The sequence below is a fragment of the Gymnoscopelus braueri genome, assembly GCF_963280865.1.
Source record: "Gymnoscopelus braueri genome assembly, contig: SCAFFOLD_199, whole genome shotgun sequence".
Classification (NCBI taxonomy): Eukaryota; Metazoa; Chordata; class Actinopteri; order Myctophiformes; family Myctophidae; genus Gymnoscopelus; species Gymnoscopelus braueri.
The window spans coordinates 1,192-67,297 of record NW_027660559.1 but is presented as its reverse complement, the minus strand read 5'-3'; the positions used below and the strand labels follow the sequence as shown (position 1 = coordinate 67,297).

Here is a 66,106-nt window from a genome sequence, read left to right as displayed (position 1 = left end):
TGGAAAACCCTCAAGGACCACTGTTGGTCCCCAGACCACTGGTTGAGAACCACTGCTATAGAGGTCAACTGATGGATGCATAATGCAAGAGGAAACTCGGACTTAAGCCAATAGTTCCGTTGGTCATTTTACGACATTGGATATCGTGTGTATGCATTGTCTCTCCACCCGATCTACTATGAATCACCCCATTCAATGGAAAGGAATTACATCCAAATGTCCTCATTCTATGGGGTGGAATTGTACAATCTCTACAACCCCGCTCACCGGGGTTGCACAAATTACTCCCAAAACCCCATTTAATGGTAAGGCTTCCCCATTGGCTGTTCTCTTGGCCACCCCGCCCACCTCGTTCAGACCGGGGTTACACAAATTATTGCCAAATTCCCATTTAATGGTATTGGGGACCAGGGTTACACAAATTATTGCCAAAATCCCATTTAATGGTATTGGGGACCAGGGTTACACAAATTATTGCCAAAATCCCATTTAATGGTATTGGAGACTGGGGTTACACAAATTATTGCTAAAATCCCATTTAATGGTTTTGGATAAATACTATATAATGCTTTATATAGTATTTATCAGTATTTATTCATAACAATAATCATGTCACATTATAAAGCATTCTATAAGGAAAAATGCAATGTAATATTCTTGTAGCACTATAATTATACGTATAAACAAGCATATTAAGCACTCATAATGCAATCAGCATTCTCCGTTTTGAACAAAATGCTTCACATCATGAACACACGGTTCCCATCCGGCCGCTCGACCGGCCACTCTACCCCTGAGCCATTGCCGCTCCGTGAGGTACCCTATTGAGGTATTTGGTCAAATAATGTGTTATGTCTGCTGTTTAGGATCTATGTACACTGTTTGTTCACAAATGCCAAGTAGGACTAGGTTATTTAGATAGCATCCTCTTAGAAATGTTTACCTGTATCTTGCACTAAATTGTTTTCTTTGAACGATTAATTTTGTCCTGCTTTTTGAATTTGTTTGGAGTGATTGAATAACAATGCTCTTATCAAAACCATACTGCATAAAAGTCCCAGACCTATATATGAAGATATAGAATCGATCAGGATTTTTAGACAGATACACAGTATTGCAGATGGTGAATTGCACCCCCCTGAATTCAGATGTCCCTAATTCTCCCATTACGTTAACATTGCCGTTTGGAAGCACTGAAGACCCTCTTCATAATCATTCTATATGGTTATATTGTAGTATGTTTGGCTGCCAATGTCTGTCTGTGTACAGTATTAGTTTGATTCTATAGTAGGAAATGAAATAAAGAAGGAATAATGAAAAGAGACAACAACATATCTACATAGCATATCCATCCAAAAATATGTACAAATGTCCTCATTCCATGGGGTGGAATTGTACAATCTCTACAACCCTGTTCACAGGGGTTACACAAATTACTCCCAAAACCACATTTAATGGTAAGGCTTCTCCATTGGCTGTCTCTCTTGGCCACCCCGCCCACCTCTTTCAGACCAGGGTTACACAAATTATTGCCAAAATCCCATTTAATGGTATTGGGGACCAGGGTTACACAAATTATTGCCAAAATCCCATTTAATGGTATTGGAGACCGGGGTTACACAATACTATTGTACTAGGCCGAAAATTGAAGCCTGCGCTAGATTTTCATTTGCTTTTCACAAAATCTGTAACTAATCGCTCCAGATATTTTTTTTAAATCCGAAACTTCTCTCAATCTATATTGAGAGTAAGCCGGATTTTTTGGCACTGGCCCTAATTTTGTTTGACACTGATAAAGTTCAAAGTTCAACGAAAAAACTGCAAAGGCCAACCCTCGTTAATTTTTTAGAAATTGTATTTTTCTTCGAGACTCTGGCTTTAGACTAATGTGATGTTGCTGATTCCAAATATGTAAGTTTTATTTTTCACGGAAAACAGGAAGTGCCTCAAAAGGCCACTTCCTGGTTGGTTTTAGGGTGTTCCAGGCCCACGATTTCTCCGATATATTTTTTTTCCAAATCTACATGTAAAATAATGCTGAAATTCTAAATCATCAAACCCTGATATCAAATCATGATTTAATTATCCCTTAATTGGCTATGGTTACGGCTTCGCTATCTCGCTCAATATCTCAAATACGATAAGAACTTAGGGTCCATTTTTTGGATATGTTGTAGAACTGGCTGAGACGCACGCGTGGATGTCTTGTTTGTCCCGGTACGACACATTTTTATTTCTGACTTTGTCCTTTGGTATGGTCTTAAGGTATAAGACTCTATGTGCCTTCCGAAAGTGTAGGAGGTCAACTTAGGAGTGTCGTACCGGGACAAACAAGACATCCACGCATGCGCCTTGGCGAGTTGTACAACATATCCAAAAGGCGGATTCCAAAAACGTATCGTTATTGAGATATATCGCTTTATTGCGCGTAATAACTTGACATTTGACCCTAGCCAATTAAGGAGAACGGTAAGGCCGTGTGTGAAGGGAGTTATATAGGCGCGTTCGGGGCAACGCGCTGACCCAGAATCTGGTGTCCAATTTTGTTTTTACTCCTTTCAAACAGTTTTCACTATTATCTCGGCCCCTAGGGGGCGCCAAAACAATCGGACAATGGATTATCAATCAGCTCTTCACCCCGGACACGCCCATATAACTTTCCTCACACACGGACATTCGGTTCTGAAAATTAGGGTTACGGGCTTTCTTGAATAACTTGGCCACTAGGGGGCGCTGACACATTTGGACAACGGGTTCTTGATCAGCTCTTCACCCCGAACACGCCAATATAACTTTCCTCACACACGGATATACGGTTCTGAAAATTAAGGCTACGGGCTTTCTTGAATAACTTGGCCACTAGGGGGGCGCCGACACGGGTTAGGGTTAGGGTTAGGTTCTGATAGAACATCTGCATCATCAAATGCTCTTGCAACTTATTTCGAAATCTCATGTACATAAATGTTTAGGTGATTATGCGTATTATGTGTAAATATGTAGCCAATATGTAGGTTATTGTGGGCCAGCAACAATCGGACGGATCCGTCTTGATTACTTGACTATAGAGATAATGTGTACAGATTTGCGTGATGTTTTGCTCCTAAACGTAGTGTGAATGAGCGTGCAAAGTTTCACTACAATCGGACGCTGCTTTCATGATCTGCGGCATTTTGTTCAAAAAGGGCCACTACTGCAAACTTTAGATGTCAATCTTAGCCAATCAGGATGGAATATGAAAAATCAAACAGATCTGTCTTGATCACGTGACTATAGAGATCATGTGTACCGATTTGCATGATATTTGGATAAATGTGTTTATATAAGTCAGCCTCCTGGTGGCGCGAAAAATGCAGGGCAAAGGTTTTTCCTTGGCCTCTAGGGAGTGTGCATACAAAGTTGTACACAGATCGGTGCAGTTATAGGTAAAAACACGAATCGGCCTGTTATAGCGCCACCATGAGGCTGATTTGAAAGCCTTGAAAACCTGACATTTCTTCCTCGTCTAGTGGGAATGTGTGTGCAAAATGTCACGGAAATTGCATGCTGTGTTTATGATTTGAGGCATTTTATTCAAAACGTAGCACTCCTGTAAACTTTGGAAGCCAATCTTAGCCAATCAGGATGGAATATGAAAAATCTGAAAGACCAGTTTGTTTAATGACTATAGAGATACTGTGTACCGATTTGCGTGATGTTTGGACAAAATATGTAGGAGTACTGTCAAAAAAAATGTTTTGCAAAATGCCTCTGCCTCAAAAACATTTGAGGCAGAGGCATTGAGGATCCATGGAGTGTGTGTGGTCAGTTTCGCTGCGCACGCACCAACGGTGCCGGAGATTAGCTGCTCGCGGACGGATGGACGGACGGACGGACGGACGGACGGACGGACGGACAGGGTGCAAAACATAGTCTTGGCCATGCCTTTGGCCTGGCTGAGACAATTATAATAAGACTATGATCCTGGTCAAAAGAAAAAAAGTCAGTGAGTGACCAGTAATTATAAAGTATCATGATACTTGACCTTTTGACTAATGTGTTCTGATTGCCTTATGAGTGTTTATGCTTGTTTATACCTATAATATATAATTATAGTGCTACAAGAATATTACATTGCATCTATACTTGACCGTATAAGTCCTTATAGAATGCTCTATAATGTGACATGATTATTGTTATAAATAAATACTGATAAATACTATATAAAGCATTATATAGTATTTATCCAAAACCATTAAATGGGATTTCAGCAATAATTTGTGTAACCCCAGTCTCCAATACCATTAAATGGGATTTTGGCAATAATTTGTGTAACCCTGGTCCCCAATACCATTAAATGGGATTTTGGCAATAATTTGTGTAACCCTGGTCCCCAATACCATTAAATGGGAATTTGGCAATAATTTGTGTAACCCCGGTCTGAACGAGGTGGGCGGGGTGGCCAAGAGAACAGCCAATGGAGAAGCCTTACCATTAAATGGGGTTTTGGGAGTAATTTGTGCAACCCCGGTGAGCGGGGTTGTAGAGATTGTACAATTCCACCCCATAGAATGAGGACATTTGGATGTAATTCCTTTCCATTGAATGGGGTGATTCATAGTAGATCGGGTGGTCTCTCAAAGGTCTGAACTAGCGTATTTCCTGTAGGTGATTATATAATACGTGATGTGATTATGTTAATTAACAGAAGCAAGAGGTGATCTATACTGGGCTCAAATTGTAACACTATGCAGCATTTTATATCTTTCAAAATATTCAGAAAATGTTATATTTTAGACAATCCTATTTGCGAGACAATATTTGAGTAGCCAAAATCTTAAATACATCCGTGAAAATGTATTTCCAGGGTGCAAAATATATTTCCCCAATACATTTTATTGCCGTTGTTTGTATATTATAAAACAACGAATGAATATATACAGTACTTAGGACTTTTATTTCCTCCTCTTTGGGACGTTATTCAGCCAATAATAATAAGCAGTAAATCATCATTTACATTAATCCTGTCAGTATGCATGCGCACCTAAAGCCAACACCTCAGCAACAGCCAACACTGTCAAAGATGTGACAATACAATACGGTGTGTGACCTATCACTGGTTGCGGCTACCAGTGTTGATATCGTCGACTAAAACTATGACGAAAAATATTCGTTGACTACCTTTTTTCACTGACAAAAACTAAATAAAAACTAAGCTATGATGACTAAATATATTGTCAATTTCGTCAACAAATAAAGACAAGAGTACAATGTTAGGGAGGGACTAGTGGAGAAGAGATTCAGTAGAACTAAAAGACAAGTCATTTTATGTTTGGTTGCGCTCGGGTGTTGCGCTCTGAAAATAGCAGATCTACAAGCTCACAACGCGTCGCTCTGCGACGCGTTGTGACCTTGTAGATCGGCTATTTTCAGCACGCAACCAAGTGTAAAATCAGCCATTACGACGACATCAAGGCACCGCCAAAATACATTTTAGTCGACTAAATCAACTGTAGATTTAGTCGACTAAAATCTTATGGTATTTAGTCGACTAAAACTAGACTAACAGTAAAACATTTCAGATGACTAAAATATGACTGAAACTAAATGGAATTTGATTCAAAAGACTATGACTAAAACTAAATCAAAATTTGCTGACAAAATCAACACTGGCAGCTACCCCCTGTGCTGTACTGTACTGCACTGTGCTGGACAGTTCCACGCGTGAGCTGGCTTGTGTCTGTGCCAGAGGCGCACAAAACACAAATAATGTTCATGAATCATTCAGTGAGGGAATTAAAAATGGAGGAGAAGGATCGAGTAAAGGCCACTTGGCCAGAGGAAGGTGGCCCGGTTCAGCCATGGGGCTCCAAGTATGTCACGTTCCTTTCAACCCTGTTTGTTTGGAGTCCTGTTTGCCGTGTCTGTTTAGCCCCGAGGCCAGTGGTGGAAAGTGACTAATTACATTTCCTTGAGTAAAATGTTGAGGTATATGTACTTTACTTGAGTATTTCTAATTTCCAATACTTTTACTTCTACTTCCACTACATGTCAGAGGCAAATATTGTACTTTTACTCCACTACAATTATTTGAATTTTTTTGTTACTAGTTACTTTGCAGATATAAATGATTACATTATAAAACATACATGAACCACTTTAGCCCTATTTTATACCAAGGCTATTTGAAAACAGCCGATCTACAAGCTCACAACGCGTCGTATCGCGACGCGTTGTGAGCTTGTAGATCGAACAAGTACTAAAATGATCAAACATTTTAGTACTTTTACTTTTGGTACTTTAAGTACATTTTGATACCAATACTTTTGTACTTTTACTCAAGTAGACTTTTTATTCCAGACTATTACTTGTAATGGAGTAATTCTATATTGCAGTATTGATACTTTTACTTAAGTAAAAAAAATGTGAGTACTTTTTACACCACTGCCCTGAGGCGACAGCGAATGCGGAATGATGAAAAATAAAGATTCAGCTGTTTTGAAATACCACATGATCAGGAAAAAAATCTTACAATCATGTCTGTCGTGATGTCGAAAATGTCTTTTTTTTTGGTAAGCATGTCTGTTTACAAAACCTTATGGAAGCAGTATTGTTTATAGTTTGTTGTTTTGTGATCGTAACTGTGAAATACTTTTGCATCCATCGGTGAATAAATGTGTCAAAAACATCTCACTGTCTCGCTGTAAAACAAGTCGTACATACATACAGGAACAGAGAGGTACTGTCTAGACCAGGGTTGCCAGGTCTGCTTGTTATAATTTCCCCGCAAGATTATATTTGAAAATAGCCGATCTACAAGATGCGACGCGTTGTGAGCTTGTAGATCTGCTATTTTCAAATAGCTGATTATAAAGAATACATCACATGGATGCACCTGGGAACGTATCATCAGTGTTGCTTGTTATCACCTGGTTGCTTGTTTCTCTCACAGAATCTGGCAACACTGGTCTAGACAGGCTGTGCTGCAGTTATAGTAGACCTAAAACATGGTGGCTGAGACTAAATGAGATTGCAATGGGAATTCCCTCACCTGGCGGCTCACCAAATTACCTTTCCCCACGGGGCTTGTGTTGAGTTATGCAGAAAAGAAGGCCTGTGGTTAACATAAACCTAAGAATTTCACATGCCAGTTCTATGACATAAATTACACCCGTGCTAATTATACTAGTCTAGGCCCCCTCCTGTTTTTCAGAATCAGAATCAGAATCAGTTTTATTGTCACATCACAGGTTTACAAGGTAAAAAAGTGGGTGAAATTCTTTTTTGTACATCGTTCCCATCGCAACGTTAGTTTCCATAGAAAGAAGAGGGGGGGGGAGAAGAAGAGGGTGGGGGGCAAGTGGGAAGGAGATCAAAACAAGAGAGCAACAGAAGGCCAGACAAGTTATCTACATATTTACAAATTACCTGAGATAATAAAAAACTAAAAACTAAAAAAAACTAAACTAAAGGTGCCTGAGCATAGCAGAAATGTATTGTATACTGTGCATGTTATACTTATACTGTGCATGATAGACAATGGACGTTAAGGTGCTTAGAGGAAAAGGAGCACAATAAAAAAAGACCAAAAAAAGTCAGTGCGTTATACAAGGGATTAAGGTGCAAAAGGTCAGTGCGTGTCCACCGAGAGTGGACTGACCCTAGTATAATCCGCAAGTAGCTCCATGAGGGAGTGCAACAAAAAGTCATTTGTACCTGGTGTAGTCCACAGGTGTGTCCGAGGGGGGGCTAAAGTCCAAGTCATTGTCCCTGGTATAATCCACAGGTGTGTTCAGGAAGAGCCAGAAAAGTCTGCGCCGTCTGTTGTCAGGCTGCTGAACAAGGCCTATGCCTCATTCAGTCTTATGCCCCATTCAGCATTCTGACAGCAGCCGGATTGAAACTACACCAGTACCTGGTGGTGGAACTCTTGATATTGCGGTAGAGCCCCTTGCCCGGTCGCGGTCGTTGTAGGGGGTTGAACAGTCTGTGACTTGGGTGGTGCTTGTCCTTGATGATGCGCTTGGCTTTGACCACGCACCGCTTTTTGTACAGTTCCTGGAGCGCTGGGAGCTCGATTCCCATTATCCGCTCTGCCGATCGCACTACTCGTTGTAGGCTGATCTTTTCTCGGGCAGTGCAGTTCCCGTACCAGGCCGTGACACAGCCTGTTAGGATGCCTTCAACAGAACTGTTGTAGTACAGCCTGAGGATGCGACGTCCTACTCCGAGCTTCTTCAGGCGGCGGAGCCAGTACAGTCGCTGCTGAGCCTTTTTCCTCACGTGTGTGGAGTGCGTCTCCCATTTGAGGTCCTCCTCGATGTGTACTCCGAGGAACTTGAACTCGCTGACCCTTTCCACTGCAGCACCGTCGATGAGGATGGGCGCATGGTCTCTCCGCGGCCTCCTGAAGTCCACGATCAGTTCTTTGGTCTTGTCGACGTTAAGAGAGAGGTTGTTCTCCCGGCACCAGCGTGCCAGTGATTTGATCTCCTCTCTGTAGTCAGACTCGTCGTTGTTGACGATTCGGCCTATCACTGTCGTGTCGTCCGCGTACTTTATGATGGTGTTGGAGACATGTGTGGCTATGCAGTCATACGTGTACAGGGAGTAGAGGAGAGGGCTCAGCACGCATCCCTGGGGTGCTCCGGTGTTGAGGGTCAGGGGGTCGGATGTGATGCTGCCCATTCTCACCACCTGATGTCGGTTGGACAAGAAGTCCTGTATCCAGTCGCACATGCTTGGGTGTAGCCCTAGGTCTCTGAGCTTTTTGTCAAGTATTGCTGGGACAATGGTGTTGAATGCTGAGCTGTAGTCCACGAACAGCATACGTACATATTTGTCCTTCAGCAGCTTGTTGTCCATGTGCGAGAGGACGGTGTGGAGAGCCATGGCAATAGCGTCGTCGGTGGATCTGTTTTTGCGGTATGCATACTGCCACGGATCCAGCGAGGCAGGTAGCGTGGAGCTGATGTATTCCCTCACCAGTTTCTCGAAACACTTGCTGACGATCGGGGTGAGAGCAACAGGTCTCCAGTCGTTCAGGCATGTCACTTTGGCCTTTTTGGGAATGGGCACAATGGTTGACATTTTGAACCCTGCAGGGACCACAGCCAGGGAGAGGGAGAGGTTAAAGATGTCAGCGAAGACACCCGCCAGCTGGTCTGCACATGTCTTAAGGACCCGGCCTGGAATCCCATCAGGTCCGGCTGCCTTGTGGATGTTGACCCGTGTGAAGGCTGTACGCACTTCTCTCTCCGAGATGGTTAGAGGGTTCTCCTCTGCTGGTGCTGCTGATGGCCCCGCTTGGCTGCCGCGGTTGGAGCTGATCTCAAACCGGCCGTAGAAAGTGTTCAGTTCGTTGGGGAGGGAGGCAGGCGGGTTCACCTCGCTTCTGGTTCTTGTTTTGCAGTCTGTCAAGGTGTGTACCGCCTGCCATGTGCTCCTGATGTCGCCATTGCTGAGTTTGTCTTGCATCTTTTTTGTGTAGGCCTTTTTCGCCTTCCTGATGGCGCTGTTTAGGGCCGCGCGCGTCGTGTTGCGCGTTTCCACGTCGCCAGATTTGAAACCAGCATCCCGTTCATGCAGATGTGCACGTACTCCGCTGTCCATCCATGGTTTCTGATTGGGATAGATCCGAACTGTCTTTTTTGGGACTATGTCATCTATGCACTTACTGATAAAGCCAGTGACTGAGTCTGAGAGTTCGTTGATGTTATTCCCAGCGGCGTTCTTAAACATCCCCCAGTCAGTCTGGTAGAAGCAGGATTGTAGCATAGCGTCTGTGTCCTCAGACCAGATTCGGATTTCCTTCTCAACGACCGGCTCCCTTTTTAGCCTCTGTTTGTAGGCAGGTAGCAGCTGGATGGCGTCGTGGTCAGAGCTTCCTAGCGGTGGGCGGCGGAGAGCTTTGTATCCATCCTTGAAGGGCGTGTAGCAGTGGTCAAGAATATTGTCACCACGGGTACTGCAGGCGACATGCTGGTGGAATTTGGGAAAGACCTTTTTTAAGTCTGTCCGGTTGAAGTCGCCTAGGCAGATGACTGCGCAGTCCGGGTGGTGATTTTCTTGTGCACTAATCGCCTGGTGTAATTCCCTCATAGCTGTGTCCTTATTAGCTCCAGGTAGAAAGGACGGCAGGCTATGATTAAAAGTTCAAGGTCTGGTGAGCAGTGACTATCTAGGATTTTAACATCTTTGCACCAGTTGTTGTTGATCAAGGCACAAACTCCCCCCCCACGTTGCTTACCGCTCAGTACAGGGTCTCTGTCCTTCCTATACGCGGTGAAGCCAGGAGGAGTGATGGAAGAATCAGATGCTAACTCCGTTAGCCACGTCTCTGTCAGCACAACAATGGACGTGTTCCTTGTCTCACTGTTATACTTTACGCGCGCTAGTAAGTCGTCCATAGTGGTCACTGTTCTTGATTCACACAGAGATCTAACGTTCGCTAGCAGGATTGAAGGCAGTGCAGGTTTATATCCACGTTTTGTTGTTCTTACGAGGAGACCCGCTCTTGTCCCTCGTCGTCCTGGTCTTTTCCGTCGCCTTGGGTATGTTGTTGTTCCAGCTGGAACAAAGGGAACCCCTCCCCCCTCCCAGCCGAGTGGGAGGTTTGCTCCTCTAAACACAAAATATCTTCACTGAACATAGCCAGTCTACAAGCTCACACAACGTGTCGTGTTGTGACGCGTTGTGAGTTTTGTGGATTGACTTTCACCAAATCCTAGCCCCAGAATAGGGATGCTAGGGTTCAAGTGGTTAATATCTCCACTGTGAATTTTTAACTTGCTTTTAAAAAAAAGAAATAGGCCCATGCCTGTGAATAGTATTAAAAGAGACAGTTCACCCAAAATAAATCTTTTTTTCTATCGATTAGTCACCCCATGGACACTGGAATTCATGGATATTGTTTTTGTTTTTGTCGCATTCCTAAGCCAATAAATCGATGACCAGCGGACTCGTAGGCAGCGGTTACGGTAGGAGACACAAAGGAGACTCTTTGTGTCTCCTACCGGAACCGGTCATCAGTTTATTGGCTTAGGAATGCGACAAAAACAAAAACAATATCCATGAATTCGAGTCTCCATGGGGTGACTAATCGATAGAGAAAAAAAGCCATTTCGGGGGTGAACCTATCCCTTTAATGTATCACAAACCCAATGCAAAAACTCCATTGCGTGGGAACCCACGCAATTACTCAAGTGTGTAAATTATGCATATGGCCACGCCACCTGTTCTTACACTGTGTAGTGCAAGAGGACTAAAATATAATATTTAACCCTCATTTGGCCACATGATTAGAATGTGTGAAACAGCATACACACACACACATACAGACAGCGTGCACACCACACAGAAACACACACAAGCTCTGGATGATATACACTTTATAACTATTATCAAAATCATAACCTTTATGCTCTGTAAAGGGCCTTTGTTTATTCTGATAAACCTCCTTGTTAAAATGAAAGTTTTCTTATTTACTTGACCTGCATGCGTTAGAAGCTTGGTTAGAAAAGCTTGTTGTGTTTTCCCCCCGCTGTGATACATTGAGCATCTGCTCCGGTTGTGAACTATTCTCTCAGGGCACCATACTGGAAGCCTGCAGTGCATGGTGGAAGAAGTACTCAGATTACATTACTTAAGTAAAAGTATAGCAACACCACAATGTAGAAATACTCCGTTACAAGTAAAAGGCCTGTGTTCAAAATGTTACTTGAGTAAAAGTACAAATGTAAATGGCATCAAAATTACCAAAAGAATAACATAACAACCGTAAAATAACGTAAAGTACCAAAAGTAAAAGTACTAAAAGGTTTGAAAATAGCAGATCTACAAGCTCACATTGTGAGCTTGTAGATCGGCTATTTTCAAATAGCCTAGATATATAAATAGGGCTAAAGTGGTTAATGTATGTTTCATGATATAATAATTTATATCTGCAAAGTAACTAGTAACTAAAGTTTTCAAATAATTGTAGTGGAGTAAAAGTACAATATTTGCCTCTGAGATGTAGTGGAGTAGAAGAGAAAGTATTGAAAATTGGAAATACTCCAGTAAAGTAAAAATACCTCAAAATTGTACTTAAGTACAGTACTTGAGTAAATGTTACTTTACACCATTGGAAGCCTGAATGTCTTTTTGTTTTCCTTTTTATCGCTGTGGTTAGAGTAGGAGGGTTGTGTTGTCTTTAAACGACCTTTATAGAGTTGGGTAATGTCCACCTTTTTTATTTCCTCAAAAAGGAAGCTAGGTAAAACGTCCCACATGGTGGTCCTATATGAGGGGGAGTCTTTACAGGCAGTGGTGGAAAGTAACTAAGTACATGTACTCAAGTACTGTACTTAAGTACTTTTTATTTTTTTACTTTAATGGAGTATCATTTCCAATACTTTTACAGTACTTTTTACTCCACTACAATTATTTGAAAACTTTAGTTACTAGTTACTTAGATTGTAATTATTATCACAAAACATTAACCATTAACCACTTCAGCCCCTTTATACATTTCGGCCATTTGAAAATAGCAGATCTACAAGTTCACAACGCGTCGCGATGCGACGCGTTGTGAACTTGTAGATCTGCTATTTTCAAATAGCCTGCCTATGTATAAAATAGGGCTAAAGTGCTTAATGCATGTTTTATGATATCATAATTTATATCTGGAAAGTAGTAACTCAAGTTTTCAAATAATAGTGGAGTAAAAAGTACAATATTTGCCTCTGAGATGGAGTAGAAGTAAAAGCACTGAAAACTGGAAATACTAGTAAAGTAAAAAATACACTCAAAATTGTACTTAAGTACAGTATACTTGAGTACATGTACCTAGTTACTTTTACACCACGCATGCTTGCGGTTCCTGTGGTGACCGTCTCGTCTGTAGGATTCTTCTCCAAAAATAGTCCCCGTTTTGAGGGTGTTTAGAAGAGAGAGCCACGAGTGGGAGGAGGCTTCCTCTCCTTAAGGAACTACAGTAGAGTTTAGTGTTACCTTACTGTGCCCTTTTTCTCCTTGTAATTTTGCCTCTTTTTTGCCCGAGAAGAAATGCCATGTAATCAGTTTGGAGTGCGGCGGCTGGAGGGCCTATACATAAGTTCACTTTGTTTGAGTTCTTATTCAGTCTTTCATTTTTTTTAGAGCTTTCTTTCCCCCCTCCTGGCGCCATGATACTCTGCACTGGTGGAAAGTAACTAAGTACATTTACTCAAGTACTGTACTTGAGTAAAATTTTGAGGTATTTTTTAAATTTACTGGAGTATTTCCAATTTTCAATGCTTTTACTTCTACTCCACTACATCTCAGAGGAAAATATTGTACTTTTACTCCACTACGTTTATTTGAACACTTTAGTTACTAGTTACTTTGTAGATTATTACATAAATCAATTATTACATTATAAAACATACATTAACCACTTTAGCCCTTTTTTATATCTAGGCAATTTGAAAATAGCAGATCTACAAGCTCACAACGCGGCGTGATGCGACACGTTGTGAGCTTGTAGATCTGCTATTTTCAAACATTTTAGTACTTTCACTTTTGGTACTCTTAGTACTTTTACTGCATTTGGATGCCAATACTTTTGTACGTTTACTCAAGTAAATTTTGAATTCCGGACTTTTACGTGTAACAGAGTACTTCTACATTGCAGTATTGATACTTTTACTTAAGTAAAACATTTGAGTACTTTTTCCACCACTGATACTCTGTCTCCATTCTCTGTTCTGTTCTGGTTCTGGTTCTGGTTCTGTTCGTTTCTGTCCTGTCCTGTTCTGTCCTAAGCTGTCCTGTCCTGTCCTGTTCTGTCCTAAGCTGTCCTGTCCTGTCCTGTTCTGTCCTAAGCTGTCCTGTCCTGTCCTGGGCAGTCAACTGTGCGACCCAAAAGCGTGCTAAAGATTTTTTACAGACATTAACTTAATATTCAGTTGATGTCTTCAATGTCTCACAGAGATGTCACAAAATCCCATGGCACAGCTGGACCTGTCTCATGGCTTGGCCTTGGTACCGTACACTCTGTTTGGTAACCACTAACCAGTGCTCTAAAGGGCAGTGGTTCTCAACCGTTTCAGGCTGTGACCCCCAAAAATAATCATATTTGAACTGGGACTCCCCAAAACAATCATATTTAAACTGGGATGGGGACCCCTAAAAATAATATATTTGAACAGGGGACCCCCCAAAAAACAGTCATATTTGAACTGGGGACCCCAACACCCTGACAAGCACTTGGAATGTATAGGAGTTGAGGTGTTAACATTTAGTTTGACTCTGTTCCACCGATAAATGTTGTGAAAATAGCCGATCTACAAGCTGTCACTTTAATGTCATCTGGGGGGGTCCCCACCCACAGGTTGAGAACCGCTGCTCTAGTGGCGTAACTGGCACAGGGTGAGAGCACATGATGTGAGCAGGTGGCTTCATTGGATGGGGGGGGGGGCAGTTGTTTCTCTCTCATGTGGCTGGAGTTTCTTTTTTTTCCTTTGTGGCTTTTCAAACTAATTAGTCCAACCACCAGAGGGCTCCATATTAACCCTTTAAGACCGGGAATGCATCTGTGTCATTTTAAGATTTCTTTGGCTATATAAAAATAGCAGATCTACAAACTCATAGCGCGGCACCGAGTGCCGCGCTACGAGCTTGTAGATCTGCTATTATTTATTTTTTTAATCGTGAAAATGTGTGCAAATCTTTAGTTTGAATATATATATACTTTTTTAAAGCGAAAGTTTTTAACTCAAATCTTTGCTTCTGGGGATTTTACAAATGTCTTCTAAATCCTAATTATTATTTTTTTTTTTCATTTTTTTTTTTTACTTATGTTGCTATATTATCAATGGTTTAAAAAAAAATTCATGTCAAGAACCCCCAATATAATATGTATTTTTCCGCGGACCCCCTCCCATCTAAAAACATTTTGTTCCAGGGACCCCCAGACGCAAAGATTTGCTTGTAGATCTGCTATTTTTTTTTTAAATCGTGAAAATGTGTGCAAATCTTTAGTTTGAATATATATATACTTTTTTAAAGCGAAAGTTTTTAACTCAAATCTTTGCTTCTAGGGATTTTACAAATGTCTTCTAAATCCTAATTTATTTATTTTCCCTAAATGTTTTTATTTTATTTTCATTTTTTTTACTTATGTTGCTATATTATCAATGGTTTTCAAACTTTTTTCATGTCAAGGACCCCCAATATAATATGTATTTTTCCGCGGACCCCCTCCCATCTAAAAATATTTTGTTCCAGGGACCCCCAGACGCAAAGATTTTAGTTAAAAATGCATATAAGAATTTGCACAAATTTTCAGGATAAAAATAAAATAATTGCAGATCTACAAGCATAGCCAAATAAATCTAAAAAACCAAATAAAATGAGTTGAGATGTTTACTGCCCGAAAATGGCAAAACTAGCTGTAGGGGGGGAAAAGGAGAGGACCAAGTAGAGAGCCCTGGGGTACTTCGGTCAACGAAGTATAGGGTCGAATTGGTAAATGGAAACACATCCTCTCAAAAGCATTCATGAGAACATGATACATGTTTGGGATCAGACATGGTCTTATTAACAATTTGTCATACAGGATGCATTATAATTTTATTGAACAATAACTATGAAGAACAACCCATTAAGTATTAAAGGAGTAGTTCACCCAAAAAATGACTTATTTTCTATCAATTACACACCCCATGAAGCATTGAATTCATGGAGGTTTTTTTGTTTGTCACATTCCTGAGACAATAATTTGATGATAATAATAAAGATGCTAATGTATCCGGTAGGAGACACAAAGTAGACTCTTTGTGTCTCCTACCGGAGAGACCGCCAGTTATCAAATTATTGGCTTAGGAATGTGACAAAAACAAAAAAGTCTCCATGAATTCAATGCTTCATGGGGTGTCTAATCGATAGAAAATAAGTAATTTTTTGGGTGAACTACTCCTTTAATGCCCGCCCCAAAGTGCCACACATGCTGGATATAAACTTGCATCTATAGACATAAGATGCAATAATTGGACACCAGTGGTGGAAGAAGTAGCTACTCAGAGATTTTACTTGAGTAAAAGTAGGAGTAGTGTAGAAATACTCTGTTACAAGTAAAAGGCCTGTGTTCAGAATGTTACTTGAGTAAAAGTACAAAAGTATTGGCATCAAAATATACTACTACCAAAAGTAAAAGTACTGAAAATAGCAGATCAACATGCTCACAACGTATTGTGAGCTTGTAGATCACAATTCATTTTCAAATGGCCTACGTATAAAATAGGGCTGAAGTGATTCATGTATGTTTTATAATATAATAATCTATATCTAAGGAACTAGTAACTAAAGTTTTCAAATAATTGTAGTGGAGTCAAAACTACAATATTTGCCTCTGAGATGTAGTGGAGTAGAAGTACACAAGTATTAAAAATAGGAAATACTAGTACAGTACTTGAGTAAATGTACTTAGTTACTTTCCACCACTGTTGGACGGCGTATGTTTGAACGCTGCAAGTCTGACAGTTACAAGAAGAAACCCGGGACAGCATGAAGAATCACAAGACATGAAGCATGTGTTTTTGTTGCTTTCCAGGAGGTTTTATTTTTGTTGTACCACACCGTGTTGCTCTGGAAGAACCATTTGGGCTGGACTGACTCTCTCTGGGATGTTTTGTGCATTAAGGACGAGAGGTCGGACAGAGGAAGTCACCGTTAGAGAAGAGTCAGGACTCTGCATGATGATTTGGAACTCCATTCATCCACCTTTTACATTTTTTTTTTACTGCTGCTTGCTATAGCTGCTATGAGTAAAATGCCTGTGTTCACGTCACTGTGTTAATTTTGACAGCACATTTTTATTTAGTTTTAGTCATAGTCTTTTGAATAAAATTCCGTTTTGTTTTAGTCATATTTTAGTCATCTGAAATGTTTTAGACTTAGTCTAGTTTTAGTTGACTGAGTATCATAATATTTTTGTCGACTATATATATATCATAAGAATTTAGTCGACTAAATCTACAGTTGATTTAGTCGACTAATATGTATTCCGGCGGTGCCTTGATGGCGTCGTAATGGCTGATTTTACACTTGGTTGCGTGCTGAAAATAGCCGATCTACAAGCTTGCGAGCTTAGATCTGCTATTTTCATAGCGCAACACCCAAGTGCAACCAAACATAAAATGACTTGTCTTTTAGTTCTACTGGATCTCGTCTCCACTAGTCCCTCCCTAACATTTTAGTCTAGTTTCTGTTTGCTGACGAAATTGTCACTACATTTAGTCTTAGTTTTTAGTCATCGCAGCTTAGTTTTTATTTAGTTTTCGTCAATGAAAAAAGGTAGTCGACAAACATTTTTCGTCATAGTTTTAGTCGACGAAATCAACACTGATGTCCATGAGTGTACAAATGAAACCAAATGGACCCAGAAGGGTGCAGAGGCTGATTAAGTATCCTACACTGCCTTGCAGTGCATCCATTCCAGACCCATCTGATTATATGTATTTACTTCAGTTATTGAACTCACAATACGTTGCATCCCCTTCAGGCCAGGTCTGTCTGTGTGTGTCTGTATGTTTCTTGGTTTGTCCAGAGCATTGGTCCTCAAAGTGGGGTCCGGGGACCCCCAGGGGTACTTGAGGGGGTTCCAGGGGGTTCCAGGGGGTCCCCAGCTAAATGATGGACAGGAACCAAATGGACCCTTATGGGTCTGTAACTCTGAGAGTGTACACTCTCAGAGTTAACGGCTAGAGCCGTAAAGATCTTCTCTTATGGGGGTCCCTGGCTTATCTTTTCAAATGGGGGTCCGCGGGTTAATAAGTGTCAATTTGGGGGTCCTTGACATGAAAAGGTTTGAGAACCACTGGTCCAGAGCTAATCTTGCAGACTGTTGGGCTCAGTGCCATATTTCATGTGCACGCTGCTAGAAGGCCAAAGTAGCTCCATGCATTCCTTTTTTTGTTTCCCATATTATATATATATATATATAATTGAACTTCAATGGCGCTCAGATTGGGCTGAAACATCATAGATACAGCATGAATGACTGACGTCATAGACAGGACACCTGAAAGTCTGAGGTTCAGTTATCATTGTCACCATTTACTATTACTTTTTTTCCTCGAAAACTTTGGCATGCTCTAGTCTATAGCTTCGCCATCCTTTGTTCAGACTTCGAAATGTTCAGCTTTAGAAAATCTTTAAAATGTTTTATCCTTTTTACTGAATTCCAGTATCAATTTGACTTACAGAAGGCCAGACGTAGATCAGGTTCTCAAACTAAAAGATCAGCTTTTAGATATAAGATACAACTGAGCGCAGAGTGCAGTCACAGCTAGGCATCTGGGTTGCCAGATCTGCTTATAATAATTTCCCCGCAAGATTTTATTTGAAAATAGCAGATCTACAAGCTCACAACGCGTCGCATCGTGACGCGTTGTGAGCTTGTTAAAGTGCTCATGTGGCCCATAGTCGCTTCTTTTGGGCTGGTTTTCCTAGACCTGGTTGCTTGTTTCTCTCACAGAATCTGGCAACACTACTAGGCATAAGTAGCCAGCCAGTGCGTGAATGTCTTTATATTACACATGAAACACATGCAAACTAGATACAAAGTAAAATCTTTCAAAATTCCCAAACCATCAGAGCCACCAACAACGATCAGGAGCGACCCCAACGTCATCAGCAGGTACTTTACAAAGTCCAGGAGCTGCTTGAGCTCCGAGGAGGCGTCCTGGACTTGATGAAGGACGATGCCCACGACCAGGCAGTACGCACCTGCCATGAAGAGAACCCACCGAAAGGCAGACACCATGGGCGTGAGGAGGAGCACAAAGACGGAGATGACGCCTTGCAAGGGAAACGCCATGATGCTTTCGAGGAGGAGTGCAAAGAATCCCGTCCCGTTTTGCCGCCCGTAGATCTCCAGTTGATCCGCTGCACGTGTGAACTGGCCGTCCATCACCTCCAGGAGTTGCTCCACCGGAGTCGTTTCTTTTCCCGAGTGCATTCTGTAACGCTCCTTGTATCCCGTATTAGCTCGATACGAGTGAACTGGCTTTCAGCGACTTTTCTCAAAGATGACTGCTGACACCTTGGACCACTTTGAATGGATGATGGTCAACGAGCCTTATAAATGTAATTTGTGGTGTAGCGTGATGTCACCAGCATCGTCCAATATGGCACTGTTTCTCAGTGTTGGAAAATGTACTCAAATGTTTTACTTAAGTACAAGTATCTATACTGCAATGCAGAAATACTCTGTTACAAGTTGTTGGAGCCAAAATGCCTTTCTGTTTATTTTGTTTTTTGTTTTCTTTAATTGAATGGTGTGGCCTTGGTAATGACTGACGTCATGTCAATCAGTCAGTGATTGACACGGGTGGTTGCTATGGGAACCATGATATACCCGTCAGTGGGTGATTGTGGGCAGGTGTGCAACAGGGGAAGCCACACAGTTTTCGACCGTGCTATGTCAAGCCGTACCAGGACGGCGTTCGTGTCTGTGTATGAGTTTGTGTGTCATGCTATGGATAATTTGTGTAAATAAATGGATTGACATATCCAAAGATAAAGGCACTCTCTGGACATTGAATGATTTTGCACGCGTCAAACTAAACGTCAACCAGTTGCCCCTCGCAGGAGTACCTAAAGGTAAAGGGCTCTACATTGTCGAAAACTACGTCTTCATTTGAAATGGACATTTTAAGTTTGAAATGTGGTCTAAAGGAGGAAGAGGATCAGCGTGCTAAGAGCCAACGGCTGAATTGTTTGGACAGGAGTCAGGACAGCGTTGTATCTCTGTGCTGAAAGACATTATTCATTTTCACTATTTATTGGGCACTGTTAACTGTTTCGCTGGGCATTGTGGAACGTGGGCAATTGGACCAGGATAGCTGTAGTATAACCCTCGTAGACGTATTTATGATTCTGACGTTTTCAATCTACGAGAGTTGTAGGGTGCACTTCCTATAGTGCTTTGGACTTTCTGCACTATGCCCCGTAGACACTCCAAACATTGTACAAAATTAAAATAAAGGTGCTTACCGCCGAGCCCCAAATGTTAACTGGGTCTACGGGGTAGTAGTGTAATGTAATAATCCATATCTTTCAATGAAGAAGTGTTTTAATGCCGTCTGTGGCCGAACGCCATTTTTTCACCCTCGTTTACTTCCTGTTTACATTTAATGTAATTCCGGGTTCCACCGGATGCGCCCCGTCACTACCCGTCACTACCTCCCATTGGGAACTTCCGGCAGAATCGGCCACAGACGGCATTAAAACACTTCTTTATTGAAAGATATGGATTATTACATTACACTACTACCCCGTAGACCCAGTTAACATTTGGGGCTCGGCGGTAAGCACCTTTTATTTTAATTTTGTACAATGTTTGGAGTGTCTACGGGGCATAGTGCAGAAAGTCCAAAGCACTATAGGAAGTGCACCCTACAACTCTCGTAGATTGAAAACGTCAGAATCATGAATACGTCTACGAGGGTTGTATACTACAGCTAGACCAGGACAGACGACATGACACGGTGCTGCTCATGGCGTTAGGACAGCTTCGCTGCCGGCGACTCGCACCGTTTGGACGGACAAGGAGCTGCCCTGCACCGTTGGAGTTGATCGAGCAGACGGACAAAGGAGCTGCTCGGCCTGCATCGTTGGGAGGTGACCGAGCAGCGCTCGGACGAGCGGCCTGCACCGAAGGAGTTGATCGCGGCGAGCCGCACCGTTCGTTGGGACGGGGAAAGAGCGGACCTGCATGCAAGGAGTTGATTGAATAGCGCTCGGACAAGGAGCGCTGTTTGAAGACTTTTCGAAGTTTGAACAAAGACAGATTGGACCCCGCAGTGCATGGACTACAAGGTATGTAGCGCGCTACCAGGTGTTACCATATATGGCCATATAACAAACAATTGTGTGCACACAGGGGTCATTTGAGGGAGAGAAAAAAAAAGACAAAAATCCAATGCATTGGTTCATGAATCATGATTGCAACCCGTTCGTGGGTGTGTTCTATTGAGTGTGTTCTATTAAGGTTTTGTGATGAATAACTGTGGGTTTTGGTGTTTACTGTGATTCAACCGAAGGTACTGTTTTATATTTGATCCGTTGGTATTGTATTGTTGATGATGGCTTCAGATAAAGGTGTTCTGAGTCAAACTGAATCAAGCGTATTGGTTGAACAGCCCCCCGTGGTTGAAACGCACTCAAATGGTGACGCAATGCATCCAATGGTTGAACCTGAACCTTCACTGACTGAAAAGCAGTCACAGCCCACAGCGGCTGAAAGTGAAAAACAGTCCGAGGTGGACACAGGTCAAATCACTGACAAGGTTGGAAACGAAACACAGGTTGTCAAAAAACGCACAGTCAAATTAACACCAAAAGCCCTAATGGAAAAACTGGACACACTACAAAAAGAAAGAAAATCGAAACTAAACAGGGCATCCAACTTGCAGAAAACTATGCTGGAGTTGATCAGTGGCCATACTTGGATGGTGTAGCCGTTCCTCGCATTCAGGCTGAGGTGGAGTTGTTAATAGGTACCAACGCCACCAACTTGCTTGAACCGTGGCATGTTGTAAACAGTCATGGCAATGGGCCATATGCCATTAAGACCCTATTGGGGTGGGTTATTAATGGTCCCCTTCCAGAATACAGTGAGGAGCGGAGTGAGAGTGGCTGCCCCGCTGCCACTGTAAATAATAATCGGATCTCCATAACAAAGTTGGAGTTGCCAAACAAACATCGTGTTGATAGGCAACACAGTGTTAAATTGAAAAGGAAGTTTGAAAGAAACGAGACCTTCCACAGAGAAGGTATTGGAACTGCCTTGGAGAAACAAAACTCCTGAATTCATATTGAATGAAATTATTGTCTCCATGTTATTTATGTTTAATTGTTCACGGCCTCCTGCCATTCTCAATTAGGGGCCGGTGTGTTGGAGCCAAAATGCCTTTCTGTTTATTTTGTTTTCTTTAATTGAATGGTGTGGCCTTGGTAATGACTGACGTCATGTCAATCAGTCAGTGATTGACACGGGTGGTTGCTATGGGAACCATGATATACCCGTCAGTGGGTGATTGTGGGCAGGTGTGCAACAGGGGAAGCCACACAGTTTTCGACCGTGCTATGTCAAGCCGTACCAGGACGGCGTTCGTGTCTGTGTATGAGTTTGTGTGTCATGCTATGGATAATTTGTGTAAATAAATGGATTGACATATCCAAAGATAAAGGCACTCTCTGGACATTGAATGATTTTGCACGCGTCAAACTAAACGTCAACCAGTTGCCCCTCGCAGGAGTACCTAAAGGTAAAGGGCTCTACACAAGTAAAAGTCCGGTAATCAAAATGTACTTGAGTAAAAGGGCAAACGTATTGGCATAAAAATGTACTTAAAAGAGTAGTTCCTAGTAACTCCTCCTTTAAAGTACAAAAGTAAAAGTACTCATTATGCAGAATGTCCCATTTCACAAGGTTTCAAATGTGTAAACATCTTTTGAAAATAGCAAGCTCAAAATGCGTCGCATCGTGACACATTGTGAGCTTGTAGATCGATTTTCAAATGGCCGAAATGTATATTTGGCTGAAATGGTTAATGTATGTTTTGTAATGATAATCAAAATCTACAAAGTAACTTGTAACTATAAGGTTTTCAAATAATTGTAGTGGAGTAAAAGTATAATATTTGCCTCTGAGATTTAGAGGTGTAAAAGTAAAAGTACTGAAAATGGGGAGTACTCCAGTACAGTAAAAATTCCTCAAATTTGTACTGAAGTACAGTACTTGAGTAAATGTACTTAGTTACTTTACACCACTGACTGTTTCTCAGTGTCTCAGTGAATTGACCCTCATGGGGGTCTGTAACTGACAAATGGAACTTGGAAATGGCTCCTATCTACTCTGTAAAATTGATTTAATTAAGTTAATTTAACTCTGTGAGGGAACCAAATGGACCCTTACGGGTCCATTTGGTTCCATTTGTACACTTTCAGAGTGACAGATAGTCAATCAGATATGTGACTAGGGGCGCAATAGTTAATCAACATGGCCATACCCATATATGGGCATATCGGTTGGATCGGCGGGCCCCGCACTCCCATGAGGTCCTCGCCGATGTGCGTGGTGAGTTAGAAGTAGGTCGGCCCCTAAAATGTGCATGCCCATATATATGGGCATATCGGTTGGATCGGCGGTTCTGGACAACGCCTATCTGACTGACTCGACGCCGGGAATATAAATGTCCTTCGGGTCAGTGGCGCGACCTGAGGTCGCATGCCGAGTTTGAAGTCGGTCGGATGGACCATTGGTTCTCAAAGTGGGGGTCCGGGGACCCCCACTCCCCAGGGGTAGGCCTACTTGAGGGGGTTCCGGGGGGTCCCCAGCAAAATGTGTAAATATAGCATCAGAATAATTATGACCTTTTATACTTTGGCTATTCAAAAATAGCAGATCTACAAGCTCGTAGCGCAGCACTCGAGCTTGTAGATCTGCTATTTTTGAAAGATCTTGAAAATGTGTGCAAATCTTTGAATAGATATTTTTTTAAGCGAACATTTGTAACTCAAATCTTTGCTTCAGGGGGTCCCTGGAACAAAATATTTTTAGATGGGGGTCCGCGGCCAAATACATATCATTTTGGGGGTCCTTGACATGAAAAAGTTTGAGAACCACTGATGGACGGTTCTCGAGATACGTGAACTACAGACAAGTCGGACATACGTAGAGATTCTGTGCATTTATTGTAAGAAGATACGGCCTAGTACCCAAGTTGGGTGTGTTAGTTGGGACTACAAACTTTGCCACTCTATATCGTCTGTCAGGTGGAATGAAACCTCATTATATCCAAAACTGTTACTTTTCAGGATTCCAATTCAAAAACAGCAGATCTACAAGCTTCAAATGGTAGAAATGTATATAGGGCTGAAGTGGTTAATGTATGTTTTGTAGGAATAATCTAAACTAAATCTACAAAATAACTATAGTAACAAAAGTTTTCTAATAATTGTAGTGGAGTAAAAGTACAATATGCCTCTGAGATGTAGTGGAGTAAAGTAAAAGTACTGAAAACTGGAAATACTCCAGTAAAGTCAAAACACCTCAACATTGTAGGCTACTTATAAGTACAATACTTGAGTACACTTAGTTACTTTACACCAACGATTATGTCCACACGCGTTCACGTATGTCTTCTACAGTTGACCACTGGGCAGCTCTGCTCTCCTGGAACAGGAGTTACTTCAGTGAATGAAATGTTATTTTAACCGCCATGCCAAAAGTCGAAGCGCTGCGAAAACAATTACAAGCAGCAGCAGCGGTATAGCCATGGATCACACGACGGTCGTCGGTCACGACCGTCATGGATGAACTTCAACCTGGTGTTTGCACGTTCTCTATTTATGACCCGTACATCTACCTAAACGTTCACATTTCAAATATAAAGTGCTAACCCCATGGCCATGGATGTTACAATTATGTACGGGCCCTCAGAAGTACCTGTATCTCCCGTATTATTCAATAAAAAGCATTTTAATCCGATCGGGGGCCGTTTTCCCATAGAGTTATTATGTATCAGAGTGCAATACACCTACCAACCGATAGGGTAACGTAGTTGAAAGCCTATGGAGAAAATTCGGCAAAAATGGTCGGATTAAAATACTTTTTATTGAACAATAAGTTAAATACGGGTACTTTTGAGAGCCCGCACATGATTGAAACATCCGTGGCCATAGGGTAAGCACTTTATATTTGAAATCTGAATGTTTATGTAGATGTATGGGCCGTAAATGGAAAAGATGCAAACAACAGGTTGAAGTTCATACATGACTGTCATGATATGACAGTCATGTTTTTCATACTTAGCCTACAGATGTAGGTCAAGTGTTATTGCAGCCAGGAACACAGGTAAAGAGGAAATGGTTAAAGGACTCTAGTGACAAGTCAGTGCATGTTGTTGTTGTTGTGTATTGTTGCTGTTGTTGAATAATGATGATGATGATGATGGTGTTTTAGTAAAACAGTCATTTAATGCAGAACAGCAAGGTAAAACAAGCCGGAAAACAACTGTAATTGTAAATACTGTAAATTATTCAATTTTTTGGTTCAAAATAGTAGCCTATAATAATAATACATCAATTAAATAGGTCTCTCTCTCTCTCTATATATATATATATAATTGATGTATTATTATATACATACATACATGTAGCACACACACACACACACACACACACACACACACACACACGTTTGATTGATAGGTTAAGACTTTGACCGGGGTCATTTTCGAATTGCAGCCTCCTGGAGGTGTTTCTTTAGGGCAGTTTTGAAAGTGAGTAGGGTTTTACACTCGTTTACTCCTTTTGGAAGGGCATTCCACATTTTTGTTGCATAGCCTGAGAAAGAGTTCATTCCCTTTGTTGAGCCAAATCTGGGTTGAACATGATTCGTGGAGCTGCCTCTGGTGTTATGATCGTGGACTTCATTTACGTTTTGGAAGTATTTTAACAAATACAGGGGGATCCCAATGTTGTGGCGTATCTTGTAGACCAGGCCCATTGTAAGTTGCTGTACTCTGTCCTCAACCCTAAGCCATCCAATCCTAGCAAAGTGAGCAGGGGTTAGATGGGTTCGGTGTTTGAGGCCAAGAAGTAGCCTTACTAGTTTGTTTTGGGATGTTTGAAGCCTTGTTTTTAAGGCCTTGGTGGTGTTGTGGTACCATGAGGAGCATGCATAATCGAAATGACCTTGTACTACAGTAGGCCAGAACAAAAATAGATAGAGTTAAACATTTTGCTCCGTCACTAAACGATATAATAGCTACTTTAACAGACTTGGTCCATTGCATTTTGGAGACGTTGGAAAACATTGGAAAAGTTGAAAGGTTTTCCCAAGATGGATGTATTTCACGAGCAAAGGCTTTTCTGAGCAACAGAGCTGTTCTGCATCACTTCCTCTGATCCACCATCTTTCATCCAGTGGTGGAAAGTAACTAAGTACATGTACTCAAGTACTGTACTTAAGCACAATTTTGAGGTATTTGTACTTTACTTGAGTATTTCCAATTTCCAATACTTTTACTTCTACTCCACTACATCTCAGAGGTAAATATTGTACTTTTACTCCACTACAATTATTTGAAAACCTTAGCTACTAGTTACTTTGTAGATTTTGATTATTATTACAAAACATACATTGAAGGTAGGGTAAAGTGATATTTTTGGGTATTATAATTGTTTTGTTGCTACAGAGCGTTTGTTCGGTCACAGGGGTCTCTCCAGCTCTTTAGTAAACAGAGTACATTTTCAGGTAGGTGACAACATTTAAGCCAATCAGGAGAGAGCACTGAAAAGGCATTTTCTGTTTAATAAAGAGCTGGAGAGACATGGGAGACTCCTTTTACTGAACAAACACTCTATAGCAATGAGTACTATCACAATATAGAGCTATTTAACACTTATTCTAACCAAAGCAAATCACTTACCCTACCTTTAACCACTTCAGCTCTATATATATATTTTGGCCATTTGAAAATAGCCGATATGCATTGTGAGCTTGTAGATCTGCTACTTTCAAAATATTTTTATACGTTTGAAAACTTGAAATGTACTTTTACTTTTGCTACTTTAAGTACATTTTGATGCCTATACTTTTGAACTTTTTCTCAAGTAGGTGCATTTTAAATTCCGGACTCTTACTTGTAGAGTATTTCTACATTGCAGTATTGGTACTTTTACTTAAGTAAAACGTTTTAGCGAGAGAGAGAGACATAGACCTACACTTGGATAGAGAGAGAGAGAGAGAGAGGGCGAGGGAGGGAGCGAGAGAGACATATACCTACACTTGGAGAGAGGGAGAGGGAGAGAGAGAGAGAGAGAGAGGGAGAGAGGGAGAGAGAGACCTACACTTGGAGTGAGAGAGAGAGAGAGAGAGAGAGAGCGAGAGAGAGAGAGAGAGAGAGAGACCTACACTTGGAGTGAGAGAGAGAGAGAGAGCAAGGGAGGGAGTGTGTGAGGGAGTGTGTGTGAGAGAAGAGAGAGAGACATAGACACTTGTATGGAGAGAGAGGGAGAGAGAGAGAAAAAAAGAGAGAGAGAGAGAGACAGGGGGCGGGAGAGAGCAAGGGAGGGAGGGAGCGTCTGAGGGAGTGTGTGTGAGAGAAGAGAGAGGGACATAGACACTTGTATGGAGAGAGAGGCAGAGAGAGAGAGAGAGAGAGAGGAGACAGGACTTTGTAACAGTGTGTAATCACTCATCCAGGAGACCTACACTGGTTCCTCCCAGCCAGGGTTTTCTTTTTTTTTCCTTCTCTCTTCCCCTTCTTCCTTTGGAGATTCTTTCTCAAGTCTGGATGTTTTAGTTTGGAGTCTGTGCTGCTGCTCGCTTGTCTCGTCCACCCCTCTCCCTCTCTCTCTGCCCCTCTCTCTCTGTGTGTGTGTGTGTGTGTGAAGTGTATATGAGGACCCTGCCTGTCAGGGGCCCCTCCACCATGCGCTCTAGGATTATCATCTGTGTGGCCCTCATAGCTTTTTCTCAGGTGGTGGCCGTGACCTGCCAAGATGACACCAAGAAAGGTGAGTGAACTCTCTTCGCAAAAGTAAATGGTAAATGGTGCATTTATATAGCGCTTTTATCCAAAGCGCTTTACATTGATTGTGCCATTAACCCATTCACACACACACATTCACACACCGATGGCGGAGGAAACCATGCAAGGCACCAACATGCTCATCGGGAGCAATTAGGGGTTCAGCGTCTTTGCTCAAGGACACTTCGACACTAACTCTATAGGGAGCGCCCCAGCCCGGGATCGAACTGGAAACCTTGCGGTTTTCCAGTTCACTCTACCCGGCCACTCTACCCCTGAGCCACTGCCGCCCCAAAAGTAGTGCAAATCAGGTTTTTTTTTTTTTCAACGTTTTTTCAGCTAGAGGACCCCTTAGCTGGGAGACAGATCAAGCAGGGACCCCCCCACCACTACACATCGTATAGAAATCAAATTAGATATTTTTTTCCCCTCTCTACACCAAACCTCTTTGCCAAAAAATAGCCGATCTACAAGCTCACAACGCCTCGCAGCGCGAGGCGTTGTAGATCTGCTATTTTTGGGCAATTTTTTTTATCTGCTATTTCCCAGCCCAAGGACCCCTTAGGCTGTATTGTATAGAATTGTGTCGCAGATTAAATTAAATTAGATCTCTTTTTGTTCCCTCTACACCAAAAAATAGCAGATCTACAAGCTCACTGCGAGGCGTTGTGAGCTTGTAGATCTGCAATTTTTTTTTATAGCTAATGTTCCCCTCACTCCCCTCAGAATCCTATCGCACAGAGATTTGGAGGACCCCCCTGTAGTAACTTTGAGGACCCCCCCTACTCGGAGTGACCGGACCCCACTGTCGAAGATCCATGGTGTTCCAGGGGTCCCCAGCAAAATGTGTTAATATAGCGTCACAATAATTTTTACCTTTTATACTTTGGCTATTCAAAAATAGCACATATACAAGCTCGCGGCACCGAGTGCCGCGCTATGAGCTTGTAGATCTGCTATTTTTGAAAAATCGTGAAAATGTGTGCACATTTTTGAATATGCATATTTTCTAAGCGATCATTTGTAACTCAAATCTTTGCTTCTGGGGGTCCCTGGCATAGCATATTTTCAGGTGGGGGTCCGCGGCCACATACACATCAATTTGGTACGAAAAAGTTCGAGAACCACTGGTATATGATATGATAACCACTGTATATGATATGCCCATTTCTTCTCCCTGTGTAGCCTATATACTGCAATTCTTGGTTTCCACAACATGTTTTTTTGCAGGTTTCTTTCGTTGCACTTTACAGTACGTAATGTGATCACTGACTGTATGGATTACATGTGGATACGATGGCCTTTAACTATAGCCTACACGTAGGTGCTATATACTGTAAATGAGAGGTCATCAAGGCCAGTGATATCAAACCTTTTCCCTTTTTATTACTGCCCCCACCAACTAAAACAAGTGAATTACACATTTTGTCCAGATCTAAAATAACTGTGCAACTTCACATAGGCTAGTGCAAACTGTTTAAAACGAATGGAATACATTAGTTTAAGAGAAGTAAGGTAATTTCTATGCTTAGAGATGAGCATTTTGGCACAGTTGTGTTGAAGATTAGTAATGTTTGTTCAGGCAATAAGGGGGGCCATGTCCCACCGTTTGAATTGCTATACCACTGCTGCCCAAGGGCCTTCAGTTCAAATCACATACACCAACTGTGTGACTTTGACATAAATATGTAATCACCTGAACAATCAGTCCACACTGTTGTGTAGATTAATAAAAGATATAGGATGCTTGAAAGAGAATCCACAAAGGAGATGATCCCTCTCTTGTCACACACAGCATAGACTGTGTGAGGGTGCCCTCTAGTGGCCTCTCAGCATTACTATTTGATTACTATTAGTGGTGAGATTCAGTAAAACGAGTGCTTATAACTTTGTTGTGACTTCACCCCCCAGAAACCATCTCGTGAAAAGTTGTTGTGAATGTTATTTCGGTTCGTTTTAGAGAGCAAACCTTCATTCAACACATAATCTTCCTCTTCCTGTCGAAGGAAAAGTCTTTTTTATCATTCTTGTGTTGTTTTTACCTTTCTATTGTTAGACCGTTAGTTTATGACAGTTCCTTGTTTGTCAAAGGATGGATGTGGTGGTGGAGAAGTCTCTCATCCTTAACATGCACCATGTTTCAGTTTATGCTTTATTCTTATACTGCCACCATCATGCCACCATGCCACCCATGCCACCCAGCTGTTGGACCAGTTGGCCTTTGAGGTTTGAGGGATGGAGAGATGTTAAATTTATCACACATTCAAGCTTGTTATTTATTCATGAACAATTGTGTATTGATTCTAGTGCGTAAGAATATACAGTAGTACATAAAGGTTAAACAGCTAAACGACAAACTTAACAGACTTAACAAAACAGCAAAAAGGAAAAGAGAAGAAAAGAAAAGGGGAATCGAACAAAAAAGACAAGGAGGAACAGAAACAAAAGTTTCTCTGTATTTTTTTCCGTCTAAATAAAGACAAGAAAAAATGTCCCAGAGAAGATGAACCGACAAAAAGAAATTATGCCTTCAGAGAGAATATGGACCTTAAAAATACATTCCTCCCAGCACCAGACCGTGCTAAAGTGGCGATGTGTGCTGGGGCTGGACCGGGCTATTTCAAGGCAGAATGAAGGGGTTCTGGAGGCCATGGCTATAATGATGTGGCCTGGTGGATGCGACGGCCTAAAAAAAGGAACCACTCATTTTGGTCAGACCTCGGGGCCAAGAGCAGACGAGGCACGCCCCAGTGTGAGAGATAAAGCTTTATATAGGGAAATATGCATGCATTCCCTTTCATCGAGAGGCATTTTAGACGTTCACAGGATTTGCAGTTGGGCGTTGGGCATTGAAGTGAGTGAGCAGGAGGGTTTCAGTGTACGCTTTGTAGTTCTCGACCCCCCAAAAGAATCATATTTGAACTGGGGACCCCCCAACCTGACAAGCACTTGTATTGCGAAATGTATAGCATTTTGCTTGACTCGGTTCCACAGATAAATATTGTGAAAATAGCAGATCTACAAGCTCACAATGCCTCACAACGCTGCTATTTTCCCCATCTTTTCCCCTTTCTTATATTATTTGACAATTAGGCCAATGTCCGACCAGTTGTTATAGTATAGTTTGTTGATTACTTTTGATGCAGGTTGAGAACCACTGCACTATAATAAAGTTGTACCCATCGTACAGCGTACGTAGTACCAGTATCATGGTAGGCCAGTCTATGATGTCATCAGTACAATGATGTCATATTGATGACATCATGGGATCTCCATATATGGGGATTTGTGGATTTATAGTCTATAGACATAAAAATATCTTTACGTTTTATTTTTGTATTTCCATTTCTGCTCAGCATCAAGCTATATACGCTTAGATTACTTTGATTTATATTAGGATACATTTGCGCGACTGTACAGACGAAACGGAAGTGGGGAGGAGGCATCACATCGGCTTTATATTTTAATCATGATCAGAGCTTCCAAGTCATGACCTTTGACATTACAAACACAATAAAGGTATATAGTAACTGACTTGTAGTTATTCATATTGAAACAAAATGGCCCCTTCATGATTACTTTTAGGGCATGTCTGCTTTATTAGATAGCTGAAATAAAAATGTGCGGAAAGATATAGCTGGGAGATTGTATGTAACCGGTGACAGGGGTCATGAGATCACGTTTGAACCCGTGGTGTGTGTGTGTGTGTGTGTGTGTGTGTGTGTGTGTGTGTGTGTGTGTGTGTGTCACATAGGTCTGTGTCTACATGGTGTGTCACCAAATCGTTGGTTCTATAATCTGGGCTTCAATTATGGACTGGCATAAAGCACTAGGAATGAGCCCCACCCCCTGCTGTGGAGCGGAGTCCCCCACTTAACCCCTTAAGAGCGGCTTACTTTAACCATTATCTTACACTTTGGCTATTTAAAAAAAATAGCAGATCTACAAACTCATAGCGCGGCACTCTGTTAGGAGCTTGTATATCTGGTTTTAATGAATAGCCTAAGTATAAAATAATGGTTATAGCTAAAATCTAAAATGAATGGGTTATAGGTTACAGGGTAAAATATTCTGTATGACAAGTTGGACCGATATCACATTGAGAACATAATAACAGACAATTTATGATTTTGTGCTACCTCCAAAGAAACAGGCAAGACCTCACAATGAGATCTGCTATTGTTGCAGAATTGCCACCTATTTTTGCCATTTTTTTTGCCTATTATGACAATATGAAATGCCCAGAATAGGGATGCTAATTTTCATGTTCATGTTCCCTTCGCGTTTTGCTCAACATCAATAGCAACTACAAACATTTTGACAGGGCATAGTTGATTTCACATTATGCTGCGGACCAAACGTGTGACATTCAATTAACACTTAACAGCGACAGCACTCGCAGCCTCCCAGGCCAGTGAGGCCACCTATGGTGTCTTGGATCCCGTTGTGACCCAAAAATACAAAATGAGCCTCGTATTTTCCGCAATTACCTTTCCCCTAACTAGGGCTTGTATCTAACCAGGGTAACTGTGCATGCCATTAAGGTTGGGACTTGACTTGAAAATACTTGGCTTGATTGTGAGAGAGGAAACTCAAGGTTGCTATGTCTAAGTTGTAATGATATGAATACGGCTTCCTTCTACTGAGAAGCCAGAATAGTCACAAAAGACAGACAGACAGACAGACAGACAGACATAGTGTATAGGCTAGTTCAGGGTCAGTGAAAGATGAACATCCAGAGTGTAAAGTAACTAAGTACATTTACTCAAGTACTGTACTTAAGTACAATTCTGAGGTATTTTTACTTTAGTTTCCTATTTTCTGTACTTTTACTTCTACTCCACTACATCTCAGATGCAAATATTGTACTTTTACTCCACTACAATTATTTGAAAACTTTAGTTACTAGTTACTTTGTAGATTTTGATTATTATTACAAAACATATACATTAACCACTTCAGCCCTATATACATTTCGGCCATTTGAAAATAGCCGATCTACAAGCTCACAATGCGCTTGTAGATCGGCTATATTCAAAAGATTTTTATACATTTGAAAACGTGTGAAATGGGACATTCTGCACAATGAGTACCTTCTACTTTTGGTACTTTAAGTACATTTTGATACCAATACTTTTGTACTTTTACTACAATTTTGAATTCCGGACTTTAACTTTTTTTTTCTCCAGAATTGATACTTTAATTTAAGTAAAACATTTGAGTAATTCTTTTTTTTTTGTGAGTACTTCCACCACCGCTCCAGCTCCAGTCAGTTCCATCTGGAGACCAGAAGGCTGTGGGTGAACTGTGACCTCTATACTGTTTTATTTTTGGACAGGGGAGTTTCTCCTCTTAAAAAAAGGAGGCTATAATAACGCTCGGACATACAGTATACTCTATATATGAGTCACAACCACATCAGAAGGAACTAAGACGATGGTGGTCCAACCTTACCTGGATGAAACTATAACCCCACGGAGAATTCTGCTCCAAAATTTGTCTTATTCTTGCTCAAAAGTATACTCTTTCATTTTATCATTAGCACAAATTAACCACTTAAACCCTCTAGTCTTATAGTGAGACGGACCGGAGTTGCACTGTACTTGGACCGATTTCTTCCGTCCATACCAGTGGTTCTCAACCAGTGGTCCGGGGACCACCAGTGGTCCTTGTGGGGGTTCCAGGTGGTCCCCAGCTAAATGATGGAGAGTTAATGGAGAGTTGGTGACCAAATGGACCCTTATAGATCTTTAACTCTTGAGAGCGTAAGGGTCTGTTTGGTTTCATTTTACACGCTCAGGAGTTACATTATTGTTAAACATCTGCATGACTTAAAGGGCAAGACCACTTTGTTAGAGGTTTGGGTTGTGTAGTTACCTTGCCATTATGTAACTCCAAAGGTGGACAAGAAATCAAAAAGAATTGCTCCATTGATTAGAAATTGATAATTCAAAATATGCTCCTCATTGACTTACATTGTACGCTGAAACAGCTCTCAAAGTCACTCTTTTGGCACGTAAACGAACGCAAACAAAGTTGATTCAGACAATCGTCGCCTTGCTAAACAAATGGCCTAAGTCATTTGTTTAAGTTTTTCAGAACAAATAAAAAACTGATCCAAAACAAAACTATATGATATTTCTTAATAATTTCACCCAAAATGTTTATAACAAATTATGACTATTCAAACAAATAACACTGTCTGTCAGTTATGTAACATAAGAGATTTAAAGGGCAAGACCACTTTGGTAGAGGTTTGGGTTTTGTAGTTACCTTGCCATGATGTAACTCCAAAGGTAGACAAGAAATGAAAAATAATTGCTCCATTAATTAGAAATTGATAATTAAAAATGTGCTCCCCATTGACTTACATTGTACACTGAAACAGCTCTCAAAGTCATTCTTTTAGTCCATAAATGAACACAAACTAAACTGATTCAGACAATATAGAACGTCACCAAACCCAGTACTGTTTATTCTTTTAATGAAAATGTCAACTTCCTGTTGATTTGACTATTTGAAGATCCGGATCCGGATCCGCCGATCCAGTCCAGGTTTTCTTTCTAATAAAAATAGCTAAATCAACAGTAAGTTAACATTTTTATTTAAAAAAAAACAGTACTGGGTTTGGTGATGTTCTATATTGTCTGAATCGACTTTGTTTACATTCATTTACATGCTAAAAGAGCGACTTTGAGAGCTGTTTTACTGTACAATGTAAGTCAATGGAGAGCATATTTTGAATTATCAATTTCTAATCAATGCAGCAATTATTTTTTATTTCTTGACCACCTTTGGAGTTACATCATGGCGAGGTAACTACACAACCCAAACCTCTACCAAAGTGGTCTTGCCCTTTAAATAGGATTAAATCTGACTTAGGCCAAATGATTTACTGATTTAGGCCATTTTTGGCAATTATTTTGGCCTAAGTCACACTAGGGAGTTAGGCCATTATACTTTTTTTAATACAAATGTTAACTTCCTGTTGATTTTGCTATTTTTATTTAGAAGAAAACCCGTACTGGATCCCCGGATCCGGATCTTCAAATAGTAAAATCAACAGGAAGTTGACATTTTTTTATTAAAAAAACAAACAGTACTGGGTTTGGTGATGTTCTATATTCTCTGAATCAGCTTTGTTTGTGTTAGTTTATGTGCTAAAAGAGTGACTTTGAGAGCTGTTTCACCGTACAATGTCAATGAGGAGCATATTTTGAATTATCAATTTCTAATCAATGGAGCAATTATTTTTGATTTGCTGTCCGCCTTTTTTTAAAGTGAACATTTGTAACTCAAATCTTTGCTTCATGGGGGGGGGGGGGGTGGGGGGTCCCTGGAACAAAATATTTCTAGATGGGGGTCTGCGGCCAAATACTGTACATATCATTTTTTGGGGGGGGGGGGGGGTCCTTGACATGAAAAGGTTTGAGAACCACTGCTGTACGGTACACCGAAAACAAGACAATATTTGATCATAAGCACATAATGTAATGTAATGTAATAAGCGCAGGCATTTGATGCATACTACTAACGGTATGCTATACCAGCTGGAACACATTAGTCCATGGGCCAGACGAGATGTCGGTACACCGAAAGGTGGCAAAGGTTACTTATCATTTTTGAGAAGCTCTATGTCTGTAGATAACATTTTGGTATGATAACCCTTCCTGAGTCACAGCTAAATTGGTGTTATCAGCTGCTGAAGTTACCCTCCCCCATTGAAAAAAGCCATTTTAGATGCAGGTGCATATCTTGGTATTGGCTCCTGTTGAGTACATATTTCAATATCTTTCACTATAGTGTTTGGTATCATTTTTAAGGGGACACTTTAAGCTTTCATTCAAGCCCATTTGTGTATATGTGGGACAAGTACAGTGGTTACTGGAGCTCTTCAAACTTCGAATAAAAAACATTTTACACAATATTTGCCTAAATCATATTTTTTCTTTTAGTCCTGTGCCATCAAGAAACATCAGTGGCACAAAACACAAAATCTGGAATGCTGACATGACCCTAAGGATTCAGGAAATGTATAATTTACCCATATTATTTCATTCTGAGGGACAGATTTTCAGCCTTATATTAAACAAGCAGTTTTAATGCGAAACTAATCAGACTATAGTCAGTTACAACATAGACTTGTTTTAAGTATATGTTCATTAGTAGCATTTTATGATAAAGCAGTTCATGAGTCACAGTAGTAGTCAAATCAACATGAAAGTATGTGCATGAAATTATGTGTCCTTTTATCTGTATATCAGCAGTAACAACAGTGTAACATCAACAGTATATAGATTTACATTGTGCAACATTGGGTTGATCGCACTATACAAGAGACTTCAGTCCCTTGTGCCAACCCACTTAATTTTTTGTTCAGTGTTGTCCTTGTATGGCTTATTCTTTATTTCCTTTTTTCTCTTTTTGTCTCTTTTTTTACCATGGTCTAGCTGCCTGGTAGAATTTTTTTCCAAGCCTAGGGCCATGTCACACATTAAAACTGGTCATCAATTTCTTCATCTGACTCCCCTGGTTGTGGATAATCTGTCTGTTTTTGGTTGCTGCAGGTCTGCAACCTGCACATGTCGGTGCAGGTCAGTCCATTTGACAGGCACGTGCAATCTGGCAGTTTGCACGAACGCACGTACTTGCAGGACAACAGCTCCAAGACCACATCTGGTGCAGGTGGGGAACGCATCCAGTGAATGGCCAGCTTGCCATCGTTTTCAGTCCATCCATGGAGACAGCAGTTCCAGATTTCTGCCTGGTAGTTTGTCCGTTCAATATGCATATAGAGACAATCACTACATGGTGGCAGCTGGCTGGATTCGATTTCTCCCCTTTTGGTGCAGAACAGTTTGTGGCGCAGCTCATTTTCATCACCTGTGCTGCTATTAGCAATGTACGTGCAACAGGTAAACTGCTCAATTTTCTGGAAGAGATCATCAGATACATTCCACGACTTCCCCAGTTGACTGAAAGTATCTTGCCGGGAAGGGTCCTTTCTTACCATCTTCAGAGCATTCAGCTTCCCTCGACCGGCGAATGCACTCACTGTGTCACAGCCTGTGAAGACGTGTAAGCCAATTAGGCCGTCACATACACCACGTCCGATTGAGCCTACCAGTTATGTGATGTCCAGAAAACGTGTGCGGTTCCGTGTCCCATATTTTTGATAGATGGGACAGGCAATGTCTTTCTGGAAGCCAAGACAGAGCACCATGACATCAGTATCTTCAGCTGTAATTACTACTGCCTGTGAGCCTGCATTAGATGCATGCAACGCATGGAGAAGCAAACGAGTATCAGCTTCCTCATGCGTGGAGTGCAACTCTGCTATTTCCTCACTCTTGGCCTTTGTCAGCCGATAACACGTTTCTTCACAGGTCACAGGACTTTGCCTTGCAGCAGTTGTGTGTACTCTGGGAGTTTCCACTCCTCGACCAGAAATTTGATCAGGCTTCAAAGGAATTTTCGCCACTGCCTTACATAGTGTCCACCAACAAGGTGCTTGTGCTCGAGTGTTGTGTCTGCACCCCGGTTGACTCGTTCTGCATCCTTGATGGAAGTCCTGCGGTAGACATCGAATACAGCATCAATACGTTCACTTTGAGCGCCTTCCTGGAGGACCCGGTTCAAAACTGACTTTGCCACCTGTTTAAATGTTATGTTGTCACCATTCAGTTTTTGAACTAGGCTCATTCCGTTGATGATGCAAGTAGATGGGGTTGGGATGTGTTCTGCTGGAGACACATTCTTTTCCAGTTCTCTGGCAAGTGCAGCCTTGTTGGTTTTCCGTAAAGTCCCATCAGCATTTGCCAGTGCCCATGGCAACCGGCCAAGTGGGTGAGCAAGAACATCCTTCATATTGACCTTCCTACTTTCAGCCACCAGGATCATGTGACTGAACAGCTACCTATCAGCCTTTAGAACAACATTCTGACCACTCTTTCCATGAGATTTTTTTGTGTAGATATTGGATAATGTTTTTAGGCTTTGCTTGGTCATCTTGTCATATAATTTAACAGTTGGTGGGTCCTCTTCTATCCTCGTTTGTCTGAATACCTGGTAGGCCTCTTCGCCTATCTCAGGAGCTTTCAAGAGATCCCTGGTCACATCAGGTGGAGCAATGGAGCCAGTGGAGAGGCCAACCAGATCAATGCCATTTGGAGCCACAGGATTGAGCCAGTTATTCTCCATAAGGTCAATGAAAGCCTTGACACCCGGCAGTTTCAAGCTGTCCCATCCAGATCTACAGGGTCCAAGGATCAAAAGAGAAGCCTTGACATCCTCATCATCTCTTTTGATCCTTGGACCATGTAGATCTGGATGGGACAGCTTGGAACTGCCTTGACCTATCGAGTCTCTCCGATGTCTGAGGAACAGGTTCTGTACTCGGCTGTAATGTAATATTTAGTCACAGCTCCTGGCTTCAAGCTGAATCCCTTTGTCCCTCCAGCTGTCTGGGTGTCTTTGTTCACCGTTTCCTCTACAAGGACAACACTGAACAAAAAATAAAGTGGGTTGGCACAAGGGACTGAAGTCTCTTGTATAGTGCGATCAACCCAATGTTGCACAATGTAAATCTATACTGTTGATGTTACACTGTTGTTACTGCTGATATACAGATAAAAGGACACATAATTTCATGCACATACTTTCATGTTGATTTGATTACTACTGTGACTCATGAACTGCTTTATTATAAAATGCTAATGAACATATACTTAAAACAAGTCTATGTTGTAACTGACTATAGTCTGATTAGTTTCGCATTAAAACTGCTTGTTTAATATAAGGCTGAAAATCTGTCCCTCAGAATGAAATAATATGGGTAAATTATACATTTCCTGAATCCTTAGGGTCATGTCAGCATTCCAGATTTTGTGTTTTGTGCCACTGATGTTTCTTGATGGCACAGGACTAAAAGAAAAAATATGATTTAGTCAAATATTGTGTAAAAAATGTTTTATTCGAAGTTTGAAGAGCTCCAGTAACCAGTGTACTTGTCCCACATATACACAAATGGGCTTGAATGAAAGCTTAAAGTGTCCCCTTAAAAATGATACCAAACACTATAGTGAAAGATATTGAAATATGTACTCAACAGGAGCCAATACCAAGATATGCACCTGCATCTAAAATGGCTTTTTTCAATGGGGGAGGGTAACTTCAGCAGCTGATAACACCAATTTAGCTGTGACTCAGGAATGGTTATCATACCAAAATGTTATCTACAGACATAGAGCTTCTCAAAAATGATAAGTAACCTTTGCCACCTTTCGGTGTACCGACATCTCGTCTGGCCCATGGACTACATGGGGAAGCATTTGTAACAAATCCGTAGCGGGATGGTTGCTCTGGGTGTGGCACCCTCTGGCAACTCTCCCCCAAATGAAGGCAAACCCACGGGGCCTCGCTATAAAGCCTAACGTATAATAACCGCTGCGGTTTTCTCCTGAAATAACTCTTGCTTTTGAAAGCGAGCCTCGCTCGCGGGGAGAGGCCCCACCACATAATGAGTGCTTAGAGAGAGACGTTCACTAAATTGCCTGGATTAAAATATGCTCATGAACCCAGCTAGCGCTGTGGCAGCAGCAACAGGTGGTTAGATTTGACTTTTTCTTTATCCTCTTAAGCCTGCGTTAGACTTTCACATATAACGGTGTTGCGGATGGCTGCTATAGACCAGTGGTGGAAGAAGTACTCAGATATTTTACTTAAGTAAAAGTATAGCAATACCACAGTGTAGACATACTCTGTTTACAAGTAAAAGGCCTGTGTTCAGAATGTTACTTGAGTAAAAGTACAAAAGTATTGGCATCAAAATATACTACTAGCAAAAGTAAAAGTACTAAAGTGTTTGAAAATAGCCGATCTACAAGCTCACAACGCGTCGCAACGCGTTGTGAGCTTGTAGATCGGCTATTTTCAAATGTATAAAATGTATAAAATAGGGCTAAAGATAATGTATGTTACGTACTTAGTTACTTTGCACCACTATTTTAGACTTTGACATTTGACAGCGTTGCGGAGCAAAAATGTACGGGCTGGATTTGACTTATTTTTGCCGGACCCAGGGGGTCTGGCTTACATGAGGCTTTGTACCGGTTTTCTCCATACATGGGCATGGTCACTTTGTCCTTAGGCCCCAGCCATAAAAGTCTCTCCCCCTTTCGTCCATACATGGGCATGTTTTGTACCTGTTTTCTCCATACATGGGCAAAAAACAGGTTTTGGTCACTTTGTCCTTAGGCCCCAGCCATAAGAGTCTGTCCCTCTTTCGTCCATACATGGGCATAGACACAGGCTGACACGTCATGTGAAGTCTGGGTCTGGCAGAACCAGGTCTCCTGGTCTTGTTTTTGGAACTGCTTAAGTCTTTATTTGAATAACCTGTTGTTGCGGCACAGAAATAGCTGATCTACAAGCTCACAACGCCCAACATTGTGTAAAAATGTCTGGCTATAATGACATGCCCAAAATAGGGGCTCCTATAGTTCGTGTGATTACATTTCTGTGGCATCAACAACGTCTAATCTTGACAGCTCCTCAGCAACAAAATGGCCATGTCAACGTCTGTTGAGAATGGAGGGTTAGGGTTAAGTGTTTTAAGTGAGGCATGGAGCCTCAAAGTGGGGTCCGGGGACCCCCAGGGGTCCTTGAGGGGGTTCCAGGGGGTCCCCAGCAAAATTTGTTTAGAAAAAAATCTTTAAAAATGTGAAAAATTTGGAATATGTTTTATGTATTCCTTGACATAAAAAAGTTTGAGAACCACTTGCCTAAAGGTACATCATTTAGCCTTTTATACAGCCTTTATACCCAGAATGTTGAATATTATGAGGCGGTAGCGACAGATAGAGATTACAGATGACATTTTTACTGTTATGGATGCTTTCATACATGGGATATCTGCTATTAAGTGACTATGACATCAAAGTCATAGGGGGGCCAATCCCAGATTACTTTTCAGCCTAATTATTAAAAAAAAAAACAGACCACAGAAAATCCACTGAATGTTCAAAGTTCAGGTTTTTTGGGTGTACTGTAATTGAGGTCATAAACCCCCCCCCCCCCCCCAAATGTAAAAAGTGAAAATGAATGTCATAGAAACTTTAAACTTTATTTATCATAATCTTATGAGAGTGTCAACTTGCCACATGTTGCCCAAGTATCGCGATGTGACGTGTTGTTAGCTTGTGCGTAGATCAGTTATTTTTGGCAATCGACACTTGTAATTTGCATTTTACCAGCACCTTGCTCACAACGATGTGAGCTTGTAGATCTGCTATTTCCAAACATTTTAGTGTTTTTACTTTTGGTACTTTAAGTACATTTTGATACCAATACTTTTGTACTTTTACTCAAGTACATTTTTAATTCCGGACTTTTACTCATAACAGAGTACTTCTACTAGTATTGATACTTTAACTTTTACTTAAGTAAAACATTTGAGTACTTTTTCCACCACTGCGTGTTACACACAGTGCTTTATGGGTACACAGTGTATTTTGTAGGCTCTCCTCATAATGTTAGAGGACCATTTCAGTTCCCAACTAGAAAAAGTGCTCCTCGGAGCACAGGTCTCCGCCAGGTTAAGTAGGTTATTGTGGCCTCCTGGTGGCGCTATACTAGGCCAATGTAAAAAGGGTGCCATTTCTTCTTGGGCCTTTCACGGCAATCGGACACTGCATTCATGATTTGAGGCATTTTGTTCCAAAAATGTGTTTTGCTAGATTTTACCTGCTGGTAGGGCTATAACAGACCAATGTGAAAATGGTGGCATTTCTTCCTCGGCCTAGTGGGAATGTGCGTGTGAAACTGCACGGAAAGTGCAAGGTGCGTTCATGATTTGAGGCATTTTGTTCAAAACGGACCAATCCTGCAAACTTTGGAAGCCAACCTTAGCCAATGAGGATGGAATATGGAAAATCGGACAGATCCGTGTTGATTGACTATAAAGATACTGTGTACAGATTTGCATGACGTTTGGATAAAATCTGTAAGAGTAAATGGGTTTTGCACAAACGGCCTCCTGGTGGTGCTGTGACAGGCCCATGTGAAACATTTGGGGCAGAGGTTCTGAATTGGCATCCAGGGAGTGTGTGTGCACAGTTTCACAGCGACCGGGCCAACGGTGCCTGAGATCAGCTGCTCACAGACAGATGGACGGACGGACACATGGACACACGGACGGACGGACGGACAGACAGGGGGTAAAACATACTCTCTCGCCATGCCTTTCGGCCTGGCGGAGACAACTATAAACCACAGACCGCTGACTGACTGCATCATTAGTGACACTGACAACAGTGGTGACAAAGTTGACTGTGTGTGCAGCACTGGTACGTCATCCACAGTGGTGGATTGTCCTGTGACAGGTGGCAGTTCAGTGTAAGGTTGATCAAACCGTTTGTATGAAATCTTTGCTTCTGGGGGGTCCCTGGAACAAAACGTTTGAGCTGGGGGTCGGCGACCAAATACGTATCATTTTGGGGGTCCTTGACATGAAAAAGTTTGAGAACCACTGATATAGAAACATACATATTTCGGAATACTGTTGGGATTTAGAGGGCATCTGTAGAATCGGCTTCAGGTCTTAATGGGTTAAATACAAAAACAAATCTGTATTTTGCGTATTGAGCACGCACGCTCGCACACACACAAACAAACAATTGTACCTTCTACACAGCCTCTTGGCAAGCACACTGACGAAAAGGCCAGTTGTTCCTGTGACCTGTGTGGTGTGACTGTGACAAGGTCGTTATGAAATAGCACCGCAACCGTTATGGTTTTCGTTATTGCCAGTAAACACTGGGAAAGAGTAACCTTTGCTTTGAGTTTGAGTTTCTCACACAGACTGTGAGACTGTGAAACCGCTCCTCTGCCACAAACCAAACACAAACACACACACAGTTAGCCTGCTATAAAATGTGTTCAGTAGTTCCCAGACCTCCACCATGGTGGCAAAAAAATCAAATGCATTTTTTTATATTCAATTCGATTCGTCCGATTAACAGCATAACACACAGTGCTTTATGCAATGCACACAATGTGCTTATGCAACACAGTGCAATGCGTCGCATCGCGACGTATTGTGAGTTTGTAGATCTGCTATTTACAAAATATTTTGATACATTTTTAACTTGTGAAATGGGTCATTCTGCACATTGAGTACTTTTACTTTTGGTACTTTAAGTATATTTTGTATACTCATTGTATGCTCATATATTGAGCTGTACTGTATTTGGAGATCTGGAGAGTCTTGATGTGTTCATTCACTGTTTCTACGTTTTCTGTACATTTTGCACATTGTTCACACATACTGTATAGAAATCTAGGATAACTTTTAACTTGCACACATTCCTGCCTTTTCATTTTAACCCATTAAGACCGGGAACGCATCTATGTGTCATTTTAAGATTTCTTTGGCTATTCAAAAATAGCAGATCTACAAGCTCATAGCGCAGCACTCGGTGCCGCGCTATGAGCTTGTAGATCTGCTATTTTTTAAAAATAGTGAAAATGCGTGCAAATCTTTGAATATGTATATATTTTAAGCAAACATTTTTAACTCATGTTACAACTTCTGGGGGTCCCTGGAACAAGATATTTTGAGATGGGGGTCCACGGCCAAATACATATCATTTTGGGTGGTCCTTGACATGGAAAAGTTTGAGAACCACTTACAGCAACATAATGTTTTTTTCAAAAAACTGTTAGGATTTAGAAGACATTTGTAGAATCCCCAGAAGCAAAGATTTGAGTTAAAAATCTTTCTTTCTTCTAAAAACTTTCACAAAATTATATATACATATATATATTTTTTCATGTTGATTTTTGAACTGTTTGGTTGCTACTATATATGTCTATGAAATTAATTCAAGGACCCCAACGGAAACAAGTCCGCAAGGACTTTTTTGGCCGGACCTTTTAGACAAAAGCATTATAAATGTAACTGTGTTGTTTTACATTCTTTTGCCTAATAAAAATTTCAATCAATTCAATCAATACATTCATTTTTCAAAGAATATGCAGATCTACAAGCTCGTAGCGCTATGAGCTTGTATATCTTCACAGATTTTTTTGTTTTGTTTTGCAGCTCAAACGAGCCACTGTATGCTTTGGAAAACGTTCCGCAGTAATGTCACATATCCAGTAAAGCCTTAGTTGTGCGCCAAATTATGTCGCACACCAGAAATAGCCTTTCTACAAGCTCACAACGCACCAGTGGTGTAAAGTAACTAAGTACATTTACTCAAGTACTGTACTTTGGTAAAATGTTGAGGTACTTTTACTTAAACGGAGTATTTCCAATTGCCTATACTTTTACTTCTACTCCACTACACCTCAGAGGCAAATATTGCACTTTTACTCCACTACAATTATTTGAAAACTTTAGTCACTAGTTACTTTGCAGATATGAATATATTACATTATAAAACATACATTAACCACTTTAGCCCTATTTTACACCGAGGCTATTTGAAAATAGCCGATCTACAAGCTCACAGCGCGTTGCGATGCGACGCGTTTTGAGCTTGTAGATCTGCTATTTTGAAACATTTTAGTACTTTTACTTTTGGTACTTTAAGTACATTTTTATACCAAAACTTTTGTACTTGTAGATTTTTTTAAATTCCGGACTTTTACTTGTAGTACCCTACAAGTAAAAGTCCGGAATTTAATACATTGCAGTATTGATACTTTTACTCAAGTAAAACATTTGAGTACCTTTTCCACCACAGCAACGCATCACAGTTTGTAGATCGGCTATTTTCACGGACTATGAAGTCAGTGAGGCTAAAACATCCAAGACATTATGGATGTGAGACAAAGCAAAAAGGGACCAAAGGCAAAGAAAAAAAAAGGGGGGGGGGGTTGTATGAATGCATAATATCTTGCTGGTTCTGTTTCACAAAAAAAATAAAGATTCCTGCCGAGAGGGCGGCCGGGTCTACCCCAACAATGAGATGTGGAGCCCGGAGCCGTGTAAGGTGTGTGTGTGTGACATGAGGACGGTGGTTTGCGAGGACGTCATGTCTCATAGCGAGCGCTACGAGCTTGTAGATCTGCTATTTTTTGAAAATTTTTGAAAATGTGTGCAAATCTTTGAATATGTATAATATTTAAAGCGAAAATGTTTAACTCCAATCTTTGCTTCTGGGGGGTCCCTGGAACTAAATATTTTGAGATGGCGGTCCGTGGCCAAATACATAGCCTATAATTTTGGGGGTCCTTGACATGAAAAAGTTTGAGAACGACTGATATAGAAACATTTTTAAAAAACTGTAGGATTTAGAAGACATTATTTTGTAAAATCCCCCAGAAGCAAAGATTTGAGGTACAAAAAAATATATATATTCAAAGATTTGCACTAATTTTCACGATTTCTTTTTTCAAAAATAGCAGATCTACAAGTTCATAGCGCGGCACTCGGTGCTGCGCTATGAGCTTGCATATCTGCTATTTTTGAATAGCCCAAAGAAATCAAAAAATTACATCGATGCGTTCCCGGTCTTAATGGATTGAGCAAAAATGGGCTTTTGCGTTTCACATGGATGCCGTTTCAGTCTGGTTGTTCCCTCGCCCTCTGATCCTTCTTTTGTCAATTTATCGTGTGTTTTTTTCACCACTGCAATAGTGTTGATTTTGACAGCAAATGTTGATTCAGTTTTAGTCATAGTCTTTTGAATCAAATTCCATTTTAGTCATATTTTAGTCATCTGAAATGTTTTGCTGTTTAGTCTAGTTTTAGTCGACTAAATATCATAAGATTATAGTCGACTCAATCTACAGTTTATTTAGTCGACTAAAATGTACATTGGCGGTGCCTTGACGGCGTCGTAATGGCTGATTTTACACTTGGCTGCATGCTGAAAATAGCCAATCTACAAACTACAGACGCGTTGTGAGCTTGTAGATCTGCTATTTTCAGAGCACAGCACCTGAGCACAACCAAGCATAAAATGACTTGTCTTTTAGTTCTACTGGATCTCTTCTCCACTAGTCCCTCCCTTTTAGTCTAGCTTTTATTTGTTGACGGAATTGTCAATATACAGTATTTAGTCTTAGTTTTAGTCATCATGGCTTAGTTTTTGTTTAGTTTTCGACAGTGAAAAAAAGGTAGTCGACAAACATTTTTCGTCATAGTTTTAGTCGACGAAATCAACGCTGCACTGCAACAATCTTTACTGTGATTTCAGAACTGTCTTTTTGGTTCAGGCCTCTTCAAGCTATACACTTTGCCTCCGCTGATTCGAAGCCGTCATCCTTGCCGCTGTATCAATTGTGCTTTTCATTTTCAACTATGTCATTGTCTTTACAGAACGCACCAAATACAGTCACTGATCAATGTTAGCTAAATATACATGCAATATACATGTAAAAAAAACACTCCCGTTTCTGAGTATGAGCTGCTACTGTGTGTTTCATAAAGATTCCTGTACTGACGCTGGCCAGGTCTACCTGGACAATGCGATGTGGAGCCCAGAGCCGTGTAAAGTGTGTGTGTGTGACTTGGGGACAGTGGTTTGTGAGGACGTGAGGTGTGAGGACACGCGGGACTGCAAGAGAACTGAGATCCCGCGCGGAGAGTGTTGTCCGGTGTGTGTGGAAGTGGAAGTGGAAGAGGAAGAAGCAACGTGGCCCATGGGTAAAGACTTGAAACCCAAACTGGTAAAACGGCATGGCCCGCCCCCGAGACCCCCCCGCTGTCGAACCTGAGACAGGAAGGGCATTGTCAAATGTCCTCTATGCATCTTCCATAGATGCTGTTGTTTGATGCCAGTCTTTCTTTTGTCTTTTGTTAACCCATTTGTTGACTGTGTTTTTCTTTCAACCACTTAGACCCTATTTTATAGGGAAAATAGCCGATCGACAAGCTCATGTTTCACGATGCAACGCATCGCGAGTTTGCAGATCTGCTGTTTTCACTATGTTTTCAACGTTTGCCTATAATGGCATGCCCAAAATAGGGACGCCAGTTTGAAAGTGGTTTTTAAACACAGCTGGAGCGGTCCTCACTCTGCGCTCAGGGCCGCAGATTTTGCACATCATGGCCTGTGTTCTTTATGTCTTTCATTGTGTTTCTTGGTTGTCGTTCTGTCAAAGAAATATGCTAGCCTTTTAGCAGATCAACTCCTTCATCCACTTGCCAATCTCTTGTCCCCCGACACAGCGAGTTGATGGAAGAGCTTATTTGCCTAGAAGTCGGTATATTACTATAAAAGTTTTTTTTTTACCCTCGTCTTTGACTGATGAATGCAAGGCAGCGACAGCCTTCCTCCGAAGTTACACCCGCTCCTCTCTCTACGATGGTGTAACACGCCGAAAATGGCCGATCTGCAGTCTCACACTGCGTCACGACCAGTGGTGGAAAGTAACTAAGTAAATGTACTCAAGTACTGTACTTAAGTAAAATTTTGAGGTACTTCTACTTTACTAAAGTATTTCCAAATTTCAATACTTTTACTTCTACTCCACTAATCATTCAGGCAAATATTGGACTTTTACTCCACTACGATTATTTGAAAACTTTAGTTACTAGTTACTTTGCAGATATAAATTATTACATTATAAAACATAAATGAACCACTTTAGCTCTGTTTTATACCTAGGCTATTTGATAATAGCAGATCTACAAGCTCACAACGCGTCGCATCGCGACGCGTTGTGAGCTTGTAGATTGGCTATTTTCAAACATTTTTGTACTTTTTCTTTTGGTACTTTAAGTTCATTTTGATACGAATACTTTTGTACTTTTACTCAAGTAAATGATTAATTTCTGACTTTTACTTGTAACGGAGTACTTCTACATTGCAGCATTGATACTTTTACTGAAGTAAAACATTTGAGTACTTTTTCCCACCACTGCGTCACGACACGTTACGAGTTTGTATAGTTCGGCCATTTTGTTAATTTCTTATTCTACATAACATGCTGATTATTACTGCTTTCTGTTGGATGCAGACGCCTGCACGGTAGACGGCAAGCTCTACGCCAACAACCAGCAGTGGAGCCCGGAGGCGTGCCGGATCTGCGTCTGTGACATGGGGACGGTGATATGCGACGACGTGGTGTGTGAAGACCTCACCGACTGCCAGACGCAAGTGACCCGGCAAGGAGAGTGCTGCCCGGTCTGTGTGGCCCCGGGGCCAGCTCCCAACACGGACTCGGGTACGAAAAAATTGTTTGTTTGACCGAAATACTATACAAGAACGCTAGCCCCCCAGAACACGCTCACCCCGGGTCAAATCTGGGGACATTGGAACGGTTCGCCACCAGGTATTTCCTAAACGTTGCCACAGTAAAACTATGCCTAAACCTAACCTTATTCCCAAACGTTACCACAGTAAAACTATGTCTAAACCTAACCTTATTCCTAAACTTAACCTCAGTAAAACTATGTCTAAACCTAGCCTTATTCCTAAACTTAACCTCAGTAAAACTATGCGTACACCTAACCTTATTCCTAAACGTAACCTCAGTAAAATTATGCCTAAACCTAGCCTCATTCCTAAACGTAACCTCAGTAGAACTATGCCTAAACCTAACCTTGTTCCTAAACGTAACCTCAGTAAAACTATGCCTAAACCTAGCCTTATTCCTAAACGTAAGTTACGTAACCTATGCCTAAACCTAACCTTATTCCTAAACGTTACCACAGTAGAACTATGTCTAAACCTAACCTTATTCCTAAAAGTAACCTCAGTAAAACTATGCCTAAACCTAGCCTTATTCCTAAACGTAACCTCAGTAAAACTATGCCTACACCTAGCCTTATTCCTAAACGTTACCACAGTAAAACTATGCCTAAACCTAGCCTTATTCCTAAACTTAACCTCAGTAAAACTATGCCTAACCTTAAACTTATTCCTAACCTTAACCTCAGTAAAACAAATACAAGAATACAAGAACCGCTGGGGGTGAGCGGTCCGCAGAAAAAATGGCGGCGACTCGGCGAGTGTGTTTTGTGGCGACTGTTCCAGTTACCGTTTGACCCAGATAGGCAACCTATGTGTGTGTGTTTAAATAATAATCATTCTTAGAAAGTGAATTAAACAATAGCAATTCATAGATCATACATTATGTCAGACCAGTCAATCCAGTCATACTAAGTGGCAAGTGCAGATGGCTAGGTCATCTGTCCGTCTGTCTGTAGTATACTGACAATAATATGTTATATATATTTTGTTTAACCTAACCTCTAAATATATTAGAGCACTAGGGTGGCCCAGGGGTAATTTGTTTTTATCCTACTGTATGCCAACCTAGCACAGACACTAGGTACAGACTAGGTGATTTTTGCCTCTGCCAACAGGGGGGCAGAGGCTTTTTTTTTTTACGGCTAGAGCCGTAAAAATCTTCTCTTATGGGGGTCCCTGGCTTATCTTTTCAAATGGGGGTCCGCGGGTTAAAGGAGAGATCCAGTCATTTTAGGTGTTTGCTTTGATGTGTCGCTAATCACTCACCAACATACCAGGGGCAGTTGACTTTTTTCATAGAAGCCCCTGTTGTCCATTGTGGAGACCCCTTCCACTGGCATAATGGAGTAATGTGTATAAACAAAAGTCGCCTATTTTAGCAGCTCAAAAGTTCGTTTTTTTCCACTAATCCTCATTATGCAGTGTCCTGACACTCAAACATGCACTGAATGTCCCTTATGAGCTGTCGTTCATGCAGAACGACATGCAGTTTCTCTCACAGAATCTGGCAACACCGAGGACTAGCTTCCACGTCGTTCTGCATGAACGGCAGCTCATAAGGGACATTCAGTGCATGTTTAGTGGAAAAAAACAAAACATTCCCACATGGAAAGAATCTATATGTTCCATATATGCAACTATATGTAACCTATATGCTACATATAAGGATCATATATGCGCATATATGTGCATATATACCACATATATGCCTGGTATAAGCTCCATATAGGCTGCATATATCTCACATATAGGTCAAAATCAGGTGCATATATGTGCATATACAGGGTATATAGGTCTCCTATATAGCTTGTTTATACCCTCATATAGGTCATATATGTTAATACAAGCCATATAGGTCTCCTATATAGCTTCTTTATCCATATATAGGCTCTATATGTTTATAATACAGGACATATAAGTCTCCTATATAGCTTCTTAATATGTAGGCCCTGTGTCCCATTATAGGATTAGGCCACCTGAGAGTACTGTTTCTACTGTTTCTATTCCGTACAGTAAATGTTTCAGCTCAGTGGCAGATTCTGTATTATAGCCTGCTGCATGAATCACCCAATGACAGTATGGCATGTGAATGAATGTAATGTGATAACATTAAAATATCATGCAAGACTAAATTAGCACATTTGGGATGTGTTACATCAACACAATGGTAATGTCATCACATTTGATCCTAAATACAATGATTATGGAATATGGCAAGTGAGGAAAACAAGCTAATTTTCAACACAAACCCATAGCAAGCGAAAATCCTAAATGAGACCTCCATTATGTATCATTTGTGTCTCTAGATAAAGATGAGCACCAGCCGAGACCAAAGTGCATTTTCTCATTCTTCTCAATTTGAACTCCTGAGATATGACACTCAGTCTCACAGTGATCACTGTTTGAGTTCTCAAAATGATCTTAATGGCGTCGCTATTATGGAGTCTCATCTCTGTCTTTCAGTGATCACTGTTTGAGTTCTTGGGATAATCTCACTAATATCTATTTTAAAGAGTCTCATCTCTGTCTTTCAGTGATCACTGTTTGAGTTATTGGGATAATCTCACTAACATCTCTTTCAAAGAGTCTCATCTCTGTCTTTCAGTGATCACTGTTTGAGTTCTTGGGATAATCTCACTAACATCTCTTTCAAAGAGTCTCAGCATGTCTATCTGATCACTAGTTGGGAGAAATATAATTATATACTTCATTAAGATAAAGCATATTAAACTTATGAACTCAAAATGATTTCCTGTCAGTCAGTTCGGTCCATTCCGTAACAAATCTAACATTACATTGCGGACCGTACTCTATATCTGACCAAGAAAGCATATTCTGACTATATCATATGATGTCATCAATATTAAGCCGATATTTGGCAATGTCCATATATGGCCAAGATAGAATTAATTTACAAATCAAGATCATCACCTGGAAAACCATTCATGAATATAACAACACTGTCCTCATCAAACCCTGCATATCCACACGTGGAGGCCACTGAATCATCACCTCCCAGATAGCAAAAGATATTAATTCAATGTTGGATTTTGGTCAGATTGGTTATTTTTGGTTGAGGTTGAAAAAGCTATGTTGATTCAATGTTAAATACAGATACGATTTCAACATTTAAAAAAATGTCATTGAATCAATTTAGTATAGATGATGGTTTTTCAATGTTGAAATGCCCAACAATGAATTGACATTGTTTCAACGTGTAGTGCTGATATTGCACACCCCCCCCTCCCCCTCCCCTCCTCCCCTCCTCCCCCTCCCCTCGCACCCCCTCCCCTGCGAGAGGGTAGTCGTCACAACTCGCGAGACCAGCTAAATCTCATGGGACTTGAGTTTTTCAAAGGAAACATTGGCGCGAATTGAGGCTTGTTGACAATTCACAAATACTAGTAAGACAAACTGGTAAGTCCTTTACAATATAATGTATTATGCAATTCATATACCATCATCTGGCTGTCGTTTGACTAAATGTTAACTTGTGAATTATTACCGTGGCAACTACAGTGCAGACCTGAGCTTGTTAGCTAGCATGCTAGCTAATAATAGTTGACTGGTAAGTGAGTTCTTATGGGAATAGAATGTACTATCCCGTTCAGATACCATCACCTGACTCTCATCGTTTGACTAAATGTTATCTTTATGCTGTCCGGGGTTTGTAGCTTGTGTTAGTAAATAGCAATGCATGTTATTAAAGCAGCTAGCATGCTAGCTAACGTTAGCCCGCCGTTTTGTTAGCATGTTTCGTGATTAAAATTTACTTTCATTTGTTTATCTGTGTGTATACAATAACAGATTATTAGCGTTTTTAACAGTTGTATAGTCATTGTTGTAACCAGCACTACTGTGAAGCAGTTCGTTCATTTAATAGTGGTGAACTAACAAGGCAGAATGTATGGTGCTAACTCACTAGCTACTAGTGTTAAACCAACGGGTACCAATTCATCTGTGTTCCGTGAGCAGAAATAACGGAGGAGAAATAAGACTTCCGGTTGACGATCTCTTCAGAATAAGAGTACCCTCTAGAGTAAAAAGAAACCATTGAAAACCATTGAAAAACGGTTCATTTGCACATTAAAACTATAAATTAAGCATTTAAACGAAGCTATATAACACATATTATGTTACTGTGTAACAAAAACGGATTTAAAACATTAATAATTTATCTAAATGGATAAATGCTGTTCAAAGGAGTGCATAGCCTATACAAATTGGACACTGGACAGGAGACGGAGCTTAGTGCCGGAACTTGCAAGGTACGCACGCGTTCGGGGAGACCCCCTCTACACCGCCACACTCTCCGCTAAGCGGCACAGGTGTATTTTGAAAAGTGGCGGGCCGTCCAGTGAGGTCAGGGGTCAGAAAAGGGCCGTTTTCAGTGCATAGCCTATACAAATTGGACACTGGACAGGAGACGGAGCTTAGTGCCGGAACTTGCAAGGTACGCACGCGTTCGGGGAGACCCCCTCTACACCGCCACACTCTCCGCTAAGCGGCACTAAGGTGTAGAAAAAAGTGGCGGGCCGTCCAGTGAGGTCAAGGGTCAGAAAAGGGCCTTTTTCAGTGCATAGCCTATACAAATTGGACACTGGACAGGAGACGGAGCTTAGTGCCGGAACTTGCAAGGTACGCACGCGTTCGGGGAGACCCCCTCTACACCGCCACACTCTCCGCTAAGCGGCACTAAGGTGTAGAAAAAAGTGGCGGGCCGTCCAGTGAGGTCAGGGGTCAGAAAAGGGCCTTTTTCAGTGCATAGCCTATACAAATTGGACACTGGACAGGAGACGGAGCTTAGTGCCGGAACTTGCAAGGTACGCACGCGTTCGGGGAGACCCCCTCTACACCGCCACACTCTCCGCTAAGCGGCACAGGTGTATTTTGAAAAGTGGCGGGCCGTCCAGTGAGGTCAGGGGTCAGAAAAGGGCCTTTTTCAGTGCATAGCCTATACAAATTGGACACTGGACAGGAGACGGAGCTTAGTGCCGGAACTTGCAAGGTACGCACACGTTCGGGGAGACCCCCTCTACACCGCCACACTCTCCGCTAAGCGGCACAGGTGTATTTTGAAAAGTGGCGGGCCGTCCAGTGAGGTCAGGGGTCAGAAAAGGGCCTTTTTCAGTGCATAGCCTATACAAATTGGACACTGGACAGGAGACGGAGCTTAGTGCCGGAACTTGCAAGGTACGCACGCGTTCGGGGAGACCCCCTCTACACCGCCACACTCTCCGCTAAGCGGCACAGGTGTATTTTGAAAAGTGGCGGGCCGTCCAGTGAGGTCAGGGGTCAGAAAAGGGCCTTTTTCAGTGCATAGCCTATACAAATTGGACACTGGACAGGAGACGGAGCTTAGTGCCGGAACTTGCAAGGTACGCACGCGTTCGGGGAGACCCCCTCTACACCGCCACACTCTCCGCTAAGCGGCACAGGTGTATTTTGAAAAGTGGCGGGCCGTCCAGTGAGGTCAGGGGTCAGAAAAGGGCCTTTTTCAGTGCATAGCCTATACAAATTGGACACTGGACAGGAGACGGAGCTTAGTGCCGGAACTTGCAAGGTACGCACGCGTTCGGGGAGACCCCCTCTACACCGCCACACTCTCCGCTAAGCGGCACAGGTGTATTTTGAAAAGTGGCGGGCCGTCCAGTGAGGTCAGGGGTCAGAAAAGGGCCTTTTTCAGTGCATAGCCTATCCACCTGTTTCCGCGGGAATTTACTGGAGCAAAAATCCTGTGTGGGAAACATCCTGCGGGGGGACCGGAAGTAGGAAATAGCGGCTCAGTGTGTTTACATTTGCCAGCAGAACGTAGCTCGTTCGCAAGCTGGCGAACGGGCCTTTTGCATGTAGTTGAAGCGCAAGGGGGCGGGGGGGCGGTGCATGGGGAGAGAGTCAGCGCACTGAAGTCAAGGCACACTACAGACTACTGTGTTGTTGACAGACAACAGATGCACGCTTATTATGAGAAACAACACAAATAAAACATGGCAAAACAGTTGCGTGCATTAGTGCAAGATGAGGGTAAAGGAAACATTCAGTCTAAATGTCCAGTAATTCGCACGCGAAAAGGAAACATTAATGTCCAGTTTGCTAATCCACAACTACTGTGCCAGATAATCACCAAGAGAGTTAAAAAAGAAAAAACGTTTCAGTCATTCAGTCCGACTTCACTGTAGCCTATAGTAGCCTTTTCATAAATTATATTTGTATTAGGCTGTCCTAAGAGTTTATAATATTTAGAGAAATGTAAGGTTTCAAATACAAAAGTATTGGTAGTAGTTGCTGGACATTTAGACTGAATGTTTCATTTATCCTCATCTTGCGCTAATGCACGCAACTGTTTTGCCAGGTTTTATTTGTGTTGTTTCTCATAAGCGTGCATCCGTTGTCCGTCAACAACACAGTAGTCTGTGCCTTGACTTCAGTGCGCTGACTCTCTCCCCCCCCGCCCCCCGCCCCCTTGCGCTTCAACTACATGCAAAAGGCCCGTTCGCAGTACAGCTACGTTCTGCTGGCAAATGTAAACACACTGAGCCGCTATTTCCTACTTCCGGTCCCCCCGCAGGATGTTTCCCACACAGGATTTTTGCTCCAGTAAATTCCCGCGGAAACAGGTGGATACAAATTGGACACTGGACAGGAGACGGAGCTTAGTGCCGGAACTTGCAAGGTACGCACGCGTTCGGGGAGACCCCCTCTACACAGCCACACTCTCCGCTAAGCGGCACAGGTGTATTTTGAAAAGTGGCGGGCCGTCCAGTGAGGTCAGGGGTCAGAAAAGGGCCGTTTTCAGTGCATAGCCTATACAAATTGGACACTGGACAGGAGACGGAGCTTAGTGCCGGAACTTGCAAGGTACGCACGCGTTCGGGGAGACCCCCTCTACACCGCCACACTCTCCGCTAAGCGGCACTAAGGTGTAGAAAAAAGTGGCGGGCCGTCCAGTGAGGTCAAGGGTCAGAAAAGGGCCTTTTTCAGTGCATAGCCTATACAAATTGGACACTGGACAGGAGACGGAGCTTAGTGCCGGAACTTGCAAGGTACGCACGCGTTCGGGGAGACCCCCTCTACACCGCCACACTCTCCGCTAAGCGGCACAGGTGTATTTTGAAAAGTCAACACGGGACACAGAAAGAGTAATGACATCAGGAGCATCAATCCAACATATTTGTCTCTTCATTGCTGAACCACATGCTGTACATCTCTGTTGACCTTCACCTTCCATGATTGTGTGTTCGAAAAGAGAATTGAGGGACTCACATTTCTGTGTCAGCGGTAATGCAAAAACAGTAGGATTTTGAAAAAACGCTTGGATGAGAGCTGCTAAATTCCCTGGCATTGATGACATCGCAACCATATAAGTAGGTGTCAACTGTTTCAATTTATCTTGTACTACGATTGTAGGGTTGCATTTAGCCAACAATTACTCTCATTATTTGCAAACCTGCATATACTATTGCATATTTCCTCATTTGTGCCTCTGTTTTGTGCCTTTGTTTTGTCTGGCACACTTGCTGAGCTGTCATTTTGTAAGAAAATCTTTGAATCTGCTGGTGGCTTATGTTGATAAGAGTATCTCAGCTGTGGCGGCGGAGTTTTTTTTTTGTTCCACTTTTCTACAGGTGGTGGGTGTGGACGCTGTGATGCCTGTGATATCCTGTAGCCTACTTTGGCAATGAAATCTATGGCTGACTGCTTGTATAGTGAGCGTATGCGCTGTATACATTCGTCAATTCTGTGTTTCTCATTTCGTAAAAGCAACACTTTTGTGTTTTTGAACATGGCCTCACTAATAGCTGTGCTTTTCTTACCATGGTTTATTTGTGCAGCATAGGCTCCAGAGAATCGCTGCAAATCACCTGAGAGTAGATCTGACCATATTGGAATAGTTGAGAGGAAGTTTGAGAACAGTTTGTTTAAAATAGTTTCTCCATGGTATTGATTTTCACCTGTGTCATTGCTGGTTTTAATTGTATTATTGGCTGTAGCCCTTAGTTGTTCAAAATAGTCTTTGAAGGGAGATGTTCCTTCACAAACATCAGCAGTCAAGTCAAATATATCATCAACCGCAGTGTCATATGAATTGTCTTTTCGATCATGCTCTTTATCAATAATTCCTGCAATTCCTGGCAGCTTCTGTGTTTCATACTTAATGCGGCCAATACTAGCTTCCACCTCGCTGGAGTTCCTTTTGCTACCAAGTACAATACAAGCAGCAGATACTATATTACCTGCTTGTTTCAGTGTTTTGGCATTAACTAAAGCGCTGAAGATGAACATAGCCAATTTAAACCTATAATCTCTATTAAAGTACTGTGGTTTGCAAATGTGACTTGCCTGTTTCATCAGATGACTCTTACATGCTCGTATGGTACAAAAATTCAAATCTTTGCTATCTGCCTTTCCATTCACTATTCTCCAGCAGCGTAACAAGTACATTTTCATGCTATCTCCATTGAAGATATGCATACTGGCTTTCAAAAGCACTATGGACCTATCACTATTAATCTGCATGGGTGTTGTGTTGGCACCAAATATCTCCTTCTCTTTGCACCTCAATTCCGTGAGGAGCTCCTCTACAGCAGTCTGGGTGTGTTGTTCACTGATCATAAATGCTACAGGAGTTGAAGCGGACGAAGTGGATGAACTTACTACAATCTCATAATACAAAATCCTTTTCTTTGTTAATTTACTCTTAATGATTCCCCCAGTGGCATCCCATGATGCAGCGCTGTCCTTAATCACATCGTGCCACAGTCTCACTCCTGCTTCACTAAAACATATAACCTTAAGGGGACTAACTTTAATAAGTTGAATGAATCCTTTTACAACTACACTTTCTGTGTCTTCATCTTCCCAGTCAGCTTTCAGTAGGCGCAGAGCTGTAATCTCATCATCATGCATCCAGCTTAGTTTGCGATGTTCATGTTTGACCTTTCTAAACGGAGCGGAGTCTCTACCCACTCCACTTCGATTACCAGCTATTAAAGACCTAGGATCTGCCTTTCCTACTGCATCGACGTAAGCACAATATGGCAATTTGTCCTTCCTTGATATCCCTAACTCCTTACGTTCTTGGCCCCTAATATATCTACTTCTCAATCTGTCCTTTGTGTGATATAGGTTGCCAGTGTAAACTATATGAAATATGCCCTCTTCGAATGAATGGAGAAGTATTTTGAAAGTCATCTCACATGAAGTATGCCGGCAGGAGCCATTGATCGTGAGACATGGCTTGTATGTTTTTCTGATGGTAGCAATAGAAAAGTTGTGATTAGCAAAACGTATTATACAGTAAGGATTTGATTCCTTCAGCTTTCTGGCAAATAACTCTTGCCATTCATACCTCTTAAAAGTCTTACTTCCTTTGGCTCTGTAGGAGTGAAAAAGTTCCCATTCGGAAGCCTGCAAAGTAAAGCTAGTAGGTTCAAGGGCACAGTGTTTGAAGGGTCCTAGTGTTGCACCAGGTCCCATGACACTCTGAACAGTACTTTCATCTAGAGTCTGCATTTGTATGTCATCCTCTTCAAGACTATTCAATTTACACTCACGTCCTATGTTAGGCTGACCCACCACAGATTGATTGCCAGACTGATCAAGCTGTTCATCTACAGGGCACTCATGAAGTGCATAGGACTGTTCTATTTCCACAAACGGCTCTTGTAGGGCCGAAACATAGTCTACAGGGCTTTCATGAAGTGCAGGGGAGTGATCTGTTTCACGTTCCACAAAAGGCTGTTCAACTACAGGGCTGTCTTGCACTACCAACTTTTCCTCCTCTCCATGTTGCACAAATGGCTTAGGCTGCACCTGAACACGGCAATTTTTTTCTGTATATAGAATCCCCTGTGTCAATGCCTCATGATTGCAAGTGGTGGATAAACAGGCATAAGTGAGAGTATCAAAGTCTCGACTCGGTGAAACTCTCACACAGTCCATATGATACCAGCCTCCACAGAGATTACATTCAAGCATAGCTTTTGCTGGGTCATTTGTTTTTTCACAAATGCAATAGACAGTTTTTTTTTGTTTGTTTTTTAGTTTTTTTTTGTTTTTTGAACAAGCAAGAGTATTTTGGTCTCCCTCATCAAACAGATTAATAAGGCCTTTCACATCACCTCTATTTGCTTGCCAAATTTGACGGAGACGTTTAACAGAAAGCATCTCTCTTTTTTGTGAACTAATTGGCCAACCAAGTTCTATTGCAACATCTCACTCCTAGAACTTCCACATTTTTACAGTTTTGCATGATTTGTGTTTGAATAATGAGTGCTGTTATTAACACACACACACACATAAAGTAAATTGATCAAATCTGTGACTACTAAACTACTAAAGTAGCCTCTCAGTCCACCTTAAGACAATTGGCAATGTTTAAAAACAAATATTGGAAACTTTATTTATTTATTTTTTTGATAATTTGTACATTTGTACATAATTTGTTTTATTAGTAAAGAGTAATTAAAAGGTCTTTTTTTTAAACTTTCAAAGCCTTGTCTGTATTCTTTTATTGTGTGGGGTTGTGTGGGGTTGCGTCCAATGACCGCGTTTGCGTTTCTGACCCCTGACCTCACTGGACGGCCCTCCACTTTTGTCTACACCTTAGTGCCGCTTAGCGGAGAGTGTGGCGGTGTAGAGGGAGTCTCCCCGAACGCGTGCGTACCTTGCAAGTTCCGGCACTAAGCTCCGTCTCCTGTCCAGTGTCCAATTTGTATAGGCTATGCACTGAAAAAGGCCCTTTTCTGAACCCTGACCTCACTGGACGGCCCGCCACTTTTGTCTACACCTTAGTGCCGCTTAGCGGAGAGTGTGGCGGTGTAGAGGGGGTCTCCCCGAACGCGTGCGTACCTCGGAAGTAACGGCACTAAGCACCGTCTCCTGTCCAGTGTCCAATTTGTATAGGCTATGCACTGAAAAAGGCCCTTTTCTGACCCCTGACCTCACTGGACGGCCCGCCACTTTTGTCTACACCTTAGTGCCGCTTAGCGGAGAGTGTGGCGGTGTAGAGGGGGTCTCCCCGAACGCGTGCGTACCTCGGAAGTTCCGGCACTAAGCACCGTCTCCTGTCCAGTGTCCAATTTGTATAGGCTATGCACTGAAAAAGGCCCTTTTCTGACCCCTGACCTCACTGGACGGCCCGCCACTTTTGTCTACACCTTAGTGCCGCTTAGCGGAGAGTGTGGCGGTGTAGAGGGGGTCTCCCCGAACGCGTGCGTACCTCGGAAGTTCCGGCACTAAGCACCGTAATTATGTAATTCTAGGCATCTGCTTTAAAATCAGGGTTGGACTGATAACTTAATTATTACCTAACTACAGCAGAATGAAAGGAGAGACATTTAGCAGGGAAAAACGAAAGCAATAATATAAGGTTTTCAGGTTACACTTTACACTTGCAGGACAAACATTAATTAGAGAATGCATGCTTAAGCATTCAAAGTGTTTCTAACCTAAATGCAGTGGTTTTCAAACCTTTGAATAAATTCCTGTTACAAATGGCCCATATTTAGGTGTGAAGTGCACATTTGATGGGGGTCAATAGCCTCAATCTGGAACAACCTGGCACTTAGAAGTGATCTAAGCCATTTAAAAAGACATACTGTACATCATAAATGTATTTTTTATATGCAATTGTGTCCTTTTTTTAAACTTGCCACTTGGAAGTGTTTTAGTATGAGCCATTTAAAAGGCATACATCATAAATGTATTTTTAAAATAGATTTGTGTCTTTTAAAAAATATTAAAAAAAGTAGATCTTATTTTGAAGGCAACCGGAAGCCTTATTTCTGCTAGCTCGAAAACCGGAAGTCCAATTTCTGCTCACGGAACGGAGCTTACCAATTCACTTTGCCGGAAGCACTTCCGGTCTAGACCGGATACGGAAACTACATCCGTGGTTGCATGTGTGTATGTGAAAATTTACCGGATATAGGAGGCGGGATCTAGAGCATAATAGAAACCAGGTTAGCTCATGGAAAAGGCTTAATACTTCGGGTAATATTTTTGCCATTTTAATGAAGGCACAGTTAAGCTTTTACTACACTAAAGCAATTTAGCCTGGGGATAAATGTGGAGAAACAGCTGTGGTGGAAGAAGTAATCAGATATTTTACTTAAGTAAAAGTAGCAATACCATAATATAAAAATACTCTGTTAAAAGTAAAAGGCCTTGTGTTCAAAATGTTACTCGAGTTAAAGTACAAAAGTATTGGCATCAAAATATACTTAAAGTACCAAAAGTAAAATGTTTGAAAATAGCAGATCTACAAGCTCACAACGCGTCACGATGCAACATGTGGTGAGCTTGTAGATCTGCTATTTTCAAATGTCCTATGTATAAAATAGGGCTAAAGTGGTTAATGTAAGTTTTATAATAATTTATATATATATATATATACATACATGTGTGTGTGTGTGTGTATATATTATATATACGTGTGTGTAAAATATTTTGGAAGGACCTGATAAATTAATAATTTGGCTGATATATATATATATATATATATATATATATATATATATATATATATATATATATATATATATATATATTGTTTTGTGCATATATTTATTGAATTATTTGTTTCCCTCTAAATTTTCAGGGTTGTGCTACAAGAGGACTGGAGAGGATTCACTGCAATACACAAGGCCTGGCCAAGTATAATAATTATAGCAGCACGGGCACCACCTCTTTTCTATTTAGACCTGTTGTAACCTATACGTTGTTATACCATTCAATCCGGGAGCCACCTCTGTGTCTCATTAGTTGTTGCTATATGTATTAGTCGGGGATCCAGTCACCGAAAATTTGAGAGGACCTGTGATGTCATGCTATACTTTTTTTTTGTGTTTTTTCTATTCATTTGGTCATTAAGGTCCACAGAATGAGAGGCCTGCTCTGCCGGAAACATCGCGGAAAAAAGTTGTGGCCATTTTTGTATAATGAAGCCTTTATTTTTTGACCGTGTGATGTGAATTAGGTTTATTTTCTTAAAGTCCTCAAAAGGTTATGTAGGCTGTCAATAAATGATTCCCAGATACACAGAACACATATGTGAACAACACCAAGTCCAAAAATACACTCACAAAGCCTTTCCAAATGATTTATAGACATTTTTGGTACCAAAAATGCACCCGTTTTTTGCATTTTCCCCAATACTTTCATCTTTACTTCAATAGTAATCAACTTTGCCATGGGTTATGACATCAGCCAATGTCTCATTCTTTTCATCAATCTTTATAGTCATTCCACAAAAGATTTTATTAAAATCAACCCTAAATTAAAGGAACTGTGGTGACTTTATTACCCTTATGCTCAAAATTCCCAGAGCACTTTTTTTCTCGAAAACACCTGTACCCCCACAAAAGAAACGTGTAACACAACAAATTCAAAACAACAAGTATTTTTTTATTATAAAATAAACAGATGTGCACAGCTGATTCGTTATGTTAGTTGAAAAATCACACCTAGTGTGAAGTGAGCTGTGCTATTTATGAATACTAATATATATTGTCTCTGTTGTGATGTCATAGTGATGAAATTGCTATCCTTGATCTTGATTGCCGTACATACATGCTAAACATCCCATGACGCTTGGAGCTATACTCCTTCCAGGAGCACAGCTCAAAAAAGGAAATTAAACATTGGCTGAATAAAATAAAGATTATGACATGTCTAATATCACAAAAATGAATATGATCAGGAAAATGAAAACAACTAACTAATCAACTCACTCACTGTCACTGTCTTCGAGTGTGAGTTCAACTCGTGAACATTTTTTGGGGTCCCCAGTGCAGAGACAGGCAATGACACACTTGACACCGGCTCTTGCACAGGAGCATCCTCTGGTACACTTGCTTTTCTTGCAGTGGCAATATTTGGTGCGCTTGTATTGTGCAGGTTTTGCATCCTTCAGCATCATTGTTGCCACCAGCTTACCATTGACAAGCTCTCTGCCAAAGTTGGTTGCCACAGGGTAGGTTGGCTGAGACATGTGTGCCCTCTTACATACAACCAACTGATGCAGGGCTCTGAGAAGGTGTAATTGGAAGGCATCTTCAGTAGGTGGAAGGCAACGCATGTCTCCTTTGATGTTGCCAAAAAGATGGGCTCGCAGTGCATCCAAGTTACCACTGAAGTCACTCCTCTCATACAGTGAAGCCATGTATCGTCTAGCCGCTGTCACGACATCTTGTGTAACATCCAGACTTTCCCCAGAGTCACCGTATTGGCACAGAGGCAGAAGGTCTTTCAGGTGATCAACGGCAGCTTTGTAGGCACGTCTTTTTCCTCTTCTGTAAAGATAGCTCACTGTGTCACATCCAGTCAGTATGTAGGTGCTGAGGAGTATGGATGAAAGATCGGAAGCTTCAACATCATACTTCACTACCAGGGCATCCACAATTGCATGAGCAGGTAGGTAGATATCCATCTTCTTTACCCATAGCTCCTGTAGGCCATCCATGTGTGTGATGTAATATATGCACATCATGATCACATCTGTGTCAGTAGCCACAACTACAGCCCGTTCGTGGTGCAGATGTTCTACTGAGTATGCAATGTGGGCAAACATCCTGGTATCTGCCTCCTCATGCTTCTCACAGGACAGTTCTGGAAGCTCAACCTGACAATCTGCTGATAACAGAACAGTGCGACTAGGATCACGGAAAAGTCCACCCAGAATAAGTGTGCATCCAGGAGGAAGTGATTTGTGCTGAGCAGCCCATGCTTCTCCCATATAGTTCAACAGGTTTGCTTTATTCAGTGGATTTTGAACAAAGCCTTTCCATTCAGGTAAGGCAAGAGTATCATGTGGCTTGTACTCCTTCATCTTGCTGGGGCAAGTCTTCATTCTCTTCTCTCGTTCCTCGCCTTTCAGACTTTCAGCTGGAGAGACATCATATCGATCACCAACAAAGTGGATGCAGTCACAGTTGTCTGGGATACCACTAAGGAGCTGCTTCAGGTATTTTACTTGCAGTTCATGGAAGGTGCTGCAACCAAGATGTTGGTGACGCTGGATGAATGCCATGGCATCAACCACCATTACAACAGGCTTGTCGAATGGTGGCAATCTGTCCACTTCACACCATGAACTGCCAAGGGATGTCTTGATTGCAGCCAAGTAGTCAGCCTTATTCCCTTTTCGCATGGCATAACCTTGGTCAAGGGATGGATCTGGCTCAAACAGGGAGGCTGGGCAACTTGTCCACTCATGACCGAAGACTTCTACCTTCTTGTCTTCATCCAAGTCCTGCACAAAGTACAGGTTTCGGACAACAGCACTCTCTTCCTCGTAGACCTTCTTGGCTTTGAGCGCCATGGACATTGGCTTTTTTGTCTTTGCTGCAAATGTGGCAAGTTTCATTGGGGCTATTTTCTCACTGTCTGTTCTTCTTGCTGCAGCCAGTGCCTCCAATCCTTTTTCACGGGCGTACACCAAGTCTGTAGATGCAGATTTGTAGCCAGTTGAAATGTTAAGCAGCTCCTGTTCTTCACATATGAAGGGATTGATCATCTGATTTTTGACTACATCTGTTATTTTCAGAACAGTTTCTGTGTCCTTTTGTCCTTGGCTTTTGGAGTCTTCATGGTGTTTGGTGTCCAGATGTACCATAGCCTTTGTCTGCTCTGAAACCGCTGTCAGACACGGAAGAGCGCGCAAGTATTTCTCCATGGCTGCTGGCTGCTGACTGATGCCAGTGAAGAGTTTTGTTTTGGCATCACGGTTGTATGTTTTCTCAAGTGCCATGTCTGTCCAGACACCATTGAAACGACCTTCAGTTTGATGCACAGTAAACTTCCCATCCTTGAATTCTCTATGGATGTCCGGAGCCAGTGTAGGTAGGCTTCTCATGGCTTCCAAGTAGTGGGGCAGGCAGGATACATACTTGTAGTGGCCAGCAGCTACAAGGTATGGTAACATCCTCTCTACTTCAGCCAGGTGTTCCTCCCACAGGCCTGCACGCTCAGCATGGATGAACCGCTTCAGAATCATCACCATGTCCATGTACTGTAGCCAGAGCTTTGAGGTAGGTGAAGTACATGTGTCATCAAACTCAGTCATCAAACATGACAGCTCCTTCAGCTGGTCAGTTGCATCAGCACATGCAGAAGATGCCTTCTCCTCATCCTTTTCTGAAAGGGCATCTAGGAGTAGCTGGACATTGATGGTAAGTGCAGATATCCACTCCAGGTCCTTCTCTTCAATGAATAGCCATTTGGAAAATGCTTCCCAGTGTAGGGCAAACATGGCTGCATGTACCATACTGTGGGCACGCAGCATTGCGTAGTAGTCTTTCCCACTGATGATTTTGTTTGCTGTTCCACGGAGACAAACATCAGCTTCTACCATGATGTCTTCGATTCCAGTTGCCTGCATGAAATGCCCAATTGCTTTTAGGAAATTCTGAGCAATGTGAAATCCACCCATGCGCAAGATAAGTTTCCCATACATATGAGGGTTCTTCTTTTGCAGACCCAGAACCACTTCATAAATTGCTTGGTCACATGTAATGATGGTGAACTCTTGGCCTTGTTCTCTGGACACATCCATGCAGTATTGAACTGACTTTTCAACCACATCTGGGTTTGTTGGTGACTTGGGAAAGAAAGGCCCATAGCCAATCACAGTTGCAGGGGTAGCATCTGGGATGAGAAATGCATGGAATGAACTCCATGTTGGAGCAGTGCAGCTTGGTTTCAGGTCCTCCAAGAGCACAGTAGGGCAGATATGAACCAAATGCCACAACATGCTCAGGTGGTCAAGAGGTTCAGCTAGACACATGGGCTTAGGCTCTGTATCGACTCCAACCAGGGAACGACTCCTCTGACGATCTTTGAGAGTCAGGTGGCTATCCTTGGTCAGAAATGGCTGAGAAGGCCCCAGGGATGCTTTGCGGGTTTTCAGCAGAGGTAAACTAGCCTTTGGCGTGGGGTCTTCATTAGGATCCTTGTACTGGAATATGACGTGTGTTGTGCCATGTAATGTTCGTCCATCCTTTGTGTACTCTTGGAAGTCAAGGTTATCAAATGCGAATTGTGTGAATCGTCCAACCTTGAGGTTTGTTGGTATGAAGGCACCCTCCTGACCTGTCTGCTCATCAACTGACTTTGCCATTGTTGTAATATATCTCTGGGCATCCTGGTAGCTGATGCAGTTTCCAAATCTGTTTAGAAGTGTGACAGTTGCCTTGCTTCTGGTTTCCTTGAGGATGTGCAATGCTGTCCCAATGTGCTTTGGTGTTGGGATGCCTGCAACTGTTTGGCAGACATCCTGGGCAAGGTTAAGAACTTGTTCATGCTGCTTGGGACTGACTTTCACCCGGCCGTCCTCACCCACTTCTGGGGATGCATCCGTTATCAACCATGCCAGGTGGTTGTAGAGGTTGCTGCTCACTCTCCGAGATGCCTCCAAGTATGATATCTCCATTTGCATTGACGTGTAATCAGTCTCACTTCCAGGCATCTGCTGACTTCCACTGGCTTCTCTTGCAGCCTTCATTGCCTGCTTTTCTGCCTTACATTGGGCCTGGAGCTCCATCCGTATTCTCTTTGCAGTATTGTAGGAGGAGACTATGGTATCATCAGGTGTTACCTCATCATCACTTTCTTCTTCATAATCTGCCTCTTGAGCTGTCTCCTTTAGTACCTTCAACTTGGTGAGCATGCAGCCAATGCTCAGTTCTGCAGAGCAAACCAGGCTAGAGCATCCTTTCTGTGGTACAACCATTATCTTACAGTTGCCATCTACTTCATAGTGTCCTTTAAGGCGGGCTACCAAGGAGTAAGATTGGTATGATTTAACATTGTCAACTCCATGGTTTGCCAGGTATTTACGAAATTCATCCCTCAAAGCTGTAACAAAGAATATGGCACCATCTTTGAAAAGTGGCTCATCAATGCGAGATATTAGTTGGGTCAGTGCAGCATCATAAGGAATTGTGACAGTACTTGTTTTTCCCTGTACATGAACACGTCTTGTCAGGTAGACGCTCATGCAATCCCTGTGATACCGGAAGTCATTAGCAATCATATCGGTGCACGTGTTTACATCAGGACCACGTATCTTGCATAGCATATCCTCATCTTCAAGTTGGTTTGCTTTTTTCCAGATAGAATTTTGTCTATCATAAGTCGCAATCAAAAGGAGGGATCTATCCCCCTTGGTACTGCGAGCTCTTCCACAAATGAAGCATTCTTCCTTGTATTTGAAAGGCTGGGGCACTGAAGACCGTGTTTTTTTAGAACTGCTGTCTGGCTCAGTGGAGGGTCCTGCTTCAGATGAAGTGCCATCTTGCTTTGCAAATTTCTTTTTTCTCTGATCAACTGTTTTGCGATTTGTGTATTTGTTGC

At 41.8% G+C, this 66,106-nt stretch overlaps 1 protein-coding gene across 1 annotated transcript; it reads left to right on the top strand.

Moving 5' to 3' along the window:
* Positions 1–27,180: 27,180 nt before the first annotated feature.
* On the top strand, positions 27,181–56,629 carry LOC308081438 (collagen alpha-1(II) chain-like; the record flags this gene model as incomplete). The annotated part of the gene is made up of 3 exons (XM_080457805.1): positions 27,181–27,531; positions 47,517–47,723; positions 56,616–56,629. The coding sequence occupies exons 1-3, from the start codon at positions 27,414–27,416 to the stop codon at positions 56,627–56,629; spliced, it is 339 nt and encodes a 112-aa protein (XP_080313931.1). The 5' UTR covers positions 27,181–27,413.
* Positions 56,630–66,106: the final 9,477 nt, after the last annotated feature.